The sequence below is a fragment of the Aspergillus thermomutatus genome, assembly GCF_002237265.1.
Source record: "Aspergillus thermomutatus strain HMR AF 39 chromosome Unknown NODE_89, whole genome shotgun sequence".
NCBI lineage: Eukaryota > Fungi > Ascomycota > Eurotiomycetes > Eurotiales > Aspergillaceae > Aspergillus > Aspergillus thermomutatus.
Genome location: NW_020798138.1, coordinates 1 through 67,402, shown reverse-complemented (window position 1 = coordinate 67,402; position 67,402 = coordinate 1). Strand labels below are relative to the sequence as shown.

The 67,402-nt window shown below is 50.8% G+C and overlaps 20 protein-coding genes across 20 annotated transcripts in view; 11 read left to right on the top strand and 9 right to left on the bottom strand.

The window, feature by feature from the left end:
• CDV56_106814 (Hsp70 family protein) overlaps positions 1 to 693 on the top strand; it is a gene marked incomplete at both ends in the record, with an annotated part of 2,228 nt that extends 1,535 nt beyond the window's left edge. Inside the window, one exon of the mRNA XM_026760433.1 lies at positions 1 to 693. This exon is cut by the window's left edge and continues 1,091 nt beyond it. Within this exon, the coding sequence (XP_026614620.1) occupies positions 1 to 693 (693 nt within the window).
• A 4,350-nt stretch (positions 694 to 5,043) lies between these two features.
• CDV56_106480 (uncharacterized protein) lies at positions 5,044 to 6,501 on the top strand (the record flags this gene model as incomplete). Its single annotated transcript, XM_026760099.1, has 2 exons — positions 5,044 to 5,442; positions 5,503 to 6,501. The coding sequence occupies 2 exons, from the start codon at positions 5,044 to 5,046 to the stop codon at positions 6,499 to 6,501; spliced, it is 1,398 nt and encodes a 465-aa protein (XP_026614619.1).
• Positions 6,502 to 7,162: 661 nt separating this feature from the next.
• On the bottom strand, positions 7,163 to 8,284 carry CDV56_106368 (S-adenosylmethionine-dependent methyltransferase; the record flags this gene model as incomplete). The annotated part of the gene is made up of 3 exons (XM_026759987.1): positions 7,163 to 7,935; positions 7,988 to 8,149; positions 8,215 to 8,284. 3 exons carry the CDS (start codon positions 8,282 to 8,284, stop codon positions 7,163 to 7,165), a joined length of 1,005 nt encoding a protein of 334 aa, XP_026614618.1.
• A 1,476-nt stretch (positions 8,285 to 9,760) lies between these two features.
• On the top strand, positions 9,761 to 12,939 carry faa4 (long-chain fatty acid-CoA ligase FAA1; the record flags this gene model as incomplete). The annotated part of the gene is made up of 8 exons (XM_026759683.1): positions 9,761 to 10,200; positions 10,264 to 10,289; positions 10,355 to 10,750; positions 10,812 to 11,956; positions 12,006 to 12,091; positions 12,547 to 12,572; positions 12,634 to 12,679; positions 12,750 to 12,939. The coding sequence occupies 8 exons, from the start codon at positions 9,761 to 9,763 to the stop codon at positions 12,937 to 12,939; spliced, it is 2,355 nt and encodes a 784-aa protein (XP_026614617.1).
• Positions 12,940 to 25,979: 13,040 nt separating this feature from the next.
• On the bottom strand, positions 25,980 to 27,075 carry tif35 (translation initiation factor eIF3 core subunit g; the record flags this gene model as incomplete). The annotated part of the gene is made up of 4 exons (XM_026758627.1): positions 25,980 to 26,032; positions 26,115 to 26,286; positions 26,358 to 26,988; positions 27,059 to 27,075. 4 exons carry the CDS (start codon positions 27,073 to 27,075, stop codon positions 25,980 to 25,982), a joined length of 873 nt encoding a protein of 290 aa, XP_026614616.1.
• Positions 27,076 to 32,515: 5,440 nt separating this feature from the next.
• Positions 32,516 to 33,823, bottom strand: CDV56_104434 (nitronate monooxygenase; the record flags this gene model as incomplete). The annotated part of the gene is made up of 4 exons (XM_026758053.1): positions 32,516 to 32,806; positions 32,861 to 33,362; positions 33,433 to 33,694; positions 33,811 to 33,823. The coding sequence occupies 4 exons, from the start codon at positions 33,821 to 33,823 to the stop codon at positions 32,516 to 32,518; spliced, it is 1,068 nt and encodes a 355-aa protein (XP_026614615.1).
• Positions 33,824 to 35,022: 1,199 nt separating this feature from the next.
• On the top strand, positions 35,023 to 36,377 carry CDV56_104175 (folic acid synthesis protein; the record flags this gene model as incomplete). The annotated part of the gene is made up of 3 exons (XM_026757794.1): positions 35,023 to 35,067; positions 35,120 to 35,328; positions 35,390 to 36,377. The coding sequence occupies 3 exons, from the start codon at positions 35,023 to 35,025 to the stop codon at positions 36,375 to 36,377; spliced, it is 1,242 nt and encodes a 413-aa protein (XP_026614614.1).
• Positions 36,378 to 36,849: 472 nt separating this feature from the next.
• On the bottom strand, positions 36,850 to 38,618 carry CDV56_103950 (ADP-ribosylation factor GTPase-activating protein; the record flags this gene model as incomplete). Its single annotated transcript, XM_026757569.1, has 6 exons — positions 36,850 to 36,878; positions 36,944 to 37,261; positions 37,322 to 38,046; positions 38,098 to 38,293; positions 38,357 to 38,492; positions 38,553 to 38,618. 6 exons carry the CDS (start codon positions 38,616 to 38,618, stop codon positions 36,850 to 36,852), a joined length of 1,470 nt encoding a protein of 489 aa, XP_026614613.1.
• Positions 38,619 to 39,260: 642 nt separating this feature from the next.
• Positions 39,261 to 40,205, top strand: tim21 (the record flags this gene model as incomplete). The annotated part of the gene is made up of 5 exons (XM_026757414.1): positions 39,261 to 39,542; positions 39,619 to 39,803; positions 39,861 to 39,915; positions 39,966 to 40,065; positions 40,120 to 40,205. 5 exons carry the CDS (start codon positions 39,261 to 39,263, stop codon positions 40,203 to 40,205), a joined length of 708 nt encoding a protein of 235 aa, XP_026614612.1.
• A 500-nt stretch (positions 40,206 to 40,705) lies between these two features.
• LGD1 (mandelate racemase/muconate lactonizing enzyme family protein) lies at positions 40,706 to 42,253 on the bottom strand (the record flags this gene model as incomplete). Its single annotated transcript, XM_026757198.1, has 4 exons — positions 40,706 to 41,305; positions 41,365 to 41,970; positions 42,042 to 42,146; positions 42,209 to 42,253. 4 exons carry the CDS (start codon positions 42,251 to 42,253, stop codon positions 40,706 to 40,708), a joined length of 1,356 nt encoding a protein of 451 aa, XP_026614611.1.
• Positions 42,254 to 43,159: 906 nt separating this feature from the next.
• CDV56_103206 (uncharacterized protein) lies at positions 43,160 to 45,718 on the bottom strand (the record flags this gene model as incomplete). The annotated part of the gene is made up of 4 exons (XM_026756825.1): positions 43,160 to 44,851; positions 44,904 to 45,502; positions 45,569 to 45,628; positions 45,700 to 45,718. The coding sequence occupies 4 exons, from the start codon at positions 45,716 to 45,718 to the stop codon at positions 43,160 to 43,162; spliced, it is 2,370 nt and encodes a 789-aa protein (XP_026614610.1).
• Positions 45,719 to 47,296: 1,578 nt separating this feature from the next.
• Positions 47,297 to 49,048, top strand: CDV56_102820 (glucose-6-phosphate isomerase; the record flags this gene model as incomplete). Its single annotated transcript, XM_026756439.1, has 2 exons — positions 47,297 to 47,796; positions 47,887 to 49,048. 2 exons carry the CDS (start codon positions 47,297 to 47,299, stop codon positions 49,046 to 49,048), a joined length of 1,662 nt encoding a protein of 553 aa, XP_026614609.1.
• A 516-nt stretch (positions 49,049 to 49,564) lies between these two features.
• CDV56_102588 (uncharacterized protein) lies at positions 49,565 to 50,865 on the top strand (the record flags this gene model as incomplete). Its single annotated transcript, XM_026756207.1, has 3 exons — positions 49,565 to 49,677; positions 49,747 to 49,762; positions 49,894 to 50,865. The coding sequence occupies 3 exons, from the start codon at positions 49,565 to 49,567 to the stop codon at positions 50,863 to 50,865; spliced, it is 1,101 nt and encodes a 366-aa protein (XP_026614608.1).
• Positions 50,866 to 51,173: 308 nt separating this feature from the next.
• On the bottom strand, positions 51,174 to 51,827 carry CDV56_102462 (mitochondrial 37S ribosomal protein bS21m; the record flags this gene model as incomplete). The annotated part of the gene is made up of 1 exon (XM_026756081.1): positions 51,174 to 51,827. The coding sequence occupies one exon, from the start codon at positions 51,825 to 51,827 to the stop codon at positions 51,174 to 51,176; it is 654 nt and encodes a 217-aa protein (XP_026614607.1).
• A 332-nt stretch (positions 51,828 to 52,159) lies between these two features.
• On the top strand, positions 52,160 to 52,649 carry CDV56_102356 (phosphatase YCH1; the record flags this gene model as incomplete). The annotated part of the gene is made up of 2 exons (XM_026755975.1): positions 52,160 to 52,274; positions 52,339 to 52,649. The coding sequence occupies 2 exons, from the start codon at positions 52,160 to 52,162 to the stop codon at positions 52,647 to 52,649; spliced, it is 426 nt and encodes a 141-aa protein (XP_026614606.1).
• Positions 52,650 to 52,977: 328 nt separating this feature from the next.
• Positions 52,978 to 56,294, bottom strand: CDV56_101852 (uncharacterized protein; the record flags this gene model as incomplete). The annotated part of the gene is made up of 8 exons (XM_026755471.1): positions 52,978 to 53,864; positions 53,925 to 54,126; positions 54,191 to 54,460; positions 54,523 to 54,664; positions 55,345 to 55,508; positions 55,564 to 55,959; positions 56,035 to 56,177; positions 56,246 to 56,294. The coding sequence occupies 8 exons, from the start codon at positions 56,292 to 56,294 to the stop codon at positions 52,978 to 52,980; spliced, it is 2,253 nt and encodes a 750-aa protein (XP_026614605.1).
• Positions 56,295 to 57,373: 1,079 nt separating this feature from the next.
• Positions 57,374 to 59,119, top strand: CDV56_101462 (uncharacterized protein; the record flags this gene model as incomplete). The annotated part of the gene is made up of 2 exons (XM_026755081.1): positions 57,374 to 58,549; positions 58,598 to 59,119. 2 exons carry the CDS (start codon positions 57,374 to 57,376, stop codon positions 59,117 to 59,119), a joined length of 1,698 nt encoding a protein of 565 aa, XP_026614604.1.
• A 348-nt stretch (positions 59,120 to 59,467) lies between these two features.
• On the bottom strand, positions 59,468 to 61,098 carry CDV56_101158 (CDC2/CDK family serine/threonine-protein kinase; the record flags this gene model as incomplete). Its single annotated transcript, XM_026754777.1, has 3 exons — positions 59,468 to 59,917; positions 59,968 to 60,382; positions 60,527 to 61,098. The coding sequence occupies 3 exons, from the start codon at positions 61,096 to 61,098 to the stop codon at positions 59,468 to 59,470; spliced, it is 1,437 nt and encodes a 478-aa protein (XP_026614603.1).
• A 368-nt stretch (positions 61,099 to 61,466) lies between these two features.
• Positions 61,467 to 62,421, top strand: CDV56_100957 (copper chaperone CCS1; the record flags this gene model as incomplete). Its single annotated transcript, XM_026754576.1, has 4 exons — positions 61,467 to 61,484; positions 61,556 to 61,628; positions 61,696 to 61,830; positions 61,904 to 62,421. 4 exons carry the CDS (start codon positions 61,467 to 61,469, stop codon positions 62,419 to 62,421), a joined length of 744 nt encoding a protein of 247 aa, XP_026614602.1.
• Positions 62,422 to 64,798: 2,377 nt separating this feature from the next.
• CDV56_100063 (putative PB1 domain protein) lies at positions 64,799 to 67,203 on the top strand (the record flags this gene model as incomplete). Its single annotated transcript, XM_026753682.1, has 5 exons — positions 64,799 to 64,813; positions 64,861 to 65,010; positions 65,067 to 65,402; positions 65,451 to 66,560; positions 66,919 to 67,203. Coding segments are annotated over 5 exons (1,896 nt in total), but the record flags the coding sequence as incomplete, so codon positions are not given.
• Positions 67,204 to 67,402: the final 199 nt, after the last annotated feature.

Genomic DNA, 67,402 nt, shown 5'->3' with positions numbered 1-67,402 from the left:
ATCGAGACTCTGGGTGGTGTCTTCACTCGTCTGATCAACCGCAATACTACCATCCCCACCAAGAAGTCCCAGACCTTCTCCACCGCCGCTGATTTCCAGACTGCTGTCGAGATCAAGGTGTTCCAGGGTGAGCGTGAGCTTGTCAAGGACAACAAGCTGCTTGGAAACTTCCAGCTTGTTGGTATCCCTCCCGCCCACCGTGGTGTTCCCCAGATCGAGGTCACCTTCGACATTGATGCCGATTCCATTGTCCACGTTGCCGCCAAGGACAAGTCCACTGGCAAGGACCAGTCCATCACCATTGCCTCTGGCTCTGGTCTCTCTGACGCTGAGATTCAGTCGATGGTTGAGGATGCTGAGAAGTACGGTGAGCAGGACAAGGAGCGCAAGGCTGCCATCGAGGCTGCCAACCGTGCCGACAGTGTTCTGAACGACACCGAGAAGGCTCTCAAGGAGTTCGAGGACCGTCTTGACAAGGCCGAGGCCGAGCAGATCCGCGAGAAGATCGTCACTCTGCGTGAGTTCGTTGCCAAGAACCAGACTGGTGAGGGTACCGCCACTGCTGAGGAGCTCAAGCAGAAGACCGATGAGCTCCAGACTGCCAGCTTGACCCTCTTTGACAAGATGCACAAGGCTCAGTCTGAGCAGCAGCAGCAGCAGTCTCAGGGCCAGCAGGGTGAGAACAAGGCCTAAATGTACCACCAATTATATTTGAGCGACATATTCAAAAGTCAATGGGTGATCTTTTGCGATTGTTTCTCCATCAACCTCTTCCTCTCTTCACCTCTGTCTTAACACGTGTATGACATGTATACATATTGATAGCTTTGATGTTTTTTACCCTTTTCATGTACTCTTCCTCTTGGTGTATGGGTGTTTACATTTCCTTTTCTGCCTTCATACCTCTTGGGTCGGGTGAGCATACTTCGAGATTTCGTTTTTCTATGGGAGGCAGTCCTTTGCAAAGGTTTCAAGGATTGCTTAAAGTGTAACTTAATGACATGACGGCTGGGAACCACAAAACGGATGTGGTGGGCTTGGCTATCAGGAGCATACAATATGAAAATTCTCCTCTCTGTTCGAATATCACAAATATTTAAATGATGAACCTTCAATAAGTCGCTTTATTACATTGGATACATCTCGGTTCGGGAAAAGGTCAGCACTGTTCTTTGCCTACTGTTTGCTAGCGGAAGAATCGCAAGTGGACCTCTTGGACTTGCAGGGTTCATGGCCATGATATGGGGTAATCTCAGGAATACTCAACCCGAAAGTAGATATCCTTTACCCTCGAGTATAGGCCTGGAAGATGTAGATTACTATGGTCTTTTGAAGGGAATTGAGCTATGGGTCAAGCATGCGAGACGTAGTACCGTTCAGTGTGCTTATCCTTACAAGGAATGTGTCTAAGAGCGTTAGCAGAGCTTGCATGGAATTAATCTCATTCGGCATGATTGAAACTGTGTGTTAGGGAGTCGGACATCTGCCAGTGTGGGTTATAACTTGATGTTGACACTGCCCTGGAAGGTCTACGTCAACTGTAAATTAATTGGTATGGCTATCAATTGGAACTAAGATGTCAGCTATGACACCTTGATGGATGACACCTAGTGAGTACAGAGTAGTATCTAAGTCTTTTGATTATTATTGTCTTAAAGCCTTGAAATTGTTTGGCAGCATCCTGGACTGTCCAACTTGGTTGAATTAATTCATGCCCTAAACAAACTAGTACAAATTAGTCTGTGGAGACATTGGTAATCATGACAGTCATGTGATTATAAAAAAAAAAAAGGTGAAATGCAGCATCCTCAGTACCTAGCCTAGATAGTACCTAGCAAGATAGAGTCTACAATTTGATAATAGGATTTCTTATTATTATTGACTTAATGAATTGACTGCTAAGTGCTAAGTGCCATTATTGTCATGAATGACGGTCAGTGGTCCCTCAACACTAGTTGCATTCCTTGCATCCCACCCGATATTTGATTCATCGATAGAGTTTTGGCAAGGAAGGGTCAAGGAGGAATGTCGAAGCATTCCAGCATGCATTCATGCATTATTCAATCCTTATTTCTCAGTAATACTATCGGCTTGCAGTATTTTTGTACTTTGTTCGAGGACTGCATACTCCTGGCCCCAGATTCCAAACGGGAGGAAGCAAAGGGGGGTAAAGGGTTTATACTTATTCAGAACTTGAGTGGATCACCACTGAACAGCATAGGATTCGTTTACACTTGACAGAGTTCCTAGTGGTCATAAGGTGCTCTTTGGCCATTCGTACCCAATACGGAGTGTCTAGCTGATATCCAAAGCCAATACCCATAGGGAGCGCCCAAGTTAACCAAGGCGCGACCACAATCATCTAATCATGTCGTCAGTAAATGACAACATTAGCTCAATCTCTATAAGAATGGTGTCAACTGTCAAGGCCTGGATTTTCTCTTATCGGAATCACACAGCTTTAGCTACCTAGTCTCCACTGGGGGACTTGCAGAGTTGCAGTAGCAATGTAGAAGAATAAACAAATCAAGTATGCACACAACAAGCAGCCAGGATCCAAATCGATCGCCATACATTTTGTAGGGTGAGAATTTCCACTACTGTAGATAAACTTGATACCGATTACCTTTTGATTTGCTCAGAGTGGCCTGGATCCTGTGCAGGGTATGATTATTTCGAACGATAATAAAGTAGCTAAACACACTCCTCGCGTCCAAGCGCAATGTAGCTTTTCATTGGGGAGACTGATTCCATGTCATTGTGTTGATATCCTTTATTGTCCTTGATGCGAAACTTTCTCTCCATCATCTTGAGTACGGTTGTCGATCAGTTCTCAATAATAAATCAATAATAATCTCGATTTATTCAACTTTTTGGCTCTCCCCACTTGGTCATAATTACATTATGGCGTCTTTGAAGGCTCAACCCCCCTGAGAAACATGGAACAAAGACGCTTTTAATTTCTCTTCATAATGAAGATTATCAACCTCAATCGATTTTGATTTGGTGACCTGCTTCAGTGGAAGTTTGGCTCCTCTTATGATCAGGGGTTCTGCACAAGAGATCAAAGACATTTTGCTGCACTGTATGGACTCTGTGGAGTCTCAGCTGGGCCCGGGACTGTTCCAACTTCCATGGCATTCTATCTGTCCAGCTCCTTTGATTGTGTGACATACCAAAGTAGATCGCCCGATGCTCATTGGCTGTTATCCACTATAAATAAATGAGGTGGAGGGGCTATTTTCTTCATACCTTTTTTGTCTTCGCCCTTGAGGAAGATGGAAAACACAAACGAAAAATATCCCATCGATTGAGAGTTCACAAGCATTCTTGAAGATAAGAGTATTACCACTTAATATCATCATCATCGAGTCTATCAGTCATAATAATCCCACAAGGTCAAGAATGTAGAGGAATAATCCATGTCATTACTGTGTTGGAAACCTGATCGTGAAACTTCTGATGCATATCAAACCTTAGCCATGACTCCGTCCTGGAGTCTCCATTTAGATTTGGGGATGTTTTTGTACTATCTAGTTGGTCAAGACACCAATTAATTCTGTTCTCTTCTTTTCTGTTTTTAATTCTGAAAGTCATCATCACCGCCAAATGTGAGTAGCCAGTCTTGATCCAGAAACCAAGGCTCCATAGATTTAGTCCTCACATTCTATGGATTGTGTTTGTCACTAGTGTGACAGTAGTGGTCTTGTTTTTAAAGGGAGCCCTGATTCAATCTATGCAATAATAATCGATTGATTGCACTACGCCTGATTTGTAGGCCGGCCAAGGAAATCCACAGTCCCTTTGGCTGGCTCATTGTACTATCGACATGCATCTGATCAAGTTGAATTGACCTCAGATACACTTTATCAGGGTAAAGAATAAGAGCTTACTGATGATTAAAAAAGTACCATCCCTGTCTCAGATCAACAACCACTTAGCTTTCAATATCCATAACCATGTCAAGGAAATATTGACGGTAGGTACTCTTGTTTATCACTACTGCATCTGCATCTGATACTGGAGCTCACTAACTTAGTGCTGTTGCAGGTCCTAGCCTTGATCCATGGGCTTGTTTGTTTTCTGAATTCTGATGACCACAAAAGTCAAAACTGGGTTTGCTCTACAAAACAGGACTACTACTACTACTACTATCTACTAGTCTAGCATTTTAGCTGATGAGAGCTGTCCAAATTAATTCGGATCTATTATCTAGTTAGTCTACTCGATTGATATTTTCGCCTCATTTTACCCTTACCCGGCCTATTGCAAAGATAGTATTATTAAGTATTTTCCTCATCTAGATTGCTTACCTGCAATTAATCTCAATTTACTAGTTACATACTTCAATTAGCATCTAAACTCAATCCTTGTTTTCAATCCATCCATCCATCCATCAGGAATCCCTTGCTTCGACCGTTACCACTCATATTCTTCTACTCGATAATACCTAGGTAATCATCTTAGTGCGTCAATCAACAACTGGAGGAGGGTCCACGGGAAATTTCCAATGGTCTAGAAGACCAGAAAGCAGAAAAACGGGCAAGGTGCAGCTAAAACAGCCACGCTAGCAGTTTGTTTTTCTTCTTTTCTGCTTTTTGACTTTTTGTGACTCTATTGGTGACTTGGAGTGTACTACCTACTTCGATTTCGCTGCAAATCCACTCCGTCTGCAAGTGTACCTGCTCTGGAGGTAGGTAAGTCTTGATTTTTCAGTCCTGTATTTTCCTTATTTCCCTCCAATCTCCAGTGTCCATTGCCCTTCTATCATTCCTCTCTATTTTCATGCCTTTCTTTGCCTCCTCCTCAGTACTCTCTCATATAATCGTCCAAAGATTTTTTTACATCTTATCTAATTGATAATACTTACATCTCTGTGTGCTAGTCTTTGATCTGCCTCGATCTACGAATCCCCTTCTTCACGGGGCGGTTCCATTCCAGTGACGACTTCAAAGCTAGCCCACAACTGACTGCATGCTCTTCGATACGGAAGAGAGATTCAAGTAGACTTGGACACCGGTAAAGTCTGCAACCTCATTCATCATGACGGTGGCCGCACCGCCTCCCGTGCCTCCGCCTGTTCACGAGCATGGCATCAATGGTCCTCTGCAGGGCCATGCTGTGAACATGAGTCTGCCGCGATTCCACCCAATCGCAATGAATCCGAACCAAACTTTCCCTCCAGAACATGCCATGCAGAATCACCATCATCACTACTACCGTCCTTTTCCCCCTCCGCCGCCTATGCAGGAGCCTGGTCCGTCTGGCCCTCCAGGGCCCCCTGGCCAGCCTCCCTCTATAGAGCATATTGAAGCTCGTTTGAGGCAATTAGAACAGGAGGAGGCGGCTCGAATGGCGGCTCGTAGCCAACTACTTGCAATTCGGAAGCGGGAAGATGAGGAGTTTCGTAGGATGACTGAGCATGCTGAAGCTGAAGAAGAGGTATGCTATGCATTGTGACGCGGTGACTTTCTGTGACAAGACCACTGACCTTGCCTTCAGGAACTTCGTAGACAAAGAAAGCGTATAAAGAGAGAGTCTATGGGACTCGGGTTTAATGCGACTATCGACTCGCCGCCTCTCCGGCCCACGCCGCCTCGTCGCTTGTCAGAAACGAATGCAGCCACCACCCTTGCGTTCTTCAAGCAACAGAGCCCCCCCGAGCCGCGTCCTATTCCGCAACAACCACCGGCGGTGCAAGCGCCCCCACCTCCCCATCCTCCACCACAACATACACAACATACACAACATATTCAGCATGACCCGTCAGGGACTAATGCCATCAGGCGGAAACAGAAATACACGATTAAGAATGTAGAGGCTTGGGGGGAACGCCATGGACGGCCCGCTGCACATGATCCTTCCGGACGTGCGTTGTGGAAGCGCCCATCCGACGGCAGCTTGGTCTATCTGACATGCCCGGTTCAGGGCTGCGGCAAAGCTGATTTTGTGACCCTTCATGGCTTCATGTGCCATCTGACGAAGAAGCACAAGGATCGTAGCCTGGGAAGCCAGTCTAGGGCGTTAGAAGTCTGCGGAGTGGTCTTTGACCCCAATGCTCCTCTCCCACCTGTTTCGTCTGTGAATCGTGCCTCAACTGAGGAAAGCCGCCTAGAGTCCGCCCCGACGGATCCTGAGAACTACTCCAACGAGATGGAGTATTCATCCGCGTCCGAAGAAGAAGGCCGAGAGCACCCGTATCCTGTGAAGTCGGAGCCGACAGAGAGACCTCTGCCCACCCCGGCGGCGTCTCTACCCACACCCGAAGAACCCACGACACTTCCGAAACTGAATGGCTTCACGAAACAATCTATCTCCTCGATCATTGATCGAGATCCTGCGGCAGGACAACGAGCTAGCCTGAGTTCTGTGGCTCCTCACACCTCTGAGTCGGCAATGCGCGCTTCAGTTCAGCATCGAGCATCCAGCCCGGAGAGAGCTGATATTCCTGCTCCACGAGAGTTTAAGACAGAATCCAAGGAAGTCTCTGAGGCGCACTAAGACAGCGTCATGCTGAACACGAACCTCTGGTATTGATCCTGCTGTTGATTACGGTACCTCGTATAATTTAGCTTCCTTTACCTTTACCTTTTCTGTTCCTCTGTTTGCATCTTCTGCGGCAATACCCTTTTATGCCTGATGGGTGTCACTCTGTATGTTCTCTAATAGTAATGTCTTCATCAAATTGACATACCGGCTTTGCCAGGGGTTTTCAAGAGCACAGCTCCCAAGCCAGGATCTATCTTGGTCCTGCACGGACTGGACTTCTCAAGCATATTGTGATTTCCTGTCATGGGCCTGATCGTCAAGTCACATTTGCATTTCTTTACTCGTTCCGTATCCAACTCCGCCGTCCTTGTGGTAGAAGGCCACCTGCCATGCATGAGGATGCCTCTCTTAATTCTATTACGAGAACATTGTTGGCATTCATTCCATGCCGTCACTCATCCAAGACTCAGACATGCTTTTCCCTGATGGCAGTTGATCGTGGTAGTCGCAAAGCAGTACTTGCTGCTTTACAGGCTCTATCCATGGAGATTGTGCAAGTGCAGCAAACTGTTTACACAGTCGTTTAAGGGATACCTGGCAGACAGAGGGTCTGTGGATTCTTATATCGGGTCGAATCTGACTCGATGACTTGAATGCCAGAATGGTCATCCATTCATCTATAATCTCCTCCCCCGTGCGTAGCACCTTCTCTCAACAGTAAAAGATGCACAACGTAGCCCGTCCCCGATCTGAGCCCCTCACCCAGCGCCTCATCGCTCAGCCGCCACACGCGAAACACGCTCAGAGTCTCCTGCAGCCACGCTTCGAAGACATCCGGAGACCGCTGCTGCTGCGCAATGATGCAGATCGTCGGCGGCCGACCCGCCCGCCGCCCGGCCGTCGTATGGACCGGCCTCAAGCGACAGAAATCCGCACACGTGCGCACAAACGGGGCAACCAGCGCCTCGTTGTATATGCAATCGCACGATAGCAGGAGGTCGAACCCTTTATCGTCCGCGCCATCATCGTCATGGTCGTCGTCCCCCTGGAGCCCGATGCTATCTCTCAACGACGCCGGGACATCCAGTTCCCAATCCAGCGCGGCAAAAGTGATATTGGATGGCCCGTCCTGCTTGCGCGGCGGTTTCTGCTGTCCTCCCGCCGCCCGCTTCTTGCCCTTGGGCTTGGGCTGGGTTTTGGGGGTGTTTGCGGCTGCTGCGGACGTGTTGGCTTCGAGGTTCTCGCGGAGGAGGCGGTGGACGTATTCCTGGTCTGTCGCGACGTAGTGCCGTATCGAACGGCCGAGGGCGAGCGCTATCAGGCCTGAGATGCCGCAGCCGAGCTCGACGACTGTTGAGGAGGAGGTCAGGAGAGAGTGTTTCCAGAGCGGGTTTGATTGGGCGGCGGAGATCCATTCTGCGAAGAGCGGGGTGATTTTCCATAGCACTGGGCTGGGTTAGCTGAATGGTTTCGGAGAGTTGGGAGGAGGAGTTTTTACCTGCGCCTGTTGTTCCTCCCGCTCGAGATGAGGAGAGGAGGGTGGGAGATTGGCTGATCGAGTAGTCTTGACCGTGGACGGCCACCTCGACGGTTGTCGCGCGGGAGTCAACGAAGCCTAAGTTCGCGGAGGGGATGTCCCTTGAGAATAGGAGGAAGGATTCTGGAGAGGATTAATCTTGGTCTTTTTATCCTTTTCGCTACTATGGCTCAGCTACAAGTACATACCCTCTTCGGCATCTTCCACCTCTTCGCCAATAGACGAGAGAAAATTATCCAGAGCCTCCGTCTGATCCATACTACCTTTCTTAGGTTTTACCTCGGTGCGAGTAGTCAAGTCACAATCTAGACATGAGCTCGGAGGATCGAGCCCCGAGCTGTTTTCTAGCGATGTATCTACGCATAATTAGCTGCTGTTGTGTCAAGGATAAACGGCGTAGCGCCATGTACCCTGTAGATCAGAATTTTTCCTTGTCTCAGCTTGTGACTTTTGAGGATGCACACTCTGATCGGAATGATATGGGGGGATTATCAGGAACAAAGACTGATTACCACAGTTCAAAGCTCTGAAGCTATCCAGAAAGAAGAGCAACTGATTGGTCGAATCTCTACAAATTCTGGTCTGGGGTAAAAGAGCTCCAGGTCACGGGACCCGGACTGCAGCATTCGGCGTGACCAAACGCCATCTGCTCAGTCCCCAGTGAATTTTCGTCCAGGAACGAATGAAAAAGAGTAAAAAGAGTTTTTACCAAGCCTCCAAGTTGCCTAGATTGCCTACTGCCTAGACTTGTCGCTTAGAGGTCGAGTGTCGACCATGATTTGAGTCCGCCGGTGTGTTGGGCGAAAGTCCCAACAAAAAGAGAGGATCGTCGGAACTGAGCTTACCCCGTATCTACACTTCCACTTAGTGGCTGTGACGAACGGAGGCATCTGAGCAAGACGTGAGACTACGGGGAAACTAAAGCATCCAATGCCTGTCATGAAGTAAATGAATCATAACCACAGATTGATTCCAGGCCATGATCAGAAGCTATTGGCGCTCGAACCGCGGCATAGCTGCCAGTGAACGGGTTCCCACTGGATCAGTGCATGTTAACTTTGGGGCTCCCTCAGCATACTTCTCCTTGCTCTGTCAGTGTCGTGTCGTGTTCCAAAATATTCAAAAACAAAAAAAGAGTTGAGGATTCGATAGTATCAATAGAGAAAAAGCAACGTCGACCAAAGCAATCTGATTCCAGTGCCACAGTGCCACAGTTGTTGTTGTTGTTGTTGCTGCTGTCCCGTCCCTGTAGCGTCATAGGTCGTAGTAGTGAGGACCGCAGCTTGGGCCGCCCTGTCAAGAAAGCCCAGCCACAAACACTTCTGACTTCATGCGTAGTAACTGGCTCGCCCGGGCAGCTTCATTTCTCCTCTCCGCTCTCTTTTTCTTTACGCCCAGACTTTCCCCCTCTCGATCTTCTTGAGTGTCTGCGCTTGTCCCTATATATTTTTGATCCCCTCTCCACTCCTCCTCGATCGTTTGTCCGGCATCCCCGCCTCTTCCTGTGTTCCAAACCCTCCAGTCTTGTAAGTCTTGGAAGCTTCATCGTCTCCGCACTCACCACCTATATTTCTCTTTTGTTGTATTGTTGTTCGACACTATCCGGTAGACCACAGTGATTGAGATAGCTGCTGACGGTTTCGGTCGATCAAAACAGGAGCTAATAGCACCTTTTCTAGCCGTCGGATCTCTCCGTCCTCCAGCTCCCCTGGGCCGCCGTGATCGCATTTCAAAATGTCGAAGCGAGACATCCACCTCCAACCCCGGATGGCCAAGAGGCCTCCATTCACAGTGGAGGCTTCCGGCTACGAGCCCGTACCGGGAGAGACCATCCCTCGTAGATTGCCACAGGCCAAAGACGGCCTCATCCTGCGGCCCGCGGAGGATGTCACAACCACCTACGATGTGTTCAGACGGTCCGCGCGCATGTTCGGTAACGCAAAGGCCGTCGGTACTCGGCGCCTGATCAAGACTCATGTGGAGAACAAGAAGGTCAAGAAAACTGTTGACGGTGTGGAGCAGGAGGTTGATAAGCAGTGGACATACTTTGAGATGAGCGGTTATACCTACAAGAGCTTTATTGAATATGAACGCCTTGCGTTGGAATTAGGCTGTGGTTTGCGCAAGCTGGGGTTGGAGAAGGATAACAAGATTCATCTTTACGGTGCAACAGGGTGAGTTTTACCGGCAGTGCTTATACAGAGGAACGATTGCTGACATATATCCCTTGCTGCAAGTGCACATTGGCTGGCCATGTCACACGGTTCGTCCACCTTTTTTCTGCAGCCCCTGCGATTGGCACCGACTAATATACTTGGATCCGAACAGGAGCTGCGTCTCAATCGATGACCATAGTTACTGCATACGACACTCTTGGGGAGGAGGGACTGAAGCACTCTCTGATTCAGACCTCGAGTATTGCTATCTTCCTTGACCCCGGTCTTATCAGTTCTCTTGGCAATGTTCTCGGCGATGTTAAGTCTATCAAGCACGTTATCTACAACACCGAGCACGAGGTTAAGCAGGAGGATCTGGACAAGCTCAAGGCCGATTTCGACTACCTGAACATCATGAGCATTGAGGACTTGCGCAAGCTGGGAGAGGAGAACCCTGTCGACCCAGTTCCGCCGTCTCCCGAGGACCTCTGCTGCATTATGTACACCTCCGGTTCCACGGGTCCACCAAAGGGTGTGCCTCTCACGCACAAGAATGTCATCGCTGCCAGTAAGTTAGCCGATTGAAACTATGTTGCGAGGTTGGCCAAATTGACCCGTCTCTTCAACAGCTGCTGGTGTCAACGAGATCGTTGGCCCTTACATCGGACCCTCGGATGCCCTGCTTACCTACCTCCCTCAAGCGCACATCCTGGAGTTCATGTTCGAGAACCTCTGCTTGTTCTGGGGCGGCACAATGGGCTACGGGAACCCTCGAACTCTGTCGGACGCCTCGATGCGCAACTGCAAGGGTGATATTCGCGAATTCAAGCCAACGATTCTCGTGGGTGTCCCGGCTGTCTGGGAGTCAGTGAAGAAAGGTGTGCTCAACAACTTGAACAAGGCCAGCTTCCTTGCAAGGGGCCTGTTCTGGGGTGCAATGTCCGCGAAGAGCTTCCTGATGACGAATGGGTTCCCTGGAGCCAGCACGGGTGCCTCCATTCTGGATGCCATCGTATTCCGTAAGTTGAAGGAGGCTACTGGTGGTAGACTGCGTATTGTGATGAATGGTGGTGGCCCCGTTTCCAAGGAGACTCAGAAGTTCCTCTCTATGGCCATCGCTCCCATGATCAGCGGCTATGGTTTGACCGAGACCTCCGCCATGGGCGCTCTCAACGACCCTATGGCCTGGAACCCGGATGCCCTGGGTGAAATTCCCGCATCTATCGAAGTCAAGCTCGTTGATTTCCCGGATGCCGGCTACTTCACAAAGAACAATCCCCCTCAGGGAGAAATCTTCATCCGCGGGGGTAGTGTGACCACGTGTTACTGGGACAACGAGGAAGAGACCAAGAGCTCCTTCACCGAGGACGGCTGGTTCATGACCGGTGATATTGGCGAGTTCGACAAGTACGGCCATCTCAAGATCATTGACCGCAAGAAGAATCTGGTCAAGACGCTCAACGGCGAGTACATTGCTTTGGAGAAGCTCGAGTCCGTATATCGCTCCTCGCCCGTCGTTGGCAACATCTGTGTCTATGCTGCCGAGGACCAGGACAAGCCCGTTGCCATCATTGTGCCCGTTGAGGTCGCCTTGAAGAAGATTGCCAACGAGAATGGCATTGAGGGTGACACCCTCGAGTCGCTTGTTCACAACGAGAACTTGAAGTCCATCGTCCTCAAGCAGCTCCAGAGCGCTGGCAAGGCTGGCGGTCTCAAGGGTATTGAGATTATCAATGGTGTTGTGATGTCTGATGAGGAGTGGACACCTCAGAATGTAAGTTTATCGCCCTCTTCCTCGAAACTATGAGCTGACCGTATGCCAGGGTTACATGACTGCGGCCCAGAAACTGCAGCGCAAGAAGATCATCAACAAGTTCAGGGCGGACATCGACCGTGCCTACGGCAAGAAGTAAGACGTGGACGACTGATGAATCTGTTGCCTTGTTTCTTCCCTAACTGATGTAACACATACTTTTACTGTTCTGTTCCTAGCACACTGTTTTGCTTTCATGTCATTTCTGCACTTATCTTTAGTCGCAGCTTTCGTGTCTCGGGTGCCTGTGTCTGTTTACCGATTCCCTGCTAGTTGGACAGCAATACCATCTTGTCTCCCTACGAGTATACAGATGGAGCTCTACTGCTGTATCGGACCTGGTCAATATGACATAGGTCGAATCTAGTCCCAGGGTTATTACGACTTGTTGATCGACAGATTCATTCGCTTCTAGTTTAGAATTTATGCCTACCTAGTTCTGAGTGACCAAGACATTGACCGTAATATGAGCTTAATCTCTCGTCGTCTCTGATGAAATGTCTGCCCGCCTGCCTGAGGCATTGACAATTAATCACGCTAACCGAAAACAGTAAACCCAAAGCCAGACTACATATGGGTATGCTCCGCGGCCAATCTTACGGTACTACTTCACTCAATCAAGACTCCAAGAAAAACAGCCAAAGACGCAGCGCAGCGCAGCGAATCCCAAATGAGTTTCTGGAGGTACGCAGTACGCACCAGACGCCACCACCCCCCTACGTATACCAGATACTAAACCTTACGGCCGGTACAGCTCCTACCGCTCCCTCACCCCCAAGACGCGGGCTCTCTTCGGCGTCGGCCTCATGGCCTGGGCATCTCTCGGGCTGTGGTTCTCGCCGCAGGTCGAAGGCGCGATGGGGATGGTTCCCAGCGCCGAAGAAAAGGAGGAATTGGAGAGGAAGTTGGCGCTGCGGGTGTCGCGGGTTGAGAAGGGGAATTAGACCGATGGAGTCGATGCACTGGTTGCCGGCTCACTGTGTCGGATGACCGCTATATTGACTTATCTACGTTGGCCCCGGTGGTAAACTGGCAGTTGGTTGTTTACGGACACCTGGATACGGAGAATTGGATGCCAGGCAGACTACGTATTCGTGTACGCTGCCTGTCATGAGGTATCACGTGCCCATCAAACGTCAGGAGCTCGTTTGGCTAAGCGCACAGCATTCGGAAGCCGTTTCGTGCAACGACGGGGTACTGATGCGGAGATTTGAGACGAGACGGGTCGGGATGAAGGTGGCTGGAAATTAAACCGCGAGGAAGGGTTTGTCGTGGGTCTTATCGAGCCGTGAGGGCGTTTTTTCAGGAGCCATTGATGAAGGACAAAGGCATACGCAGAGGAACTGCGAGACTGGTTAGGTAGCGAGGCATCAAGTATGGACTGCAAACTGCCCACGTTCAAAGAGGCAAGGTCGACTTGAGGATCCGAACTTGTCCACCGGACAGTCCTCTGCTCCCGTCTTCTTGCCACCCACTCTGGAGAGATGCCACGACGTCAGCCAAGTCCACATATGCATAAGTGAATCACCGTGATCTCGACCCCCGACCTGATTGTATGTAGATACTCGTCATCTGGAAGCAAGATACTCCCAGATAGAAACACGCAAGAATGAAGCGGAGCGGTGGCACACACGCAGATTGGACGCTGGATGCAACCGTTGCACGAGTATCCTGGTGCCCATCTGCTGATCGTAGTACGAGTGTTGAGTACAGCCAAGCGGTAGTTGATTTGCCCTGCTTGCCCTGCCTGCAGGAGCAGCAATGGAAGAACAGTGTGGTGTGCTAGGAAGGCCGGTGGCTTGCTTGACTACCTACATTTTTCAGACACGCCGTGGAGGAAAGGATCCTGAGTCACTCTTGCACGACCACCACCACGCCCCCCCTTGTACCACATGCATATTGTGGCTTTGGTTTGAGTTCTTCCAGAGTTTCGAGAGTTTCGAGAGTTATGTATCTAGCCTCGGATTGGAGGTGACTTGTATCGGTGAGGGATACGTTTGCCATATTTACGCTTAGGCCATGGGTGATGAGACCTGTTCAGGAGATTGGGAAATAGGAGATTCTTGTTATGCACTAGTTCTTTACAACACGGTACACGGCTTCAGGACAGACTAGAAAGCAGGAATAGATGTCCGGATCGTGCCGATGTCAAAGCCATGATATGATGATCATAATCATAGCTCTCAAATCAAGTCAGGTCTATTCAGTGGATTCATAACCTCACAAGTACATAATTTGATATCCTTTGTTTCAACTAAACTGAACTACGGCTGTCTTGTCGATCATGATCGCCCTAGAGTGCACTAAAGACGGACTAGTCTCGTTAGTCTCATTAGTGCCTACTTCGTTCCTTGAGGCTTTTACTCTGTATGTGCATCCCATCCCCAATCTAGTTGCTGACTTACAAACAACACCACCCTGCATCATTTACCTACCTCCGTACTCGGGCTGAAATCCTGCAGCTTGCCTTTCGAAGATGTCTCCGCGACCATCTCGAGCCCCAACCTTTGGTCTGAAAGGCGGACCGTAGTAATGAGACAGGGCTGAGTTTGCCAACGAAGAAAATGGCCCTGAAAACCAAAGGGGGCTGGCTGCTCTACTGCGTACGGTCCAGAGGCTTGAGCGAGGCGCCCTCGCCCAAAGAGGTTGTTGCTACTTGCGAACAGCCCACCACCCAGTTCTGTGTACTGTGTTCTCTTCAGTGAAGGTAGACTACACCGCTGCGGCACTGCATGTCGATCATAGCATGCTTTGGGGACCTTCTTCTGGATTTGATTTGAGTTCCTCCTCTTTTACCTGGCAAGCAATGGCTGAAAGAAGCGGTGACCTCGGAGCAGCCATAGATAGACAAGAGCTCAGACACATCTCCCCCGGTCGACCCAAGCAAGGATCTGACTCGTAGGTGCTGTCTAGGTCGCACAGGTAACAGCAGAAAGTGACAGCGGAACGGCCCCTGGACAATCACAACAGGAACAAACGAACGTATCGGAGAAAATACAAGGTTTTGACAGGGTTCGAAACTTTGGGATGGATTGCACAAAGTTTGGAGCCAATTCATCCTTCTCTTGTCAGTTGTCACTGTTACTTTTGAGGTGCTCCGTATGGTGTCCACCCCCTGATGTCGATCCTGGTCGCCCTTGAATCATGTCTTTTCTTCTCTTTCCCTCAGAGCACGCTAGGCGATTATGTGCTAGGAAGCAAGGTGGCGCCTCAATTTTCCTAAAGGGGTGATGGGTGTGTATAATGGATTCCTTTCTGTACTGTCAGTGGCTGCTTGTGAACTGCAGAGCCCGGACGAATCCTCGGTGAACTGTGACAGATCCCCACCGTCAAACACCTGTGATGATGTGTGTACTGCGAGTAGACATGATCTGGTTATACATTATCATTTCGACTATCTTTTTTTTGCCCAGAGAATTCAAATCTTCTTTCCTTTCATCCTTCCGGAGGAGGCGGAACTGTAAGCCAGAAGAAACACAAAGTGAGAAAGGAAATCAAGAAAGAGTAGCCATTTAGAAGAATAGGATACGTGGCAAGAAATCAAATCAGACGCTAACTTGTCATGCAATTTCTCGCTCCGGTGGATGGATGTGTTGTCGATCGACTCAACCTGTCGGTCTACAGTACGCACAGATGTGAGCCATCTAGACTATGCTGGAAATTGTGTAGGAGAACCAAGGAGAAACCTAGAGGGTAGAGATTCACGAAGAAAAGGTAAATCTGGGAAAAACACGCTTCCAAGTTACAAATTCGTCGTGAAACAGAAGCCAAAGAAAAAAAGGTCCTGCAAGAAGTTGAGGGGGAGAAGGGGGAAAGTTGCGACTTCCGTTGCTAAGCACGCAGACTCTGCGAATTCGAAAAACGACAATAAGGACTATCATTGTTCGAACGAGAGGGGAGGAGAGGGTCATAGCCGCTGGATGTAGGAATATGGTGAAGCTGAGGCGTCAGCCGAGTGGGGTGTTTCAGAAAATGCGAGGATTCACTCGCTTCGCTCGAGAATATTGAAGTCATCGAATCAAATGACTCGGGATAGCTGTTGCCGGACTCCTCGCTTCCCCTAGACAGTGTATCATACTCAAAAGGTGGTAGATGCGTGCGGAAATGGCTGTCGGGTTTACGGTCAATGAGACCAAACCCTTCGTCGGGGTACCCGTCCATGCTTGATGGGCTTTTAATCGTGCCCAACGGATCCATGGGGTCATTTAAAATGCCTATATCAAATGCGGACGACGAGGATGACGAGATGTGTGGACTGTCACTCAGTGGAGATGGCTCCGCCATGTGTTGATACTCCGCTCGACCGTAATGAGACCCTCCGCGTGAAGTGGGATCGAACGACATCATCAGATGGGATCTCGCCCCTGGTACCAGACCTGGAGGCATGTTGCTATCACCATAGCCGCCATTGCCCCCGTCCGGACCCATGCTCGCCGAACTATCTCGTCGGCCGTCCTTGTAATGGCCTGGAGAACGGCCCCGGACCACCATGGGGTGCGAAAGTTTCCTGGCGATCTTCACCCATTGCGTCTCACTCCCGTTGTTGGGGTTTGCGATCTCCGCATAGAGCTCGACAACCAAGTTGTAGTACTGCTGCTGCGCCCGGCGTTTGCCGTTGTTCGCCGTCGCCTTCTGAAACTGAATCCGTTCGAATGTGTGCTGCGTCGGCGGTTGTGATTGCTGTGGAGCGCCCGTGTATGAAGAACTGTAGTCCATGGGCATTCCAGCCGATTGAGAGCCCAGCGCAAACGCGTGCTGCCCACCAGTTCCAGTCCTTGCACCGTGATTGAGAAGCAATGGCGGCGGCGGCTGGCAAGGTTGCAGGACGACTTTCCCCGGCTTCCTTTCGGATTGCTTGTCACGTTTAGGGGTGTGTTGAACCAACTCTCGAATCTCACCGTACTGCCCATTTACCACTGCCGATATGCACATGGAAAACTTTAGGATGCGCTCGGTCGTCTGATCAGAAATCTTCAGGTAAAGAGGAGCACGCGTCCACGGATGTAAGGAAAATGAGCAGGAGACCGAGAAATAGTTTCGCCGATAGCAAGTCCACTTGTCGTCCACTTGAAAGAAGCCCTTGTGTATCTTGGCGTGAATCTCTGGTTCGATGGCTTGACTTCCTGCAACTATCGGCAAAAGTTTATTAGTGTTGTGGAAAGGAGGAGCGTCCGCTACCGGCTGGGGTAAGCGCTGTTGGGAGTCCATGTAAATATTGCCCTGTCCGAAGAAGAGATTGTGGGTGCTATCGAACGAATGATCGAGGGCTCGTGGAGTACTTGTATACGAAGAAATCCTCGGCATTTCGCTCAAACTCGATAGGGACGGACATGTGCTTCCCCGTTGAAGGGCATACTGTGTTGGGTAGTTCTCATTGCGACTCAGGATGGAGGAAGTACTGGAAAGGCCCTGTCCTTGTGACTGAAGAGCGGACGGCATCCCGGGCGGCGGCTGACTAGGAGGACTGGTCAGTATCATCAACATCGCTCCGATGATCTAGTGTAGACAAGCAAACAGCTAGACCTACAGTGGAGGTACCCGATGTGGCCGGAAGTCCGGCATTCTCTCGTATGGTGAGCTGGTTGAATGTGAATAGATAGAGCCTGATGCAGGAGAAAATTGACCTGAAAGGAAGTAGAGAGCATTAGCGAGAGCTGTTATAGCAAACTTGACTGAACAGAAAGAATAGATCGAGTTTCGAGCAGAAGAAGAACATACCAGAGCATGAATCAGAATGGTTCATAAGAGGTGATGTCCCAAAGCTGAAAGGAGCAAGTCTAGTCAGCAAAATGAATGACCGGGTCCGAATTTGATGCCAAAAGCTGCGTCTTCAACCGGAAGAGAAAACCCAAACGAAGTAAACGAAATAAGATGCCGCTCATCCTGGAAGGCACAGCGTATATAGGAGACTCGATCCGGGGTTGATGGGAGGCTTCTGCGACAGCATGATGAAGACATCAAATAACACGACCAGCAAGGAACAACATCCAGACGCATGCAAGTCCAATGTGCTCAAGTACAGTGATCTGAAAAAAAAAAAAAAAGAAAGAAAGAAAAAGGCAAAAGAAAAAGAAAAGCAATAAAAAAACTGGAAAATGGAATCTGATGACAAACAGAGGGGCAAAAGAAGCAAGCACCTAGAGAGTGTCTGGACGAGAAAGGTACTGTACACTGTGACTAGTACCAGGCAGGCAAGCGGGCCAAGTGGAGCACAAGAGCAGTCTGAATTGAAAGACAACTTACGCTACATCCTGCATTGCAGACTGTTGTGCGCTGTACCTCAAGCCGTTGGTGGCAGGGATCGAGACTGGCTGCGCTAGAGAAGGGCCAATAGCACCGTTTCGTCGGCGGTTGTCTTCATCGTCCATAGGAAAGCCAGTTGGGCCAGCAAACTGTCGTGGTGCTCCGGCATAATCACTGTCGCTGGTGACGGGTCCCTCCAGGAATGGGCTCTGCAAAAGGGTTGCTGGTAGACAAAATAAGGGTCAGAGACGGAAGTACAGCACGAGCAGGACACGCCATGGTAAGAAAACAGAACAAAGAACTAGGTAATACATTTTTTTGAGAAATGAAAAATGGTAAAGAAATGAAAAAGAAAAAGACAAAGAAAAAACAAAAATAAAACTGAAAACACAAAAGGAGGTATTGCTCAAGCTTCGCCTTGTCGGAAACAGGCGACATCCCTGTCGCCAAGGATCACCGTATGGCTTCATACTGTTCACTACTTCAAAGATAAAGAATTTCCAACACCTTGTACCAAGAAGAAGATCGACTGAGATAGCAATGGACTGGAAAACATCAAGTCATCCTGGTTGCAGATCGCATGCCATCAGTAGGCATAGCTGCTCCGCAACATATACCAAATAGTCACCGGGGCGGCAGATCGGACAGGTAAGATATCACACCAGATGAGTGAAGACACAAGTCTATGGGGAGGACAAAGAGGGAAGGCCGAACTTACAATGATTCATTTGTCAGATTTCCAGGGTATCTCGTTTGTCGGGTTTGGTCTTCTGAGCCGATGCGCGCCTGATTGCCTCGAGGATTTGTCCGAATTGAGAAAGGACTCTAGCCAGCTGTATTGAAGCACTTGGCTTTCAAAAAGACGTTGATAGGCGTCTGATCAGGCCAAACAGGAAAATGACCGTCTCGAAAAGTGTTCTCCAGTTATCAACTTGCGAATATTGCAGCTAGGGAGATCTTTTCTAGAATCTCCGTCGAACGGAATGGCCCTGAAGTGGCATCAAGGCTTCCGTATCATCAGCGAGAAAAAGCAGGCCAATCAAGGACTGTTGTCTTATTCGCAGCGGGATTATGGATTATCCAAACGTCTGCGACTTTCCTGTCAAGCGGAGGATTTCGCTGGAACATGTAAGCTTCGCACTGAAATGACTGCTATGGATATCAAGGTTGTGAATTGGTAAAAGGGTGAGATGGGATATTGGAGGGTATGCCGGGGGATCCAAAGCGAACAGGAATCTAGAGAAAGACGATCATAGAACATCATAGGAATAGAGGTAGGATACGACAGTAGCCAACCAGAAACTCGCTTCTCGGACGAAGTGCATGCATACTCGATGACATTGACACAATCTTTCGACGGGTTGGACTGTCTTTTGGGACTGCATCGTAATTCGCTCGATGAAGACATCGCCTTTTTCCTGGGCAGCCATACATGATAGAAAAAGATATTCTTTCCACTCCCCGCGGATACAGTAGTAGAAAGGAGGCAAGGCGTCGAGTCGGCTGCATATCGGCGGAGAGATCCACAGATTGACAAGAGAAGACAGATATTGGACAAGAATAACAAACGGAAGGAAGAGAGACGAAGAGTAAGGAATGAAATATGGACTTACTTATTCAATGGATACCCGGCTGATGTATGAACAAAAAGATGCCAGCAGTGAACAAAATCCAGCACTTCTCCTTGCGATTGTTGAGCCCTTAAGCTGCACGCATACGTAGACCAGTTGTCGCACTGTTCGGTCTGTCCACGTCGACAAGGCGGCTGTCAGACTGGAACCATCCAGTTCTCAACCTCTCACACGGCAAAATAGAGTAGTCCAAGCGGATCTCACAACGAATAGATCAAAGCAGATTCGGGGTCGTTCTTCACAGCTATATCTTCCGAACCAGTGGACGTTGAACGAAGACCGAGAATGGACGGCTATGGCTGCGGACTTGAGGGATCAGCTCGATAGATATTCGATTCCAGATACTGGGTTAAAGACGCTTTGCGCATGTCATGTTGTTTTCCTAGACCTAGATATCCACCCAAGTGCGCACAACGCCCGTTTCTCCGTTTCTTTCCAGCCTGGCCCCTTTGTGTCCAATAACAATCCTGGTAGACATGCGGCGGAGTGTCTGCAGAATCTTCGTTGCGTACAAGGCTAAATGACTTCAGGTTTCTGGATTAAGCTTGCGGACGAGGAGTGTTCTCGCCACGAGTTCTTGGTGAAATTGATAGTCATGCCAGGGTTAACAACATTCGTTGTAACCGAACGAAGGAAACTACAATGGCTGGTGGCAGCAGGAAGGGGTCCAACCGTAGTCTTTGAATCTTGAGGATGCTCTTTTTTCTTTTTTCTTTTCCTTTTCCTTTTTTCCTTTCTCTCCTAAAGAATTTGTTTTCTTTTCCCTTATCCTTTTTTTTCCAGTTCTCCAACGGTACTGTCATGTCATTTCCGCGGTCTGGTCCACCTTGTTCTGTACGGGACGAAGCAATATTTTCGATGATGAACACTGTTGCATTATCTCATAGTGGGCATGCAAAGTTGGCCACTGTCAGGAGACTGGTGCCATTGGCCAATCTGCATGTTACATCTCTCTGGTCCAAGCCCCAGGCAGACTTCAAGCTGCACAAACAACTGAGTAGTTCCAAGTAAAGGGTACCCTAATGTTGTCACAATCTGACTGGACGCTTGATTTGGTGGAATGATCTAAATAGAGTAATTCTAGTCAAGTCAGCTGTTCTTAGCGTCAATATCCGGCAAACGGCAGGGTGCAGCAGAGCAGAAAAAAAATAAGATGGAACTAGAGAGATTAGTAGCGTAGATCATCAACCCGGATATCCCGTGCAGACCCCAGTCGCATGACGGGGGGCCTGCTGTCGAACTACTGGGCTTTAGTTAGACATAAGGGGCCAATAGCTGCGGGAGATCCCAAAGAACGGTTCTATGTGAAGCGCAGCAGCGCTAGACAAGGGTAGGATACGCCCAGAGCAAGTCAACAAGGCTCAAGTCTTCTCGGTGAAGGCGACGTGAAATCTCTTGAGATTGCAAAAGTTGTCCTTCAGTACGGTAAAGCCTTGGACGCTTTTCGAGGCACGAGCAGGTCCGGCTCTTGCATGAATGAGAGATCAGGCGATCGACGGTCCGATCGAAAATCATTCTTTAGTGTTGGCTGTTTGCTCACCGACACGACCAACAGCACCGAATTAGTTATGCAGCGTGCACAAAGTGCCTTAGAGTAGATAGAATCTGGAATGGTAAGAATGTGGTGCGAATCCCGAGCTGAACTGCCATCCAATGATCGAAGGCCGGCCGCTTTTCCACCAGCGACTTTCAGGGCCAGGTGCTTTGGCTTCGAAATGGTGCGGACTGTGGAGAGTTCCATGATGCGTAAAGAAAGGACCCATAGATACCTCCATACATACAGAGTACACAGCATGTTTTCCAGAAATTCGAGCATCTGGCCCACAGACAAGGGAATGAGACTGGAGAAAGAAACTCCGTGTGTTGTGGAAGGGTATTACGGGTAATCGCCCTGGATCCTGTGGAGTGACCACACACACTGCTTCTTTTTTTTTTTTTTCATGAGGGATCATCTGGTGGCTGAATGATCATCCAGGCATGCAGGAGGCTAGTTGGTTCGAATGCAATTTGCATCGTCCTGGAGTGGATGACAAGGTCATTTCATTGGCAGAGTGTCAGGATCTGAGATTACTTGATTTGAGGACAGGCTGCAATAATAATGGAGGGGTGGGAAGGATGATGTGCAGGATGATGTGCAGGATGATGTCCCTGGACGAATCCCATAGTAACATTGTATTTAATACAAGGGAGGGTGGAAGAGGAGGTGGGGAAGAGGTTGCATCCACCAAGCAGGGGAAATAGATTGGCAATTGTCATTGGGGGAGTGTCAATAATAATAGTAATATTAATCATAATTAGAGCTGAGAACACATGGTTCTTGTGAATCACTCACATTCAGGACTAGTATTTCAAACAAAGAAGATTTGAATCTTGGTGGTGATGATAGTTTAATCCGATGTTGATGACGATGGTGATGACGATTATGATGGTGGATGAGGATTGCTGAATGGAGGAAAAAGGAAGCAAGCAACATTGTCTTCCACATGATGTCGAGGCTGAGCCCGACTTCTTCCAGCAGCTCAACTGGGCTGAGTTTGTTATCAGTGACCAGTGTCCTCTTAGGTTTACAAGAGTTGTAACTACTTCCAGTTAGTTAACTAAAGTAGTTTGCTTTAGTTTTTCCTAACCGAAGTTATGGACTTATGGACAGGGCATGGTCCATGAACTAACTGGTGCTGACTACTGACTCTATTCCTGATTAGGGGCCCACGGCACGTGCATTGGTGGAAAGTAAACAAAGATTTACCATTTAAGTAGTAGGTACTAGTACTAGTACTACGTTCTGGGTGCAACCTCAGGTATCTAAGGTAAGTACTCCATACTCCCGTAGATGGACCATAAAGATTATCTCTAAATTCCACCATGCTGATAATCTCTGCTTTGCCGACAATTTTCATGACCTCATCTAGTCCATCTCAAAATCCTGCATTTCATCTACACTATTGGTAAGATTGTTCCAGACGTCTTCGTACATTCGTTCTCTTCCTGTGGCAGCCACTAGTATCTATTATTGGCCTCAGGAGTGCCTTTCGATGGATAGTAGTAGTCTGTTCTTCTCCAGTCGTCATCAGCGCCAAGAGTCGAGAACTCATTCTTGACTTTCAGAATTTCAGGGGCTTGACATTTGACACATCCTGATAGCCGCTCTACTGCTCTAGTGCCTACATTAACTATCGAGATGAGAGAATTTTAAGATTCTGTCTCCATGGGATTCTCCACTAACCATACTTAATTTACACTACGACTCAGTCCCCACTTGAATCTACTGGATCTAGAGGTCCTGATGGCCTAGAAGCCTTATTCCAGGAGGCTTGGAGACCATCTTTACCACCCTGCAAAGGCCCAATTCTCATTAAGGTTCGAGCAATGCCTCAATCAGTTCCGCGTTGATATCTAGAACCACGGTCTTGTCCATTTGCCCTGGTCGGAATGTGTTCAAACTCCGGATCGTTTGAAAATGGCTAATTTCACTCACCAGGTACCTGACAGGGTCGGAGTGCTCGGACCCTAAGGTAGTGACTCAGATCTCTATGAGCTTTTCAACGTTCCGTTGTCTAACTTTTCCGGCTCTACAGCTTCTTCGTTACTGGTGGCGAATGCTCCTTCTCCTGGTAATTTCCCCTGTGCAACAATAATGGGCAACGGAAGTGGAGCTGCACTTGGCCGGTGATAAACGGTTGACCTCTGAATGGCAGTGATGGGTATCGCGTGAAGGACAACATGGCTGGTAATCCCGCAAGCAATTGCTGTCAATGGCAAGGCAGTCCAGAGTTCAAAATCCAGAAGCATGCTCCAAACTATTTCCAGTTGTGGTAATTGTTACAGAGCAATGACTCCTCACCTTCCGAGGAGAGGATACGCTGCTGTTGTGGACTTTGCTAGCCTCGACGTTTGGAGAAGCATGGGCTATAACAAACCCGAGCAACAATCTACCCATCCAATCTGGTCCATACCATGACAGTCTCTCCGAGCAATGAGTACAAATTAACTAAATATGGCATTCCATCCAAACCCAGCACAGCTCGGATCGAAGGAGGATATAGATTCCCGGGCTAGATGCCGGATGTGGCGTAGCCCTTGACTTCTTGAACAAACCCATGCAAATCATGTCGGGTGTCTTCAGATATCTGTCGCTTTCCGTGCAGTTTGGCACTCTGAATGGCACTAACTGCGGTCTTACTTGCGGAAATCTAACAGCTGAGGTATGGGGCTTTCTACTTGCATCATGTACTTTCTGGCAGGATGCCACTGACACAGATCGAAGATTTGTCAGGCTTCTAGGTATTCGCTATGTTTTAGAGATCTCCCAGGTTCTCTTTCTCCTGTATCATTCAATCTCCTTTCCCCCGCTATACTATATCTTCATGTGCTTTTCTCGCTCGCGGGTCCTGCGTGGCGAACCAGGGATTTCCTCGTGGCTGGACACAGTCCAAAACTATGCATTGTCTAAGCCCAATACGTCTTGTGCAACGTGAAGTAGTCAGGCGCTATCAGATTACGAAGCCCTCCGATGCAAGCAACTTTGACCGACAGACCCACCACTAAGTCATTCGACGCTTGGAAGGAAAGCACTGCAAGCCGAGATGACGTACGCCTTCGTGGGCTCCTTTCATAGCTTGGACGCTCGGTATAGTCGACGACTCTACTGGATGATCTACGTATTCTCGGAGACCGGAAATCGAGGAGCCGATGAGATTTAGGTTTGCAGACTGATCCTTACGAGTGCTTTCACCAAGGAAATTCGAGACTTTCCTTGAGAAGCCAACTGTGTCAGGGTACGATACAGCCATTTCCGCTCGCGTATGGCTAGGGCAAAAGGCAAGTCATGATACTTGCGTCGACATTCTCGACAACGATTGGATGGACTGGACGCTGAAGATCCTTCTAGGGGCCGATTTGCTGACTTCCGCGAGACTCCAGAACGTCCCCTCTTTGGGCCCAGGGCTGCCTGTGCCAAAAGCGCTAATGTTGTACGACGTTCTGCTCGAAAATCCGCTCAGAATTCGACTGTCCGTTGTCTCAGACCGTCATGGTTATGTCCATGGCACGGCACATTAGCATTGTCAAATACCTAGCAAACCTAATGACAAGCTTCGTCTGCGATGTAACAGGTGTGGAAGGCCAAACTCATTGGATGATACGCCTGACCGTTAATTCCATAGAGACAGAAGCTGATCTGAGCTATACACACAGCACTTCACAATGCATTAGTGTCACTCTCAGATGAAACTTCGATGCAACGCTGTTGACCCTTTCATTCTGGTTTCCGTTATCAAAGCTTCTGACAAGACTGCTTGCTCCTTCGGGTCGTTGCTCATTGAGCGAGGTGATGGCTTCACAAGATCCGCGCCAATCGACCAATTATGCTCCCTATCTAGACCAGTATGTCCTCATTATCTACTGGACAATGGGGAATCTTTGAGCTCTTTCTTTCGTAGATCCAAACATACACTGCCTAGCCGCTGCTGACATCCGTGGCGGCAGTACCTCGCTTGATGGAACACAACAACCGTCGTTCTAGTGTGTGGAGCATGGTAGAGCATGGTACCCAACTTTGCTGAGCATTTGAGGGGTGAATTCCAGTCTTCTCCATTCAATAGTATAGTCCAGTATACAATGGAGTGGATTCACAATGGCCTCCCGCTTCTCTCCGAGGGACTTTCCGCCTACGACTGCAAGAAACACCCACCCTGATGTTGCAGAAGATGCAACAAATTAGTCATGACCCTCTCCGTAGTGCGAGTTACCCTCTTCCAGTGCAAAAGACCAAAGGAGCATGGCTGTCTACACGGCGTAGTACCCCCTGCTCATGCTAAAAAGAAGACTTGTACTTCAGGCTTTGAGACTAAGACAACTTTTCTCATTTTTGTACGCTTCCATCCAGATGAAAATGGTGCGAGTATAAACCCCCCTGAAACAATAGCTTTTCTTTGTATCCAATGGACGCGTGCCTCGAGCAAGCGAACCACACGACGTATGTCTTTTTATAATCATCATTATCGACCGAGTCATACAGTACAAAGAAAAAGAAGGAAGATCTCTAGTCATTAAGCGAGCTCTGCCTGACGAAAAGACCCAGGTGTCGTGAAACGAAATCAGGAAGCAAGTATCTAAGTCGCCCTCTTTGCGAACTCGACGCGGAGAATCAAGTGACGGTAACCAACTGAAGAGGAGGCAAGACATTAGCAAGCCAGTTTACACAAGATAAAACCCAAAGAGGAAGTGGGGAAGGGAGTGGAACGTACAGCCATCCATTTTTTCGCAGGCACGTGCAGCATCGGACCGATCTGCAAAGCTGATGAATGCAAAGCCCTTGGCTCTCTGGGTTTCCCTGTCTCTGGCAAGGAAGACTCTGGTGACGCGACCGAAACGCTCGAACAAATCCCGAAGCTCTGATTCCTCTGCCAACTCGCTCACCTAGAGAAAACGTAAAATCAGCATTTACCCCAAAGACGATGGGTGGGACGTAGAGCAGGCGCAAAACTCACGTTGGTAACTCTCAGAGTTGCCAGATCGTCCTTCTCGTACTTGCCAGCCATTCTCTCGCCGCCACCAGCAGCACCTTTCCGCAGGTGAGGAGGCACGTAGCTCGAGGTTCCAGCACCAAGGCCACCAGCAGCCGGGACATCCTCAGCGCCGGGCTCAGCACCAGCAGCGCCAGGCTCGTCGACAGGCGCCATGGTATCCTTGAACGGACAACGAGCAGTGAAATGCTCTCCGCTGCAAATACGACACTTGACCTTCTTGTCCTTGAGCTGGTCCTTGATGCTGCCCTTCTCGGGGCCGGCCTTCTCAGCCTCCGCGGCCTGAGCCCGCCAGTTCACACTGGGTCTGAAGACGATGTTCTCGCCGACGGAGGTGGTGTCAAACGAGGGGCCGGGGGCGTGGCCCTTCTCGAGCCCGAACTTGGTCCACGACCGGCGCTCCGCGACCTGGGGGTTGACGTGTTCCCTCACCACGGTCGTCTTGATCCGGCGGGTGACCTTGACCTTCTTACCCTCGTCGTTGAAGCGGTACGAAACAACGGTCTTTGTGCCATCTTTGTTGGTCGTGATTTGTTGCGCGGGGAGCGCGGAGGGGTCATCGAACTCCTCGTCGTCGGCCCAGTCGGCGGCGCGGCTGGAAAAAATGAAAAAATGACAGTCAGAATCAGATGGGAAATTGAATGTGCGCAGAAAGGTATACTCACTTTCCTAGTCTGGACATTTTGTGTGATAAGTGGTGACTTGATGTCTGTTTGCTGAATTTCTTGGATTTCCACGAAAGGCGATTCCGTTGTGGATTTGCTCGGAGTGGCGCAAAGTCTGTGGCGCGTCCGCTGTGGCTGGTGTCAAGGAACGAGAGTCACGTGGCTTATAGTTCCACTACAACAATCATGAATATGCATCATCAGTGAGTGCATCATGACTTGGTTGATATTGGGGCAAGACTGAAAGTAATTATGGGATCCTTCATACTAGCTAACATGCTCCATGGCTGTCGGAAAAGACATGAACAACTACACTGACTCTTCAAGTTGGACAATGATACTTCACTTCCGTGGCTGAGAGGTCTCTGATCGTCACTCACCAGTGAGGGTGCATTGCCTTGTACACTCGACACAAAAGCTTGGTAATCTAACCTTGAAAGCAAAGACTCTATCCAATAACCGCAGACCACTAGCACTTGGTACTGGGAATGTCAAAAAAGGAAAAGACGAGCCTGAGAAACTGCGCGATGTGCTGATGCCCTGAAAGTTACAAAGTACATGAGCATTGGCAATGAAACACACCAAGAAGAACTACATTTTCCCACGCAATGATCTACTCTTGGAATCAACAACATTCAGTCGAGGCTTGCATTTATCTGAGACGCTAGAAACTGCCAGCGTCGGAAATTATTTGTGCCTATATACACAAAAGCAAGTATCACGATATATCTGTTATAATTCAGGGTCCACAAACAAGACCAAATGACGAAACTTAATAACCAAAATACTCATTGAGATCATCACTGGATTATCGACCGAAAATCTTCATCTCGATAGGTCTCAGGACGGCATACATCACAGCCGAGAAAGCGAATGCCAACTCAAAACCAACGTCGCCGCCGTATGGAGCCTCACCGGCATGTAGAGCAATGGGTCCGACATACCATGATTGGCTCATACCTGTGATCATACCAGCGACGCCGAATGCAAAGGCAATGGAGGCAGCGATTCCAAGAGGAAGCTTCTCGCGCTTGTCGTAAATCTCAGGACGATATCCACCAAATCCACGCTTGAAGACGAAATGATCGGTTAGTGCAATGCCAGAGTAAATGGCCAACCAGTACGCAATGAAGTTCATGAAATTCTCCAGCACAGTCTCGAAGTGGGAATATCCTGGAATGGCAATAGCCACAGAGGCACAGGAGCCCAGGAAAACCCAGATGAATCGGGGCACACGCTGGGAGTAGCGGCTCAGAACCTGAAGAGTCAAGGCCACGGAATAGATGTTCGGACAGTTGTTGGCGATGATGGAGAGCGCAAGGATCACGAGACAAAATTTGCCGAAGCCGCCGAGAGGCTCAAGCACAGCATTCAATAAGCCTCCGTTTCCGGAGGTGTCGTAGCCCACTTGATACTTGTTATTGCCATCATCGATTCCTGTGGCGGACATGACCGCAATTCCCAGCATCTGACAGAACAAAAGGGGAACGATGAGGCCAAGCCAGGCGGAGAAAAAGATCTTGCGACGACTCCGATTAGAGGGCTGGTACACAGTATAGTCGGCGGCATAGCTGGTCCATCCGGTAGCGAAACCGTACACAGTCGAACCAAAGGACAAAACACCGCCCATTTCAGAGGTTCCGACTTCCATGGGCAGGTTCCTGAAGTCTCCCGAGTGGGCGAAGGTTCCAAGAACAATCATGAACACGATGAAGGTGGGGATCCAACTCCAGTATTCATATGCATGAACAACCTTGTACCCAGCAAATGTGATGAGAAACGTGCAAATGGCAATGATAAGAATGCCAGCGAACCCGGGGACGTCGCCGTTCACTGCATTGATGAGCTGAGCGCCGACGATGGCGTTGGCTGCAGACCATCCCACACAAGCGAGCACATTCAGAATAGCAACTGAAGGACCGAGAATGTTAGCATCAATTACTATGAGGTGACTGAAGTGAAATTATGCAAAAAATACATACTGAACTTGGTGGGCCACCAGCCGAACCAGAACCTCGAAAGCACCATCTGTCGTAGCCCAAAGGCAGCACCGAAGCACGAGAAGAAGCAAACGGTCATGATGCCCAAGAGATTGAAGAAGAGGCAGACGAGAATTGCATCGACGAAGCCGAGAGAGAAGAGCGACTTGGCGAGGACGCCAATGGCGAAGGAACTGACCACCATGTTGGCCGCCAGCCACTATGTTGAGTCAGTTTTGGACATTGGTCCAGCGGCGCCAGCCCGGAGCTGGCAAGCCATGAACAATTGCAATCAGGAACACACCATGCTGCCAATGTTGAGATAGGACGTGTCCGTCCGTTCATCGGCCGGTACACGTTCTATACCTCGCTGCTCAATGTTGAGCTTTCCGGCCAGCCGCTGTAGCCTGGCGTACACCGAATTGCCATACACAAAGGTTTCCCCAGGCACAGCACCATCGCTACTACCGTCGAAAGGCCTCTTTTCCACCTGGGGAGCTTTTTCGAGGTCGTGCTCAACACCCCCGAACATTATGGGACTTGATGCGATTGCACCGTGTTTCAACGGGATCGAAACAACTCAGACCCCACCACTAAAGGAGGAGAAATGAAGTTAATGATAAGAGGAGTAAAGGGAAGAGCTCTAGAAGCTCAGCGACCAGGTAAGGTGAGGAGGAGAGAGAGGGAAGACGTCCACATCTTTCTTTTTCTTTTCTTTTTTTTTTTCTTCTGACAGAGGCTGGGGCAAGAGCCGATTAATATAGGTACTGGTTTCGCGTGCTCAGATAAAAATCTTTCCCACACAGCGCTCAAATTCTCGGGGCCCACCATGTGACAAAAGCTTACCAAGAAGCACTCATGATAAGGCTTCACTGGTCGTTCAGTTTGGTAATGAGCCATCACAACCACTGGACAGGCCCCACGGCCGCGTCGGATTGAGTGGCCGGAAATACAAGTCGCGTGTCCTGCAGGAAATCGCAGGTTAAGCATTTTTCTTGTTTCGAGAAAAGTTTCGGGTCCCCGCTTTCGGTTCCAGAAAGGAAGGCGTGAGCCTTCATCTACACCAATCATACTTGGACTTTCCCTTTCGCTCCATCATTGTCAGTGAGGTACTATCTCTACGTTGGTTGACACAGTGTCGCTAAGCAAAATTAGCGCCGCATGGACTTGAGGCGGGTCAACATTTATAGCATCCTCATTGGATATACCATTATCTATCCCCCACTTGGACCACGAGTGGCAAGAAAAATGCTGATAAGGTCTTCTTCGCTGATAGGTAACTGACACTTCCAGACACCTAAGGCATAGATACTCTTGATGATACCTTAGGTACCTAGGTGACCATCGTCGATAGTCGTACCAGCTCCATATGGCAAACATGTTATCTATCCCTGTTATCACTGAGCATCTTGCCCCCGGAGGATTGACCTACTTCGTCGTTGCTAACCATCTAGATAGATAGAGCACGGCTGACGCCGACCGTTCGAACCTTTTTGCTTGGCAATTCTCTGTGTTATCTATGCTGCTCAACACATACGACTCGCATGAGACTTCGTATCTGATAGGGATGGTCGCATGGTCACCGTTCTCATTATCATGTGTGTCATCGCTCTCCGAGATTTGAAGCCCTGTCACAGTGATAGGATCGTTTGTCCATACTGCAGGGTCTTGCGACCCCGGCTGCATCCATCTCTACTTGCATGATTGCATCATTCGTTCCCCGGAATCCTACCCCAGGATTGCTGCAAGCTAAATAATCTCGGAAACCTACGTGACTTATTGCCAGGATAGCGGTGATCGCCGTCCTCCATTCTTATTGCTTATCAGGGTATCATCTGATCTATCATCTAGCGCAGGCGAAGCCTCAGATACATATGCTTGCTTCAGAAACATCCATGCATTGCATTAGCGCCAACTGCAATTAATCTCTGCGATGGCCTTCATTGGATATGGATGAAGGATTGCCTTCAGTACCTTCAGTTTCAAGGTCTCCGGCTTTGTGACTGTCTTGAAGTCGAGGCAAGAATGCACCCATCGCGATCAATTGATCAGGGTCGGAATTGTCGCTTGTTACAGATCAAGGCAGTCATCTTGCGGCGAACTCTTTGGCTATCAATAATACTTATTAGCGAGGCACCTTTCAACATTGATCGGTTTCAAGGAGGCTGAACCACAAGGACCTCCGGTTTCACTCTTTCCATACTGAGGTCACACCTTCGAGCTCTCACACAGCATAGCCTTGTCCTCAAGATGCAGATATAAGTTCAGCGTGTCTGCCATATCGGCCTCAAGACTCAGCCCTAAAGCTCGCAGCTGCACCGGCCTTGTCCTTAGCCATCGCAGTTCAATGGCGAACGTCACTATCCTTCATGGACAACCATGTATATACAGTCTTTACTCCCTTGGGGCCCTTGGGGGAACCATGGCGCTCCACGTCATCCACAGGAGCTCAGGTATCACAGATAGGTTTAGCTATAGTCAACATGCGAAAGAAGAGCTCGCTCCCACTCTACGCCTGAGAATGTTCGAGTGAGCAATCCTGGCGGTCTGGAGGATAGACACACATACATCTAACGCAAAATCATATGAAGTCTGCAAGAAAGTCTATAGATACAGCATTCCAGTTTCAATGCTTCATTGACCCGAGTTTACACACAGGCGAGCACATCTGTCCGGTCATGATACAGCAGATTTGACGATTCCAATAGTTATCCATAAATCCTTTGATACAGAGGGCCTCCCCAGTCCCCACTCAAGACCCATAACTCCGGACCTTAGGGCTCAACTTCAATGGTAGGCTTACACAACGGCAGGAAAAGCTGAAAACCGCGCAAAGCCGAGCCGAGTGAAATCGACCCCGAGCCGGAATCCGGAAGGCATCAAATCAATGCACCTTTACTAGCCGTTTTGTTATGCAGTTGTGCACTGTACCGTATCTATCTTACTTTCTGGCACGTATGTTTCCATGACTTGGGGATGTTCTCAAGCAAGTGACGATGTAGGTTTGACACATGCCTTGATATTCTGCTGGATTTTAATTCAGTGATTGAGGTGTTCTGTGGCCGACGAGTCGACTGACTCGTAATTTCAGTTTAGAGCATTTAAAACTTCTACGGTGGAGCCATAGGTTTTTCTAATTTTGGTATGCGTACACTTTTGCTGGAGGCGAGGATAGTGATCAGTGAATATTAATGCTGAATACAGAGTAAGAGCACTCCAGATTTAAGCAGGCTCATGGCCTCATATTATCTACCCGCTTGGCTAATGCTAGAGTTTACCGTAACTTGTGTCTTGAAGGGTTTTCTAACTTTTCTTTCATGAATCCCAATACACTTTCAGGTAATAGGCTTGAGAATAATCGCTCCATTTTTGGGGTAGTCAATGCAGAATAAATCACCACGCCCACAAATCTATGAGCTGGACATCACCCATATTCAAAAAGTCATAAGGTATAGTGTGCTATATACGAAAAAAAAGTTTACAGCTTGGCCACCATCTTGTTGCCAGTCTTCAGGAGAGCAGCAGCGTCCGAGACGATCTCATCGACGATAGCCTTGGCGGGCTTCTTCTCCGAAACCACAGCGGAAACCTTACCCATCAGGAAGGGGCGAGCGTTGTCCAGAGTCTCGTCGTCAACATCGTCACCCAGGTTCTCGAAATCGTGCTCGACAGGGATGACTCCCTTGGATGTGAGCTCCTTCATCTCGTCTCGGCGGTTCTCCTCCCAGTTCTGAATGTATGCGTTGTTACGGACACGCATGGGACGACCCTGGCACATATTAGCTTGACCATATTCAGACCTGCATTCGGCATGTGGACTTACAGTGAAGATGATGGTGCGAACGTTATCCTCAAAACCGGCGGTGCGTACAGCCTCCTGGTGAGCAACAGGAGCACCAGCCTCATCAGAGAGGATGAAGCGGGTACCAATCCAGACACCGGAGGCACCCAGCATCAGAGCAGCAGCGAGGGAGTTGCCATTGAACAGACCACCAGCAGCAACGACCTGCACGGGCTGGCCAGTCATAGGACTCTTCTTGCCCTGGCACAGCTTGGCAACAGTAGGGATGAGGATGGTGGTGGGCACATCACCCGTGTGACCACCACCCTCACCGCCCTGAGCGCAGATGATGTCGGCACCAGCATCGAGGGCCTTCTGAACGTGCTTGGGGTGACCGATCATGTTCATGTAAAGGATACCAGCGGAGTGGAGTCTTTCCACGACGTGCTTGGGGGGAACACCGACGGCGGAAACGAAGAGCTTGGCGCCCTCCTGAATGATGATATCAACCAGCTCGTTAAGCTTGCCCTTGGTGTAGTCGTAGCTGGGTAAAAGCTGTGTCAACATCCTGCGTCCCAATATGAACCTATGTATGCAAAGGGAGTGGTTCTCACTTGGTCTTGCGAGCACTTCCTCCAACCTGAGGAAGCAGAAGGTCAACTCCGAAAGGTGCGTTCTTGTCGTGCAGGAAGCTCTTCAGCTCGGCAATCTGTTCACGCAGCATTTCAGGTGTGTAGCCGACACCACCAATAACACCCAGGCCACCAGCATTGGTGACAGCGGCGGCCAACTTGGGACCAGCGGCCACGTTCATGCCTGCCAGCAGGACGGGGTGATTGATCTTGAGCAGATCGGTGAGGGTCGTACGGATTTGCTCTATGGAAGACACAATACGTTAGCACGAAATGCTTTCAAAGCCATAACGACGTGTCCTTTGCCATATCGAACAGGTCAACCATCATGTGGGCAGATCTGAGGGCAGTGGAGCTTACGAGGAGAAGCCATGGTTGGAGATGGGGGACAGGTGAGCTCGGATGCTGGAGAAAACAACGGTATACAAAGATATGGATCAAGGGATGATCGATAAGAAGAGATGATCTGGAGAAAGTGGAGGGTATCAACGGCGCAATGCTAATAATAATAAGGAGAATCTGGAGAAGAGCAAGACCAGGCCGGGGTAACCGAGGAGAGGAGAAGCATAGCATGATCAGCACGAGCCTCGGTTCAACATGCTCCTGTATGTCCGAGCGTATGCGCTTCAATGCCGACGCCAAGCCTACCGCTGACTAAGGCGGGTGGGGTTACTTTCCACTTAATGTGCGTGCCTTATCTCTCAGGCAGCAAGCTAGTTTGAAGAGTGCCTCAGGCAGAATACTTGACAGCTTTTCACGTGACTTCCTGAAACTGAGCAGCTGCGACATCGAGTCTGTCGTCGTGACGTATGATTTCTTCAGGTACTGGAGCCTCGTAACGCAGCTGCATCTCGTGGTGTTTTGACCGGTCAGCATGAGACATTGCTCGGCTTTTAGCTGGCATTCCAATGCTGTATCACTAAGGTCCGCTGCTTGTAGCTCTCGTCTGCGGCAGTCTTCCGGGGCGCGCCTGTTGCTGTCCAGCTTACCACAAACTTCGAACGAATCGTTGAGGGAAGTTTGTATGCCAGACTGCATAAGATCTCATTACAGTCAGACGAAGAGGCAGGTTTTCTGTTTCCTCCGAGTACCATGTTATTTATGCTGTACCAATATAGTCTAACCTACTAGACCATAGATTTATCTCTACTTCCGGTTCAAGTATGCATCTCTGAGACATAAGCCCATGAACTGTCGGCGCTCGATCAATGATGTGACCGGGTGTTCTTTGTGGCCCGTGGCCCTTCCGGTGTAGCTTTTGAGGCTAATATCGAATTTCCAGGGTTACGGACACCTAGCTATCTTCATAAGCGAATATTGCCTAACTTGAAACCCGAGAACGTCAAGAATGTGTCTTTGAAGCACGTGTCTCAATACCGCAATTTCTCCGCCGCTCATAGGAATGCATTTAATGCCGGGATGAACCCTGATAGTACTCCTATGCACCGGGCCTATATTGCCCTTGGGAGCAATATTGGTGAGCGTGTTGAAATGATTGAAAAAGCTTGCAAGGAGATGGAAAGGGCCCGCATCAGGGTAAAGAGAACGAGCTCTCTTTTTGAGACTTCACCGATGTACGTTCTTGATCAAGACCCTTTCATGAATGGTGTTTGTGAGGTCAGTTCATCCAAGCATGCTTCGGGGCCATTCTATTGACTGTCTTTGACAGGTGGAAACCAGCTTAGGGCCTCTCGAATTGTTGGACACACTGCAATCGATTGAGTTGGCTCTAGGGCGAAAGAAGCTTATTGATAAAGGCCCACGGTCCATTGATTTGGACATTCTCCTCTATGACCAAGAAGTCTTTTCCCATGAGCGTCTCAACATCCCGCACAAGTTGATGCTGGAACGGGATTTTGTCCTACGACCCCTTTGCCAGTGAGTATGCGAAGAGTGAACGCACCCTGCCCCGGCATCAAGACTCATGAATCACAAACAGACTTATCCCTCATGAGCAACCCCCTCTTCCCGGACAGAACAGAAGCTATCTATCCTACCTGAAGTCACTTCCGCCTCCAGAACCAGTACCAGTGGCCACCACTCACATATCTCCGCACTTTCCGCCGCTGCGCTCTACGGACCCCAAACGTCCAACTCACATCATGGCCATCCTCAACGTGACCCCTGATTCTTTCTCCGACGGCGGCAGGCATTACTCGCAGGACCTACCCGCCCTCACTGAGACCGTCCGCGACTTCATCAAAGCCGGCGCAACGATCATCGACATTGGCGGCGAGAGTACCCGCCCCGGCTCAGCCCCAGTCGGCGAGGCCGAAGAACTAGCCCGAGTCATCCCGGTAATACGACACATCCGCACCTCCATCCCCGAAGCCAACAACATCGCCATCAGCATCGACACCTACCGCGCCAAAGTGGCAGAGGAGGCATGCGCCGCCGGCGCAGACATCATCAACGACGTCTCCGCCGGCACCCTCGACCCGGAGATGCTACCCACCATGGCGCGGACCGGCAAATCCGTCATCCTGATGCACATGCGCGGCACCCCGTCCACAATGACCAAGTTAACAGACTACCCGAACGGCATCGTCCAGGACATCGGCGCCGAGCTCCTCACGCGTGTCGCGGCCGCCGAAGCCGCCGGCATCCGGCGCTGGCGCATCATCCTCGACCCGGGCCTCGGCTTCGCCAAGAATATGCCCCATGATCTGGCCATCCTGCGCGATCTGCAACAGTTCCGCACGGGTGTCGAAGGGCTAGAGTATTTCCCCTGGTTGATGGGGCCGAGTCGAAAGAGATTCATTGGCCGGCTCACGGGCGTGGAGAAGGCTAGCGAGCGGACTTGGGGCACCGCCGCCACAGTGACCGCCAGTATTGCTGGTGGAGCGGATATTGTGCGCGTTCACGATGTCAAGGAGATGTGGCAGGTTGCCAAGGTGGCTGATGCTATATACCGTGTAGAATATTGAGCGTTATGGTCGATTGCCTTGCGGAAATCTAAATAGATGGCTGTTTCAGAACAGTGCACTTTTTCGACATGCCATTGGATGAGCGGGAAGAAGTGGCAAGGAGGGCCTAAATCGATGACACTCGCTGTAATGATATCAGGCCTTATCACGTTTTGGTCTCTATCAGGCTGTTCAGATGCAAGTTCTATTTTACAAGGCGCCGCACCCAAGACGTACACCCAAGACGTAGACAGATCTAAACCTCAACAAATTGGACAATACACTGAGAGCAGATATTAGAATCCGGGTGCTTACACGGTACATGATTTCGACAGTCTGGAGGAAGGATATATTGATGAGTCAGTTAGGTACTAGGAAGAAAACTATTTGAACGAACAAAAAGGCTTGCTGGGAATGAGGTAGAAACAAGCATGGTGCGCATCATGCTTGCACTGAGAAGAAGAAACATCTACACAATCGATTTGCCAAGCATCTAACTGTTGAGATAGCTGCGGATAGCTCCTGTTTAGACCGTTAGTCGGCGGACAAGATCTTGAAAGCCAAGATTTCAAGACAAGGTTACTTACCCTGCAATTTGACAGCACCTTCACCCACAAGCTGTGTCAGATTTTCGAGATCATCACCGGCCGTGATACCGAAGCGGCGAACGAAATCCTTGGCTGCATTCTCAAGATCGCCGTAAGTGTCATCACCAGTAGCGAAATCATCCTCCGGACGACCAAAGTAAGCGTTGCTTGAGATTGCAGTTGCCCCGTCAAACTGGCGAAGTCGGTCTTTAGCTTCTGCCTGCGCGGTGGGGTCGAAGCGATCCCGTCCGAAGAACTCGTCCGATGAGATACCCTTCTGGCTACCGAATCTGGATCTGGTACGCTCAAGTTCCTCCTCTGATACTTGGTCAGAATACGAGCAAAAACTGGTCAAGGGATCACGGAAATAGAACAAACCATCTTCGGCGGTCCGGACAGGAGCAACAGAACCGAATCCCAGCTTCTTGGGAGCAGGCTTTGCGCCAACAGTCTGGCCGAATCCCAGCCTTCCAATACCCATTCCGAGGCGCTCCACTTCACTGGCGCTTCGTTCATGAGATTTGCTAGTGGACCCGAAGCCACCTGCTCCTGGGCTGATTGGAGTGGGAGAAGCTATAGCGGTGGCAGCGGTGGAAGTCTTGGCTTTGGCATCGGCCTCGGCTTGTTCTACTTCGGGATCGTATCCGAGTTTCTCGATGCGCTCTGCCTCTTCCTTGGCCTTTCGCTCCGCCTCCTCAAAATCGATGGCTTCCGCTCCGCCAATCTTCTTAGCACCCAGCTTAGGCGCTTTCTTAGCGCCTAAAACGCTGCCCTTCTTCGCGGTAGTTGTAGACGCAGCCTTCCGGACAGAAGCGCTGGCTCGAATAGCGGTCGGGGCAGGCGAAGAAGCCTCCTTGTCCGAGGCCGAAAGAGGCGATTTCGAGCGAGAACCATTGCCATTGGCACCTGCGTTCAGGAAGGGCGACGCAGTCCGGCTGACTACTGGAGGGGTACCTGTGCGCGAAGGTGGGTTGCTGGGTCGCTTGATAGAAGGCTTATCCCACGAAGAGAAGAAATCGTCGTCCGCATCACCAGCAGGGGTACTCGATCCGTCCGAAGCAGTGCCAGCGGGGATGTCTGTGATCACGACCTCCTCGGGGTATCTGAAGGAGACAAAATCAGCGTTTTTGTGTCTGACCAAGTCGAGGAATCACTGGATGACAAACTGTTGAGCATCTTGCGCAGCCCGTCTTTTCAACTCCTCCTTGTACTTGACAGCAGCGTTGCAAGTGTATTTGATCTTGACATCCTTGCTAGATAAAGCCGCGGATCCTCCATGCGATTGGAAATACTTGGTGGCTGATTCGTTTCCGCCGACCTTCATCATCCGAAGCTGCTCCCATTGCCATTCTGTGCATAACTAGTTAGCCCTCAAGACTTGTGATACAGGCGGTAGGAGCAGGGGCTGCATACGGTCGAGGTTCGTGGAGCGAACAAAGGAGATGTGGACACCGAGATTACGATGATGAGCCGAGCAGTCAAGACACAAGTAGATACCGAAAGGCACTGACGACCATGTCGGGTTTTTGGAGCCGCAGTCAAAGCATATCTATTGAATGAAACGCAGATTAGCACGGCAATAGACGAGTAAAGGAGGGGCAATGCGCACCTTGTTTGCGGGCTTCAACTTGAGCTTCTCAAAAATCTTTTGAGACTGCGCTTTTGTAGCACTCATTGTGGCTACAATCCGGAAACCAAATGTAGGAACGAAGCTGAGAGGAAACGTGCCTCGAGCAAGCTGAACAGAAAGTCCAGGTGTCTGGAGGAGAGAGATCCAAAATGCGGCGAACGTGGTCGGAGCGTCTCATTTGACGATTTGCACACCAACCGAGTAATTTTCGGCACCCCGATCGAGCCGCCACTTTGGGCGATGGTGATGAGCTTTGGCGAAAAACTGGAACAAACAAGCTAAATCTATACGAAATTGACGGAATATACCTAGAGAGTGAAAGGTTATACAGTCTACCAAGTCCTTATTTACATCCTCGAAGATGCATTCGAGACGCAAAAACAAAAGAGAACAGGTCATGGTACTCTATCCAGGTACTCCCTTTGTATTGCAATTACAGCACAAAACCGTCCCTGAAAGTTTCGAACAGACGTTGGAACAAGACAAGACTTCCACGTGACCCACTGCATCCAGGGCCCGTCCCCACATGGCCGAGTTTCGATCGTCGCGTGCAATACTTTGGTGGTTTCGCCGGATTCAACATATGATGATACAGTTTCGGACTTGACGACCAGAATTTTCATTCTTGTTGAATCTGGGACTGTATTCTTTGATGAATAGCCAACCACTACCCAATACACAGCCACGATGAGCCGTCATCTCCTCCCAAATACCTCGTTTCCCAAGGCCTCGGCCGCCCTACTACGCCCAGCGTTTCCCCGCATGACGACTTTGACACGGTTCTACGCAACACATAGCGATCTCGGTGGAGGTTCTAGTCCGAAGGCAACCCCAAGACGGAGAAACGTGACGGTTCTATCCGATGATGGGCGATATGAGTGGGGGGAGTTGAGTGGAAGGGAAAAGGTCGCGCGGGCGACGCAGCAGTCGATCAACTTTCTTGTCATAGTAGCCGGGGCGGTTTTGACGGTGAGATGACCTTCGGCCTTGACCCCTCGCTCATGGGGAATCTCTGGTGGTGGCCAATTGGTCTGACAGCAGTCAGGGCGGGGTTTTCTACCTGCTCTATACAGAGGTCTTGTCGCCGAACAGCAGGACATGGCAGTTCGAGAAGGCTGTCGAACGCATCAAGGACGATACGCGGTGCACGGATCTACTAGGCGATCGAAGAGAGATCAAGGCGTATGGAGAGAGTACCGGGAGCCGATGGGAGCGGAATAGACCTATTGCGTTAGAACCGTCGCTGTTGTTCTCTTTTCTGCCCGGAAACTGATGATAATGGACCAGGACTTCAACCTTTAAGGATCGGCAGGGTCGCGAGCACATGAAGATGCATTTTCACGTACATTGGCTCGATTTCAGTACTCTCAGAGAAATACTGACTCTATATAGGTTGAAGGACCACTCAACTCCGGGATCGTGATTGTGCATATGATGAAACCCTTGGACAAGGGTGAATGGGAGTATCTGCTTCTCGCGTTGGATGTCAAAGGTTGGTCGTCCCGTTCCGTTTCCAAGACCTTCCCCGTGCTGACTTCCCCCCAAGGGCATTCGCGTGTCATCTTAGAGCAAGCCCAAGAAAAGCCGGGAGTTGCCAAGGCGTTGAAGATCTTTGGCATTCAGTGGCGATAGCTGCTCATGGCGTTCGTTCCCCTGTGAAGTTGTGTCCTTTCGGTCAGCATGTGTCTGATCGACCAACGAATGTCCTCGTGACCCCATATACGGGCAAACATAGGAGCCTGAGACCAGCCGGAGCCGTCATAAATTGGACGTTACTAGCTATCTGCTAGGCTCATGAGGTCTGTTCCTCTCGAATCGGGTTGGTTTTCTCTTGAACCAAGGTCGGATTAGACTCACGGTCAGTGCTCACAGTGAGCACCAGCTTAAAGACCAAACATTCGGTCATGTATAAAACTTGTATTATATATATATGACGCGTGGGAAGGGCAGTCTGGTTGTCTCTTGCCCTCGGTTCTTCGTGATGAGACCAGTGCTCGATTTACGGGTCAACATATGAAAGAACTGGGAATTCTGGAAGAATGCATTAAAAGCATATCATATTCACGTTCAAACAACAACACATTATCTCTCGTAACGCATAAAAATCTATAACATTTTTCCTTTTGAGTAGCTTATATCCGAGGACCCTCCAAGATAGTCTTGGCAGCCTCTGTGCGCCACCAACTCTTGCCCTCCTCACCGGGGAAAGCAAATTCCTCCATGCTCTCGGGCTTCATCTCCACACTGTATCCAGGCTCCATGGGAGTGACATAGTATCCATCCTTGACGCTAGAGGGGTGCACGAAGTGCTCGTGCAGGTGGTCCACATACTCCAGCACGCTCTTCTTGCCGCTGACGACGACATAGTCGATGGTGCTCAGGTGCTGGGTGTACTCGGGCAGACCGACGCCCCCGGAGTGCGGGACGATGGGGACGCCGAACTTGCGGGCCAGCAGCAGGATGGCCAGGACCTCGTTGACCCCGCCGACACGGCAGGCGTCGGCCTGGAGGACGGTCAGAGCTCCCGCCTGCAGGAGCTGCTTGAAGACGACGCGGTTCTGGCACATCTCGCCGGTGGCGACGCCGATGGTGCCGTGCGGGGTGTTCTCGAGGGCCTTCTTGATGGCGGCGTGGCCGAGGATGTCGTCGGGGGAGGTGGGCTCTTCGATGAACCAGGGCTTGAACTCGGCGAGCTGGTGCATCCATTCGATGGCTTCGGGGACGGACCAGACCTGAAGGCACGGAAGGTGTTAGTTCGCTAGGGGGAGGAAGAGGATGTCGGGGGTCGTACCTGGTTGGCATCCACCATCAGGATGTTACCCCGGTCGTAACCGATGGCCTCACGAGCGATGGCCAATCTGCGACGGTCCTCCTCCACGTTGGCGCCGACCTTGAGCTTGAAGTGCTTGTAGCCCTGCGCAACACTCTCCTTCAGCAACGCGCGCAGCTTATCCTCGCTGTAGCCGAGCCACCCGGCACTGGTGGTGTAGGCCGGCACGGCCTGGCTCTTCTCAGCCTCCTTGATACGCTCCTGCTTGGTGGGCTCGACCTCCTTGAGGAGAGCAATGGCCTCCTCCGGGGTGATGGCATCTGTGATGTAGCGGAAGTCAATGCAGCGGACGAACTCCTCGGGAGTCATGTCCGCGACGATGCGCCAGACGGGCTTGTTGAGGGTCTTGGCCCACAGGTCCCAGAGAGCGTTGACCACGGCGCCCAGCGCAAGGTGGATGACGCCCTTCTCCGGTCCGATCCAGCGCAGCTGGCTGTCGGATACCAGGTAGCGCCATGTCTTGCCCCAGTCGGCGGTCAGCTCGTCCAGGTCCTTGCCGACCACCAGGGGGGCCAGAAGGGTGATGGCGGCGCAGACGATCTCGTTTCCACGGCCAATGGTGAAGGTCTGTAGCCAATGGCAATTAGTCCCTTTCTGTCCTCCTAGGTCCTAGGATAGAGAACGGGCTTGATGCGTACCATGCCATGACCAGCATAGGAGGAGTCTGTGTTGATGATACAGTAAGCCGCCGAGTAATCACCCGCAGCGTTCATGGCATCAGAGCCAGTCTTGTCGAGGGAGGTCTATTTCACTCTTTCTTAGCCAGCTGACCTGGGATATGTCCATCTAGGGCGGCGCAACTTACGGGAAACCTCACATCCCGGGTGGTGAAGCCAGTGATCTTAACCATGACGTCTGCTCAACCCTTGTGTTGGAAAAATCGTCTAGACCAGGTTCAACGTCAATCCCAAATCAACCAGGGACTTCACCCTCATCGGGCACATGGCAATTGAGCAAAAGACGCCGCGACAAAACTGACCTCTGAGAAATGCGGGGAGACAACAGTGTAGGTAGACTCGATCACGATGTCAATACACTCAAGGAACCAAAACCCAACTGCAGAACAGGAGAGCAAAGCGAGAGAAAAGATTGTTCATGACCCCTCCAAAACATGGGGGCAGCACGCCAGATATACGGCCCTCACCCCTCAGGCTAAATCAAGCAATCCAGACCTACACTGCGGAACAATTACACTGTCTGCTGCCTCTGATTGTTCCGGGGTGCGTGGGACTGCAGTGCCATTGGCGGAGGAATTGTCCTAAGCTTTGGTCAGTGTTTATCCACCAATGAGATAATTGCCCATGACAGTCGGGCCGCCTCCGCGTATGGTATTTTATGTGTATGGAACCATGAAACGGTTCCTGAATACAGCATGTAGTAGGTACATTTGATGAGAAGTCCACTAGAAGGGGGTCACGAGTCCATTCAATCTCTGCGGTTTCATTGTTGATCATCTGGAGGATTAGGATTGAACTATGGTATCACTCAGATGAAAGATGGGTGAGAATGCCATTGGTGTAGCTTTTTCAATGCGACGTTGGAGTACTAGCGGGGTGGCTACAGGCGTGAGAGCATCCAGATACCTCCCACCAGGCTCAACTTGACTGAGTCTCGAAGATAGATGAAGAGATAGGCAGTAAGCGCGATCAGGTGTTCCTAAACAATTATCTAGAAAGGACTGTACCCCAGGTCGAGGTGGATATCAAATTAGAAGCTCCCTATCAGCCCAATACTGCTAGCCCTATCGAAGTACCTATCATCCGGAAAGCCCTCTCTTCTCGCTTTCCGAGAAGAAAATAATCATTCGCCACAACTTTCGGACCAGTACTTCCGCCTCCTCGTCGAGTGCCTGTAGACAATCGTTAGCTTCTGCTGTGGAATCATAATTCGACCCGGGAATAATGCGAATGGAAACGAAAATACTCACCTCCTCCAGCTGTTCTACAAGCTCCTGAGGATGTCCATGTTTCCGGACATGCTCTTCCACCACGTCCACCAACATCTGCTCCTGCACTCCGAGGTACTCCACGATCTTCTTCTCGACAAAAGGCTTGAGCTGTTCTCTGAGGACAGACTCATCCACAAACTCCCACTTGACATCCCACTTCCATAGTCCTTCTTTGTCGGCGGGGATTTCGGCCGCCAGCTGTCGAGCGGCTTGCGCCCGCTCCTCGTCGGAGAGGCCGGCGGCTTCGGCAGCACTGTCGAACTTGATGGGGATGAGGGGTCGTCTTGCAGTCGCCTGGGGCTCTTCTTCGTCCTCCAGCAGTCCTTCCACTTCGGCCACGGTCCGGCGGCTGGTGGCGGCTTGAGCCTTCTGGGCTGCAGCGCCAAGAGAAAGCTTGAAGCGCTGCGGCTCCCTGGGCGCCTGGGTACGTGCCTCCAGCTCCTCAGCCTGGCGCGCGAGGAAGTCGTCCGCCATGCCACGTGCCTGCTCGCGTTGCTGCGCAGACCGAGCGCGCTCTCGTTCTTCGGCCGCACGGCCAGCCTCATCGTTGCTGATCTCGCGAGCACGGAAGGCAGCACGGCTCCGAAGCCATGCGCCCCGATCCGCATAATAGTCCTCGACCTTGCGACTGGCTTCAATGTCATCGTTCCATTCCCGATACCGCCGATCAGCCTCGTCGCGCACTTCTTGCGCCTTGGCCTCTTCCTCCTTATCCCGCTTCTTCTCACGCTCCAGAGCTGCGGTCCTGCTCCGCTCGCGATTGAGCCATCGCCGTTCCTGGTCAAGAAACTGCTTCTCGTGCTCAGCCTCTCTCTTTTCTTGACGTCGGCGTTCTAGCTCTTCGTCGCTTGCATCAGTATCCTCGTCTTCCCTATTGATGTATACCGTAGTCGCGCCATTGATTGCGCCTCCGTTGACAAACGACACTCCTTTCTGGTAATCCTTGGGGATCTGTACGCCGAATCCCTTAGGTCCCGAAGGTGCATTTGGCATGCCCCGGTCCCGCGGACCAAGGGGCACACCATTGGCCCCGGCAGCAGGTCCACTAGGAGCGGTAGGTGGGGGAGAAGCCAGGCGATTAAGGCGCGAGCCTGCATTTCGTGCGCGCTCCATGGATTCAATCTCTTCCTCTCGCTTCAAGCGTTCAATATCCCTGCGGTTGCTGCGCTCTCGGAAAGCTGCAATCTCCTTGGCAACTGTCTCCCTCATTTCAGGAGGAATGTCGGACAGTTCGTCTTCAACCGTGATTGGAATGGTGACAACCTCAGCTGAGGTGCCATCGGCGCCTTCAGCATCCCTCATCGCAGAGTCTCCTTCACGATCAATGGCGGAGGAGTCTTCCTTCCGGGTTGGCGACGTGGGATGGAAAAGCTCGGACAGAACGTTGGCGAGTGTGCTGCGCGCAGCATCGAGCCGCGCCTGACGCTCGGCCGGGTCCTGTTCGCCTCTGGTGTTTTCGTACTGTTCCAGATAGCTCAGGGAACCATCGTCAATGACCACCTAATCGCAACATGGTTAGATGTGTAAATGAACCTGTAGGCGGTATACGAACCAGTAGTGTACTCTTTTCCACCTCGCGCTCCTCCTTGTCACCCTCCTCGGATGGCGTTTGTCTCTTGACCGGCACTTCCACGTCCTTTAGTATTTCTACAGCAGTACCGAGACTTTCAGGGTCGTCGTACTCTGCGAAGCCAAACTTGCATGGCTTGTCATCGGCATCCGTAGCGCGGATCCAACGCCTGAGGTTCCCAGCGGACCGCAAAATCTTCTCGATGCCCTCGTCGCCGCCAGCGCCCTCGGTAATACCCCCAACAAAGATGGTCCTTACGATCTCTTCCCTCGTCGGAGGCTGCAGCTGCATCATCGCATCTCGTACATTCTGGCGTTGCGACTCAAGACTCGTTGAACCCAAGCCCGCACGTCTTCCCGGAGCCTCGCCACCACGTTCCTTGCTCGTGTCTGGAGTAGCTGACTTCGAAGGGCCGGACGTTCCAAGTCGAATCACAGGTGCGGAGAAGTTGATGTTGGGCATATTCGGGGGAGGTTGGAAGTTAGGAGGGAAGCCCGCAGGTCGACCGGGCTGCGGGATGTTTGCCTGCTGCATTCCCGGGGGAGGAGCGGTTCCCGGAGCTGTCATTCCAGGAGGAGGAGCTAGGGTATATTAGTACATTGAAAGAGATAGAAAGAGACGCGATGAAAGAGACAGTTGATACTGACCCATGCCTGGAGGTGCTCCATAAGCTCCGTAGTCTGGAGGCCTGCCATACAGACCTGTAGCTACAAGAGTGAGTTAGCACCTTGCACATTGAGGAATCAAAGACTTCAGAAACTGCGCCTAGTGGTCATACCTTGGTAAGGGTTGTACATCACGGCCGGATTCGCCGCTACGATAGCGACAGACAGGGAAACTGTGGAAAATATCGAATGCTGGTAGAACTAGCGATGCTTCTTGATGAGGAGGAAAGACACTTGATTGAAGAGAGAGAGAGGTAAGTAAGGAGAGCCACCTGCAGCAGTTGGTAGAAGTGAAATCAGGTCTGAGGAGTAGATCAAGTGCTGCTTCAGTGTCGGAGTCAGATTGGAGAAACTTGCGATAAAGTCGGTCGTGAAGGCGGTCTGGTCCGTGCGTTTCCTTTTTGGGTCTTCGGCCTTTTTTGTGAAGTCCATCTGTTGTTGTCGACCATCTAGTAGTGACTACAGCTTGCACTCTCTAGGATTATTCTATAATTTGATATATACTGTTAAGCTCTGTCACACATGTACTATATCTATTGAGTTGACATACTCTGATCTCCACAGAAGAAGGTGTCATCCCGGATTCCATGGGTGTAGCCAAGCAGAAGCTTCCCAGTATTTATATATGAACTGCGAGCTCAGAAGCAGGAGCGCAGCCATGCAGATAGACTGGAGATCAACGGATCAGTATCAACTTCTGTCAAAGAATGATCAGCGATGTCGAATTGAATCGGTAATAATACAGAAGCAGAGTGCAATTGTCGTCATGGACATGGTTACCGTTTTAAACTGTCTCTACGAGACTACCACCGTACTCCTCTACCTATTTAACCGACCAGAAGGGAATCCGCAGGAATCATCAAGATGCTAGGTAAGGACATGGTAGACTCTATGTACAGGACTCTAGGAAATGTCCTCATTAGACTCACCGATGGCCATATACAGCGTCCGGGACACGGAGGCTCCTTGGCCTTGGAGTATCGAGAAATAGCCTTCTGATGCCGGAGTACAGTCGTCCATCAGAATCATATTTTCCGAGGAGCACCAGAGTCTTCAAGTCACCTGGCTAGACTTTTTCAACATCTTCTATTATCATATCCTCCCAGTCTAGAATGCACTAGATTACCAAGAATCCAGAGTCCTTGCAATGTGGCTACTCCGGAGTTGTAGTTCCACCTTGGTGGTGCTCAGATGATCATGATCATAGGAGACTCGACAACATTCAGATTTCAGACCCTCATGAAAAATAGTTTAGTAAACATCAGGGAATATGATTGACTTTATTACTCAAAGATAGATAATCTTCCAGATTATTATCAGGTCAGTAGTCGGATAAATTCAGCGCTGGTCTCTCTTTGTCTGCCCCACGTCAGCCCCTCCAGACGGACCCCAACAGGCCGATTGACGACATACTCCATAGTAGTACCGTAGCTTCCTAGCTAGCAGGCCAGCTGTTTTTCCGGTCTTCATCATCACCCTCCGCGCTTCCCGTTTCTACAATTTCTTCAGCTTGCTTTCTCTCCTTCATACATCTCTATCTCTTCTGTCTGTCAGAGTCTGAAATCCATCACTCATCTCTCTCCTCTTTCAGGTACGGAATTTACATTTGCACGACTCCTGAATCTACTGTATTTCCTCTTCCTCCTGCCCCGCACTGACGCAAGAGCTCTCCTACAGATCAACTCAACCTACACATACACAGCAGTCACAATGCCTGGTTTCTCGCAGGCTACAGAACTCGGTGCCTGGAAGGAGCTCCAGGAGCACCACAACTCCCTCGGACGCAACATTGTCCTCAAGGAATACTTTGAGAAGGACCCTCAGCGCTTCCAGAAGTTCAGCCGTACCTTCGCCAACACGGTTGACAACACCGAGATCCTCTTCGACTTTTCCAAGAACTTCCTCACCGAGGAGACTCTTGCCCTTCTGGTGAAGCTCGCCAGGGAGGCCGGCGTTGAGGAACTCCGCGATGCTATGTTCAAGGGCGAGCCCATCAACTTCACAGAGAACCGTGCGGTCTACCACGTTGCTCTGCGCAATGTCACCAACCAGCCCATGCAGGTCAACGGCAAGAGCGTCGTTGAGGAGGTCAACTCCGTGCTTGAGCACATGAAGGAGTTCTCTGAGCAGGTCAGAAGCGGTGAATGGAAGGGTTACACGGGCAAGAAGATCCAGACAATCATCAACATCGGTATCGGTGGTTCCGATCTGTAAGTTTGCTACTTACCCTTTGCTTGTTTGCGCTGCTTCGATCCCAAGGAGCACCTCATTGGCTGAGCGATTGCTAACACACCCATCAGCGGCCCTGTCATGGTGACGGAGGCGCTCAAGCCTTATGGCGCCGACGACATGACCCTTCATTTCGTCTCCAACATTGACGGAACCCACATTGCCGAAGCTCTCAAGCACTCCGACCCCGAGACCACTCTTTTCCTGATTGCTTCCAAGACATTCACCACTGCAGAGACCACCACCAACGCAAACTCCGCGAAGAAGTGGTTCCTTGAAACTGCCAAGGATGAAGCCCATATCGCTAAGCATTTCGTCGCTCTCTCCACCAACGAGGAGGAGGTGACCAAGTTTGGCATTGACAAGAAGAACATGTTCGGTTTCGAGTCCTGGGTCGGTGGTCGCTACTCCGTGTGGAGCGCCATTGGCCTGTCTGTTGCCCTCTACATCGGCTTCGACAACTTCCACCAATTCCTGGCTGGTGCTCACGCCATGGATAAGCACTTCCGCGAGACTCCCCTCGAGCAGAACATTCCTGTTCTCGGTGGTCTGCTGAGTGTCTGGTACAGCGACTTCTTCGGCGCCCAGACCCACCTCGTGGCACCTTTCGACCAGTACCTGCACCGCTTCCCCGCCTACCTGCAGCAGCTTTCCATGGAGAGCAACGGCAAGGCTATCACCCGCTCCGGAGAATACGTCAAGTATACTACCGGCCCCATCCTGTTTGGTGAGCCCGCCACCAACGCCCAGCACAGCTTTTTCCAGCTGCTGCACCAGGGTACCAAGCTTATTCCTTCGGATTTCATCATGGCTGCTGAGTCGCACAACCCCGTCGAGGAGGGCAAGCACCAGCGCATGCTGGCCTCCAACTTCCTAGCTCAGTCCGAGGCCTTGATGGTCGGAAAGACCCCCGAGCAGGTCAAGACCGAAGGCGCCCCCGACAACCTGGTGCCTCACAAGACATTCCTGGGTAACCGCCCAACAACCTCCATCCTCGCCCAGAAGATCACTCCCTCCACGCTCGGTGCCCTGATTGCTTACTATGAGCACCTCACCTTCACCGAGGGTGCTGTGTGGAACATCAACTCCTTCGACCAGTGGGGTGTTGAATTGGGCAAGGTCCTTGCCAAGAAGATTCAGAAGGAGCTGGAGACACCAGGAGCAGGTGGTGACCACGACGCTTCCACCAGCGGCTTGCTGCTGGCCTTCAAGAAGAAGGCCAACCTGGCTTAAATCTTGCTGTCAACATCGGCTGGTTAAGTCAAACCAAACTATAAAAATGTAATTCTTCACGAGGCATGAGTGATCACTTTTTCTCTTCCATAGCACACAATTGAAATGAAAGACATCAATTCAAGATAGTGACCTCTCTGTAGGACAATTCTCAATCCTCTTGGGCGTAGATCGACTTGTAATACTAGAACCAGACGTTTGGAGATCAAATAAGTTTGTAGCTATCTGTGAGAGCGAATACGAACCCAAACGAATATCTTAAGTCTATTTATTAACTATGGGCGTTGGAATTAGGTTTGCAATTGACCGTGGGAGATCGTTTCGGCGTTGGACTTGGACGAGACTCGTGTTGATCCCGCGGCAGCCACATGTTCAGTGTCCACTCTGGCAAACTCCGAATATCATTCCACAAAGGAAGCTCAATCCGCCTCTTTGGCGGTCAACAAATCCTCTAACATGTTTTTTTCGCAGAGGCGATTGCCTTATATACCATTCTTACCATGGTATTATGCATTGATGATCGTTGTTTTGTCGCAGGTCGCGGCTGCGGGGAAGAGTGATGTCGCCAGTGGCAGGGTTGGGTACAGCTATGGACAGCCTATGCCAGTGACCTGTTTGAACCGGACAATGTGAGTCATGTCAGATAGTGACCAAGGAGATTCAATCACGTTGAGAATAAAATACTAACCGCCTGTTAGTGACTCTGGAGAACATGTAATGCCTCGCCCCTTTCCGCTGTCTCCTTGCTGCTTCAATATTTGCTGGGCCTGCCGATGCTGAGATCTCTGTCTCTACGACATGGTCTTTCAGTATACTCTCTGGCTAACAACTCTCTTCCTGCATAGATCACGGACAATCTCGGCAAGCTGCAATACATTCCCTTCCCAACCTGCAACGAGACCTTCCTCCCGCTTGCACTCCGCTACGGCGTGACAGAGACTATCAATTGCACCATCAGCTCGCTCCCCGACGAGCTCTACCACCTCCTAGAATATTACGTCCACTCGGACGTACCACTAGCCTGTCGCGTGCCCACAGCACCCCTCGCCCCATCCGCGCAAGCGGGCCCATCCCCAGATACCAAGAACGGCGAAACCACCGACCTCTCTCCCCTCGACAATGGCGGACCGGCATACACACCCCTTACCTTCGCTCTGCAAGGCACCCTGCAGCGCAGCCACCTGCACATCTGGACAGACATGAACGTCCTCGTGCACAGTATCGCCTCGGCGAGCAAGACCAAGAAAAGTAATCGGAAGAGCAAGCATGCGAAGCCGGGGTACGTCGTGGCCGGTACCGCGTACTCGATTCCCGAGTTCGACGGCCCTGTTCCGAACGAGAAAGACGCTGGCGATGACGACGCGGCTGTTGCTGTTTCCGAGGCGGCGCGCGACCCCTGGACGGCCGGGCACGGCACGAAGGTCATTCGCGGCGAGCCGCTCACGTTCACGTTCCATGTGAGCTGGGTTGAAGGCGGGAAGGGGATCTGGTGGCCTGCTGGCGGCCCGGATACCGGGGACGGATCGTCTGGCGTGGCGTCGTTCTTTTCCAGGCTGTTCTTCTTCGTGCTGGCTGCGGGTGTCGGGGCGGTTGTTGCGTTGTACTGGGAGCGGAACGGGGCACGCCGACGGGCTGGATGGCGCGGAGATGGGATTTTGGGGGCCTCTGCTCCTCGTGGGAAAGGGTCCGTTGGGATCGCGTACGGCAATGGTGGTAAGACAAATGGGTATGGGGGCTATTCGCCTGCGAGCAATCCCTCTGTGGTCGCTGCTGGTGGTGGGGGTTATGGATATGGGGGGTATGGGAAGAAGGACTGATGGTGTTGTCTACGACTATATGCGGATGACTGTATATCTCATGTCTATATCTAATTCTGACGAAAAATGAACTTCTTAGATTCCAATCAACCGGACCCGTTGTTTTCTGGACAGATACCAAATCGAAAAACATTTAGAACGTAGTTATACATGATAGGAAAGACCTTTTCCGCGAGCCCTTTCTCTCGCTCGCAGAGTCCACTTACTCTCCCTCATCCAGATCGAGTCCCTGAATCTGATCCATACCGTCTCCGTATGTACACCAGCCCTCCAAGTCGACCATCGAAAAGACCATCACTCAACACATCTTACCAGCCCTGCGCCCTCATACGCTGGATCTTGTTCACAGTCTCCTTGAACGAGAACTTGAACAGCTTCCGCCACCGCTCCATCCTCAAGTTCTTCTGCATCTGGCCCCTCCGCACATGGAACTTCTGCGCATGCCACTGCGCCCGCACCTTATTCGTCGAGATGTTCCCCTGCAGCACGCGCAGTGCAGACGTCAGATCCACCCCCTTCTCCGGCTCCACGTGCACCTGGCGACCCAGTGTAGGCCCCAATTTCAGCTCCACCCGGCGGAGCGGCTGTCTGTAGCTGTCTGGCTCGGTGGACATGCTGACCGCGCGCGAGAGAGAAAGGGGGTCGGCGAGGGGCCGCCGGGTGGGCTGGGTGCCTTCCGTCGCATCGCGGTTGCTATTGTTGAAGTTGAGTTGGTTGAGGATCCGGTCGAAGTCGGAGGAGTCGGATGGTGTGCTGCTGGTTTGGACCTTGGGTTGATCCTGGGCCGGGGCGCGGGTCGTAGGTTTCGGTTGTTTCTGGCTAGCGGGAGATCTTTGGAAGAGGGAATTGGATGTTGAGAAGTATCGGAGGGCGTTCTGTCCGCGGACGATGATGGGCTGCGTGGTGTATAGCGAAGATGTCGGCCTCAAACGGAGGCATCGAGCCACGGATCGTGCCTCCATCTTTACGATAAGAAGAGATTGGTGATACAGGTATCCAGAGGAGGTGAGTCGATGAGCTAATGTCAAATGGAGAGGTTGGTTGGTTCTTGAGAAAGATCAGTGCTCGGCGTGAACTTGTATCTCGCTGGAAATCTTGCGGACATTCTCAAGACGGAAATCTGCACGCACGTGACTTGGCCATTTCTATAGATGCTCCGCAGCCGAAACGATTCATGATCCGACAACATCAACTAACAAGCTAGATTTTGTTTTCTCTAGAAGGCATTTAGACCTGGGGCAGCTCGCAGCATCAACGGTTCGGCCTGCAGTATTCCGACTGCCATAAACCAGACATGTCCTCAATCACAATAGCAACCCTTCCCCGCATGACTCGGGATATTCTCTCCGAGCTTCTTCTCTCTACCAGTTCTCCAAACAAGCTTGCCATTATCGACGTAAGAGATTCGGGTATGACGCGAAACCAACTATCCATCTTTCCGCTCTTTTCTAATTGATTTTTACTTTCTTGCAGACCACATCGGCGGGCATATTTACTCCTCCACCTGGGTTCCAAGCTCAACACTCGACTATCGCATGCCGGAACTTGTCCGAACGTTCAAAGACAAAGAGAAGGTTGTATTCCACTGTGCTCTCAGTCAACAGCGCGGCCCATCTGCCGCTCTCCGCTACGCACGACAGCGAGAGGCATTATTGGGTCCCGAAGAGAGCAAGAAGCAACAGGTCTATGTCCTCGAGGGCGGTTTTGTCCAGTGGCAGGAGAAGTATGGTAAAGACACGCGGCTGACAGAGGCGTTCGTCGAGGATATATGGAGGGAGTATTGAAACAGTGATCCATTGCGATTTATAGAGCGCTTTCCATCGACTTTGCAAGCCTCGCAAGTGGGACTCGGGTCCGGTTTACGGGACCGGATAGAGGGTATACGTCTCTGCCGGTGAGCCTCAGATCCAGTTCCACGCTGGACTGGTGTTTCAGGAAATGGCGGGTTCTAATGCTGTAAAATGCTGTGGCGCAATGATTATAGCGCCTTCTAACGACTTGTCTATGAACGCTAAGAACTTGTAGATAGCGCTTCTATTGCATGATATATACATCCATCGTACAGCTGTCTTGAAACGCATCCAGAAGATATCGCAGGTATTACTGCAAATGTTACATCTGAACAGTCCCACCGAATCCAACGGGTCTCCTTCTCCCACCGTTCTCCGGAATGATGGCCATGAACTTGTAGATCTTTCCCATGCCGCCCCCACCCCTCTCGATCAACCTCTTCCAGCCACTTTCGAGAGTCTTGCGCTTCTCTTCATCCTTGACTCCCTTGAGCAGTTGCTGCATCCGCTCCACGATGCCCATGACCTGCAGGAAATCTCCCTGCTCTACCGGTCCGTGAACCTCGACACCCTCACTAGCTTCAATGGCCGCCTCCGCAAGCGCCATGAAATCAACATCAGCACTCACATCGACTTGGCCCGGCGACGAGAGTGCGGGCACAGTCCGATGATGCTGGATCCCGCGGAGCGAATTGATAGGGATAGTCGACATCGTTCCATAATCCATGATCAGTGCTGCTCCAGACGGTACCCGCTTCGGCTGCGCGGCGGGCGCATTCCGCGAGCCTACGGTTCGAGGGGGTTGTGACGAACCCCCTATGCGACGAGCAAAGTCGGACGCATATATGCGGCTTTCCGGACTGACTTCGATCGTAGAACCTGGCTTAGACTTGAGCTTTCGGTAGCGCTCTGAAATCTCCGGGATCACGAGAGAAGACGGTGTCGACGCCTTGGCTAATGTCAGCTTGAATTCGGGCTCGCCTTCTTGATTCTCTTCGACTGCTTTGGGATTCAATGTAACCATGATCTCGCGCCACTGGGGGGTATTGGCGGTTTTCATGGGTTGGTGCAGCTTCGCAGGGCCGGTAGGAGTCATGATCTCGTTCTGCTCGGACTGATTTTCAGGTGCTGGGGGTATGGACTCGAAAGCGTGGATTGGAAGTGCGTCGAAGAATTCGTGCGCAAAGATGAATGGCGTTTTCTCTTCCTCTGGACAACTGTCTCAGTAGCTGGCCCTTCAACCTTCTGGAAGCTCAATGCAGGTCTCACCATGAGGCAGTAATCGAATATCCTCTACCCATATCACCGGAACATTGAAATACTTGCTGGTGCTCCTGTGACCAATATCTGTCTCCTCCATAGCCGCATCACCGCAAAGTCGCTGTTTCTGGACCTCTCTCAACGTCGGGCTAGCTTCAACCAGATAGATAGCCTCGAGACTCGACGCAAAGCTCTTGAAGTTTCTGAATGTCTAGCCGTGAAGCTCTATCAGCACGAGACACCCCAATCCGACTGCCGAGGATGAAATAACTCACGCGTAACATGTCGTCCATCAATGTGCCCTTCCCTGGTCCAACCTCGATGAGCTGCACCCCGCTGCGTTTCCGCTCTTGCGCCATCCATTCTGTGATCGTCCATATACCCACCAACTCCCCGAACACTTGTGAGATTTCAGGCGAGGTTACGAAATCTCCCTTCTTTCCGAAGACTTCGCCGCCGCCCTCCGGTCGAGTCGTGTAATAGCCCCCCTCTGGAGATGTGAGAACTTGGCGCATGAATGCCGCAATTGGAACCGGCCCTGTGACCTAAAGTCAAGCTACTTGTCAGCTACAGTCCAAGAGTTCGCCGCAAGAGAATGTCCAGATACCTTGATCGCATTCGCTAGAGTTTTCGCGAGTGGCGTGGACCACTGTCTCTGATCAAATGTTGAGGAGCATCGATGCGACCCTATCCGTAGATTTCGACACTGATATGTTCGAACATGTCGGGTCAAAGCACGCTTCGTCGCACTATTCATCTTAGCTGGTGCGGTGCTCTTCTCGAGCAAGTGCGGTTGGGAGCGGCCTTTCAATCCGACAAGGTCAATGGCCCGTATGCATCCGAAGAAGTTCGATTGTGATCAGATGTATTTAAGAAGGATGTGACTTGTGAGATAGACTGCTCCAGGTGGGCTATGTAGCTATTCCCACGTCCTCCGATGTTCATATCTCCAATTTCTCCGCAGTAAAGTTTCGGAACACGTGATGTTATCTTATCAATTGTCCATTAATTTACAGTTATTACCCTCCTATCGTGAGAATCGACAGAAATACATTGCTCCCAGAGCGTGCACCCGAAAGGCTGATTTTCTGAGACGAGGAATCCTGCTGTACTCAGCACTGGGCTGTCGCGGACAGATGACATAAGTACCCCTCGAAGAAATTGAAAGATTTGGTAATAGCATGGCCCGGATTTCGAGTACAAAGCGGTAGTCTACCGGTGCCGTCCACCCCTATGACCGAAGTCCCGTGTGGGTGCGTCGACCATCATTTGATCGCTATAAAGTCCAGACTCTTGGGTATTCTGGTTTGATTGATTGCCAGCTCGTCCGTATGTTCGGTTGCCTCTCGCATTGCGCCTGTTGTAACGGCCATTGCCTCGAGAATCGTCCTGAGAACGCAATTGGTTATTTCCTTCAGCGAAACCGTACCTTCCATCTTGCACGGCTGGTTCTGCTTTCCGGTTCAGGCGGCGCTCGCGATCCGCTTGCTCTCGTAGATTGTTGAATGAGGACTGGGGTTTCTGTGCTTGCGGAGAAGGTGTCGGTTCGGCCGTGGAGTGCTTGAACCGCATGGACAAAATTCTGCCGTCAGCCTTTGTGTTTGTCAGTCAATGAAAAGGGATTGCAACGTTCGGTTGGGAGTATCACCCTTTGGTTGTGGAAGTTGGCAATGGCGTTTTCTGCCGACCATTTCTCGGCGAATGTGATCTCGGCCGTGACAGTAGGATGCTGCGAGGTGATCCAACAGTTCAATATCTGCCCCGATGCAGGTTCTAGAGCGGATTGGATGTCTGCTGCTGTGGTGCCTGGAGCGAAATTGCTCCCAATCACGATGAAAGAGCCTGACCCTGCTCCTCGAATAGTCATACCAACAGGATTGTCGCGCACTGTTGATTGTCCACTCGCTGGATTGAGAGCTGAAAGGAGGCGCTCCTCATCTGGCCGACGTTTGCTGGCGCGTTTTAGTTGTGAGTTCGCTGCTCGTACCGGCGCTGACTGTGTGCGATGATTCTTCGTAGTTTTCGATGTAGCTGATGCGGAAGGCTGACAGTACAGTAATCCAATATTAGTCTAGTCCCTGCGCTAAATAGTGTATGAAGTCGTGGAATTCCATAGTACCTTTATGACACCGATTCGACTGGCGAGACTTCCTGACTTCGCTTTCTGAGACTTGCTCCCAGCTCCCGCGCCTGCGGCGACTGTCGTTCTGTTTTTACCGAGGATTTTGCTTGCAAGTTCTTCATTTTTTCTCTTTTTGCGATCTAGAAGCCCGGGATGCAATTAGGAAGGCAATTTCGATAAGGATTTTGAGACGTATTCGACGGCTTACCCGCTTGGATGATGGCATCGAAGGAGACAGCTCCTTGGCTGACGGCCATGACGAGAACGGCGCGCTTGGAACAGGACGTAACAAACGGACAAGGTGGCGCGAAAAGAGATGTGACAGGATAGAAGATATTTCTTTCAAGTAGCGGACGAAGGTTAAGTTTAACTAAAGGCTGTTGAAGATAGGTAAAAAGGATGAAAAAGATTGCCCATAACCAAGGTGTAAGATATTTTCAGAGCTTATTGCTTCTGGGTGCAGCTAGCCGGCGCAGAGCAACACCAAAGTACGGAGTACCAAGCATCCCGTACATCAGCTTCAGCGGCATCAATGATTCACCTGAATCTCTCGGGATATTAATAGACAATTGGCAAATCCTATCACAAATAGATTCTAAACATTTAAAGGAGTCCTATAGGCATGCAAAAATTTGTACTTGACTTTTTCTTGCCAAATCTGAATCTAACCTCACAACTTCCCTCTTCTAACAGGCGCAATGTATACTTCAGTCGCAGTGAATATGGAAGCTGCAGCCCCAGCGACTTCTTTCTTCTGTCCAACATTGCCAAAATCTCCAACTAGCTGATACCCTGCATTTGCCACTGAAGCTATAGGTTCTGTTTGGTGATTCTTCTTTTTCTTCCCATTCTATCACTTAGTTGGATTCATTTCAGACATCGTGTATCCCTCCCGACCAACCTACTCCTCTAACGTATAAAGAAGTCACTCAAGTCTTCTTTCTCGTCTAGCATGAAAGAAGCATACTGAGCTGAGGCACCGCTGCCGCTCTCGAATCTCTCAATCATCAGGGGAATGGTTTGATATCCAACGAGATGACTTCGGATGACCTGAGCATCGGCCGACAGACGTTGTCTTCGTCAGTAGCTCTTCGCTCACCCTTGAGGAACAGAAATAGGTACTTCTCAATTTCATAACGGCGAGAGAAGTTCATATTGACAAGGTGATTCTAGAATCGCAGCAACCACCCCCCCTGCATCTTGTGAGGAACTAGCCCACTATCCCGTCTTCAACCCACGCGATCCTCGACACAATCCTGCAGCTTCCGCATCTTTGTGGCTGCAAAGTGATTACTATCGATCCGAATCATCTAGAACACAGAATCCAGTTAGCTGGATGCAGGATTTGCCAAGGAGGTCCCTCCGCAAAGCGCGATCAGGTCTTCTGGCACTTCGGTCTGGAATGCAAAGACGACCAATTCCAGGCGGCCCCTCTCGGAGAAGTGATATACCTAGCATCTGGTCCTCGAGAGACTCGACAGAGGACTCATCTGATCCTTTCCCGTCGTCATTGTCGGACGCTAGCACAGAAGACGATCGTGAGTTCGGCACCGGTCTCTATCGAACAACTCGCAACCATTCCTCCTCAAGTGAAATTCTGAAAGACCACATCCATAACGCTGTACCTTCCACATCACCTCTGAGTTGTACCCTCAGTGGTGGCTTAGAGGGCACCGGGCTGGGGAGCTCCCCAACCGCACAGGAAACGAGAAGAGTGAATGGTACATCAGAAGCAGGGGCGGATGATGCGTTGAAGCCAGCAACGACGGTGGAGTTCCCTCGAGAGCACGTCACCGAGACCGAGCTCCACGATCAGACTCCGGACGAATCCTGTACATTGGTTCAAACCTCGACTCATGCCCTTTCCAATTCGCCATCTGTCAGCCTCATTGAGCTTAGCGGAATAGAAGCGACGACGGAACACATGGCGTCATCAGAAACATCCAAGGCAGCATCCCCAGAGAGCCCCGTGGATTTGCAGCCGAATGAGGACTGTATGAAAGATTTATGCTCACAGGCCCAAAATCCAAGCCCTATTCTATCCCATTCGCCGGTTATCAACCCCGGGAAGCCAACTGCGGTTGAGGGTCCTGATGAGTTGCTCGATCCAAATGTGCGAGAGCTAAATGAATCATCTCGAGACCACGAGATTGCCCTACCACAAATCGCTTCTGGTTCAAATGACTCAATCGCTTGTATATATGTCTCGAGCCGTTCCACGTCTAAGTCATCCTCTGTCAGCTCTCGTGAATCAACCGCTCCCCAGATAACAAGCGTTCAATTGATGATGGAACCGCTTGAATTGTTTCCTCCGTCAAGAGAATGCAGCAGCGGCAGTCAAACCTTATGTTGCAGCGATGTTGCTGAAAATGATCTCATGTCACAGGCGATTCACCATGCTCCCATCGACCATGTCGAGGATGGAAATGTACCAATCGAGACGGAGCCTCTACAAACTAGACCCTCGAATGCAAGAGAGATGCAGGTAACTCATGCTGGTGCATCCATTATGGTTAGTATCACTTTTAACGTTACCCGCTCGTCACTGACGAAATGATAGGAACCATCAGAAGCGAGATCGAGCGCGCAGGAAGAGGATACTGCTAGCTGCCTGCTGCCCGCTTTGAGCGACACTGATTTCCCTGGAATCCAAAACAGTTCGGACCCGTTCACGGCTCAAAGAGCACCCTCTCCAAGCCAGACTGAAGATGGCACGTCAGAATCAGATTTCGTCCGGTCACCGATTGAGAACGATGATCCAAACACCTCGCTGATTTTAAGAGACGAGTTCTTCTTTGTCGATGGCAAATCGAGTGATATTCATCCCGATCGAGGAGACAATCCTATAAAAACAGGAGGACGAATTGCGAGAGATGGTAGAATTTACAGTGGTCCGGGACTCGATCGTGACATGTCAGCCAGAACGCAGGAGATCCCCGAGATTGTCGGACCAGGAAGATCATACTATGGTATGTACGCTTCGCGTCGGGGTAACCTGCCGAGTCTCGAACGAGACACAAGCGATTCCACTGATGAGTGTATTGTTACTTACCCCATCTGGGAACGACGTCAATTCCCATAATGTCGGAGTTACACGTAAGTTACACGACTGCACCACGGAAGAAACTGGGATCGGCGGAATGCGTTATTTGCGCCTCTTTATTCTCTCTGTATTGTTAATGCGCCTTGTATACTTATGTCTCAAGCGTTTGCAGTAAGGATCGCTGGTTTGAATGAGCACAGGTTGGAAATGACACTCATTTGTACAAATGATGTAGCAGAGCCTCTTTCTGATAGATGCCTACCGCTAAGATGTTTCTGTTCATAGGAAATCAGAAACCAGTCTCCTTCAGCTGTACGCTCATGACGCGAAGGCTGGCCTTGCCTTGATTTCATCTCCCAAAAACCTCACTCTTAGTAGCATGAAAGGCTAACCCAGACGTAAGGTAAAGCCAGCGCCTGTTTCCGCGGTATCACCACTGGATTGACCACCAAATACACTGGCGAAGTCCAAGGCGGGAGCTTCCTGACCGCGCTTCGGCGCCTCTGGAGTCTCACGCCGCCTTCGCCTCTCCATGCCTGCCTTGGATGGGAAGGTTGGAAACATCTCCTTTGGCTTCGGACGCGGATCCTCCCGGAAGTATTTATGTGAGAGACACTCCTGAGCAGTAGGGCGCGAACTTGGGTTCAACGCCAGTAAAGACGACAGAAGCCGCAGACCGGCATTGGTGAGAAAGGGGAACTTTGAGCGGGGGAGTAACGGAGGGTCTTCAGTCGTCGCTGTTAAGGACGTAGGTGGAAGGCGAAGTGATTTGGCGTTAGGAAGGGAGCGGAAACCAGGCCACGTTTGCTGGGTAGGAGGGCCCGTGAGAGCGAATATCTGGTTTGTCTGTCAGCGCGAACGGAAAAATCCAAGAGGAGACGTTTTACCTTTGATACTTGATCGACTTCATTTTTACCCTGCAGCAAGGGCTCTTTGGTGAGCAATTCGCCAAATATGCATCCGATACTCCACATGTCGATTTCCGGGCCGTACTTTTCTGCGCCCAGCAGGAGCTCTGGGGAACGGTACCAGAGCGTTACAACCAGCTGGGTCAGCTTCGGCGGTGGATCGCCGTAGTACCGTGCCATGCCGAAGTCAGCGATTTTGATCTCGCCGCGGTTGTTCATCAGGAGATTTGAGGTCTTCAGATCACGGTGCATGATCCAGTGGGAGTGGAGGAAGTCGAGGCCGGAAAGGACTTGCAGCAAGAGGGTTTTGATTTCCGAAGGTAGGAATGGTTCGCGCATGTCGTCGAGTAAGGTTTTTAGATCATGTTCGAGGAAATCCATGACGAGGAATACACTGTTGGCGGGATAGAGGTGCCCAGAGCCCCGAAACGGTTAATACTGGTGTATCTTGAACTTTTCAGGACGGAAGCAGCACCAACGCTGGAAGAGGACATTGAAGGACGGACAGGGGGTAGAGGGTAGGAAGGGCCATGCATACTCATCCATTTTATTCCCCATGACAACCTCGCGGAGATACACAATGTTTGTATGGCGAGCTTCCAAGAGCGTCTGAATCTCCCGTAATCCCGTTACGGGGAACCCATCCGGCGAATTTTCCATCTTGAGCTTTTTGAGAGCCACCACCTCCCCGGTCGTGATATCCCTCGCCCTACTCACCCACCCATACGAACCCTCCTCGATGTGATTCAGCCGTTCAAAGTTATCCACATGTCGACAGGGTCCCCATTCCTGCCCCAGAAAACGCAAGAGTGTCGACTGTGTCTGCTCGGCTGGCGCTTTGGCTGCAGACCCCGACGCTGCCGAGGGTTGGGGCTGCTCGTTCGACAGCCGGCGACGCTTCTTGGGCGGAGGTTCCGAGTCGCCATTGAGCGCGTCTCCTTGCTGTTGCAGCGTGGCTTGTGCGGTCCGGAGTCGTGCTTGCTCCTCCAGCTGACGCTGTTTCTCTGCCTTGGCGCGTTTCTTCTCTTCCTTTTCGCGTTTTCGTTGTGCGTGGATGGCTTCTTCCTCGGGGTCTTCGGCGGCCCAGCGCGATTTTGACGGGGCGGACATAGCCCGTATATGAGGGATTGAGAAAATCCAAAACCAGTAAATTTGCTGATTGATTCGCGCTATGTCGTTAATGAGTAGCGTTTAAATTAGCTGTGGGTTGAGAGATGACTTCGGAGAGGAGATGGTGCCAGCCCGGCTGGTATGGTGACGCTATCGGAATAACAAACTTGGGGAATGTGATCGAAGGGCCGAACTCCATCGCCGATTTCAAATCCCCCACCTGGTCCCGCCATGATTATTAACTCGCGGAGGGGTACGGAGTATGTTCTTCTGCTTTAAATACAGCTTCTAAGGTTATTGATTTCTTTTTTCTATCTTCTTTAAATGCGAGGACATATTCTCTGGAGTTTTCTTAGCACCATAACGAAATGATTGAGCCGTTCCAGGTTCGTTTTGTTTTGGGCTGATGTGGTTGCACATTGCCAGTGCGATTAGTACTGACTCGATTCGATGACAGACCACCTTCGCGGTTCCCATGACCTGCGAAAGCTGTGTCAAGGATGTAACTAACTCACTTTATAAAGTTGAAGGTTCGTGTGTAGTGAGACAAGACATTTAGCTGAAAAGCATGTACTGATGCATGTTCGTCGTACTCAGGAGTCAAGAAGGTCGAGGCGAATCTTAAAGATCAGCTCGTCTTCATCGAGGGCACAGCAGCGCCTAGCTCGATAGTTACCGCAATCCAAACTACTGGTCGGGATGCGATTCTACGTGGAAGCGGCACATCAAACAGTACGTTACACCTCCCTTGAGGGAACAGGCTCGCGAGGACTATACTGAGGTCTGGTGGTGTGATACGCGACAGGTTCTGCCGTCTGCATATTAGAGACGCACTCGACGACCGTACCGAATAAGATCCGTGGACTGGCACGCATGGTGCAGGTGTCCTCGAACATGACTCTGATAGATCTGACGATCAACGGGCTGGCACCGGGAAAATACTGGGCGACTGTTCGCGAAGCGGGGGATATCTCGCGAGGCGCAGAATCTACGGGGGGTATCTGGGAGGCGCTGAAGGCCAAGGTGATGGGCTCCGAGGCGCCCAAGGAGCCGCGCGGCATTTTTGGGAGTGTGGACGTGGATGACAAGGGTCGGGGGAATGTCTTTTTGGATCGACCGGTGGCGGTTTGGGAGATGATTGGGCGGAGTATGGTCGTATCCAAGAGCCAAGAAGGCCCTTTTCGACGAGAGGATCCTGATACATTGGTCGGTGTGATCGCTCGCAGTGCGGGTGTGTGGGATAACGACAAGACTGTCTGCTCATGTTCGGGAAAGAATGTATGGCAGGAGCGCCAGGAACAGGTTTCCCTGGGAATGGTCTAGACTTTTAGAGTCTAGGATGTCTCCCAACTTTTGCACTGATTTATGATACCTATCGCGGGGATGATGTCAATTGAACAGAATGGTTTGCTGCATGAGGACTGCAGATGCACGCACAAGCAAGAATGGTACGCGGAAAGAGAGGTGGGACCTGTAAGGTTCCCAATGGGACTTGAACACTCCGAACCTCCACTGAACAGTGGGCAGTGGGCACTGATGGTGTACCTCGCGGACTCTGAGTGCGAGCGAGGACAACAATTGTACACGACAAGAACAACGGACCATTATGTCCAAACAGCTGACCATCGGTGATGTCGAGATCCAAGATAGCAACGCGGCATGTCAGAACACCTCCACAGAAAAGGCAGTAGAGGCCTAAATATAGACCGTCGAGGTGTTGAGAGCAATCGCCAGAAGATGGTCATTGGACAGTGGTTTCTTCTCCTGCATCGCTAGAAATATTCATCCCTGTCTGACCGATGACAACGTCTTCTCCTTGCATCAATAGTAAAGCTAGTGGCTGCCATGCTATCGGCTAGATGACTATCATGGGTTCATGGTCAATAATTGAGGATAGAGATCCAAGTAGCTAGTGCCAGCCTAAGGTAAGTAAGTACGTATATTCCTCCGTCATTGGCTGGCTAATCATCGTGCTCACTAACCGAAGCTTCCCTGGTATGGTAATAAGGGCCGAAGCAATCCCTGTTGCTCTAGATGGAATCTTGAAGAGATGTATCTTCCGAAAACAACTGATGGGTCGCTGTGCAAGCGCCGTGGCGGGGACGCGGGAGAGCCTAAACCCCGTCGATGTGCTGGAGGCGTGTTAGATTGGGAAGAGTTGGTGGAAGCATCTATCTTATTAGTTGCAGGAAGACTTGAAGGATTCTGCCATGACTGTTCAAATGGATCTCTAGACCTCATTAACCAAGCATGGCCTGACAGAGTGTACTCTCTGAGAATGTGACGATAATGATGGCCCCGCATAGATCGGGACGGGCCTTTTGCTGGAGCCCATCAATCACACCTTCAGCTCACCAAGTACAAGGGCCCGTTCGCCCTTCGTCACCCTTGATTGCTCAACTTACTTTGTGATTATCGAATCTTATTGCACAGTCCTCGATCAAATCAGATCCCTTGAAAGAGAATCATCAAAAGTAACCAACCGATTCCTCCATGAGCCGTTCCACAACGTCCTACACCTGCAGGGGGAAGCTAATAATACCTAATAAGTGGGATAACCATCATGACAACCACCCAGGATGATTATGCTTCTCGACGCTGGGCGCTTACGGTCAGGAGCATCAAATCATCAATTGAACTGCATCCCTCTTCTCCATCACTTCCTTGGCAACCGTCCACTATCATCAACGACTGTAATTATTCCCCCCTTTCCAGTGAGTTTCCAGTTTCCAAATCTCTGTGCGCTATCTCCATCCCGTCCTGCGACTTACGCCACTGACATACCTTCTCTGTACAGAACGCTAGTCTGCTTCTTCTCCTCAGTTGAGTAAGGTAGACAGACACTAGGGACTGGTTCGTATCCTTGTCAATTTTCTTCTGCTGCAGGCCCCGTCTCTGAACGTTCCTTGCTTCTCCCTCTTTTCCCTCCCTGCTTAATTAATTTCCATGACGATTCCTTGTCGCTCGTTCCGTCCTGCCAATCTCTATATCGAGGACTTCGTATCAGACATCATTCAAAACAGCCAGGTGCTGGAGAATAATAGAAGAGACTCAGAAAGCAGCTTGACTCGCGCAAGAACCAGAAGGATCAATCATACCATATGACATACTGTGCTCAATTCTTACTAGCAGCTTCTGGGCTTTCGGCTCTCTTGGACCCCCGGAGGATCTAATTATAACTTCCGACCTATCCTTCGTCCAGGATCACTGGGGGACTAAGACTCACGGGATCGGCTGGGCAGTTTTGTCCAGAATAGCAGACATTCAGATTGCAAAAGACAGGCTATCTGCTGGGCACTCAAGCCACACAGCACCACCACCGCACCACGAGAGAAGGGCTCCCTCCTGGTTCTTCAAAGGCCCTGCCCCGCCCCGCAGCTCTAGCTCAGACGTGCATCCCGTCGAACTCATTAATACCCCTGCTCACTGCGCCAGCCCACTATCTCGCATATCAGAAAAACCGGTCAGCCTCTTGGCTTTCAGTGACCGCCATATATAACATAACGCTGCTTTTACTACTTCGTTGTGTGGGTGATAATCGTCTGGCTTCCCTCGTCCCAACTCCTGTCTGTTTCTCAGGGCCGCACAGAGGTCGAAACACTACCTGGGGCCGAGTGGGACGGGGATATCGTCGGCTACTGCAGTCTCTTCTTGGTCATCAGTTTAGAGGCGCAGACGTCGAATCCGACTCTACGGAAAGATGTCATTGAAACAGGTATGAGCTAGCCCTCGATCTCTCAACGCAGATCTGACGGAAAGTAGGAGATCGAGACATGGGTCTTGGCTCTGGAACACTACGACAATCAAGAGTATGAGGAAGCCATAAGGATTTTTGGTCATATTGCGGATACGTCCAAGATCTTCTTCAATTGTGGGGTCATTTATGCAACGCTGGGAGAGCATGAAAAAGCCGTATGTTTATTTACTCAAAAGTATGAGGCGGCAGTGTCCACTAAACACTCAGCTAGGTCCAATGTTACCAATGTGCTGTCAGTCTAGACCAGTACCTTGCCATTGCCTATTTCCAAGAAGGCGTGTCCAACTTCCTTCTAGGCGATTTTGAAGAAGCATTGGCCAATTTCAATGATACCCTTCTCTACCTCCGGGGCAATACGTCTATTGACTATGAGCAATTGGGCCTGAAATTCCGTCTCTTCTCATGTGAGGTCTTGTTCAATCGTGGACTCTGCTACATCTACCTGCAGCAAATGGGTCCAGGCATGCAGGACCTCGAATACGCGGTAAAAGAAAAGGTCACTCCCGACCACGATGTCATCGATGACGCCATCCGGGAGAGGGCAGAGGTATAACCTATAGTGCCTTAGGTGTTGAGTGTTTGCTGACCGAAGCAGGGTTACACAGTGTTCTCGATTCCGGTGGGGGTTGTTTATCGACCCAACGAGGCCAAAGTCAAGAATCTCAAAACAAAAGACTATCTAGGCAAGGCGAGACTGATCGCAGCGTCATCGCAAGGCAACACACGTAATGGACACCAGCCTACAGATTCAATACGTGCTCAATCAGCGCTCGATGATCGCCCCCCCGAGGGCATCTCGTTCGCTGCCACGAACCTGGTGCAGAAGAATCTCTCGGGACGAAGTCGTCAGCAGTCGGAACCCCCACTCAACCGCACTTTGTTCCCACCTACCCCGCCACCCGATGCCGACAAGACTAGCACAAAGAGCTCTTCCGGCAGTAGCGTGAGTGCCAGTGGTAGACCAGGGTCCGTTCGAGCTGCGCGGCCTCCTCGGCTCAACCTCGATCAACCAGGTTCTCAGGCCCATGGGAGGAGTAGCGCAGACATGCCCGCTTTCGACAAGCCACGGATTGGGACGACCCGTACGGCCTCTGAGCCTCGTGGGCCACCAAGCCGGCATTATCCGCGGGGGCTCAATGGTCCAGACACCGACAGACATCCACCTTATCGGGAAACAGGAAGCCACAGAAGAAGAACCAGCGAAACAAGTTTTGCATCGGTCCCTCGGAATGGCTACAGTGAGGACGGGTGTGGAGCGTACACAAGCCCTCGATCTATGGCCAGTAGCGGACGAAGAGGTATGCCTCCTCAGCAACAACGATACATTGACGAAGAGGAGAAATATGTGGGCGATACATGTGGTGCTCGCGGCGTCTCCGAGACACCCGGCAGCTCGCAGCGACGAACCAGATCACCGATCCGAGAGTCAAGGCGAGCCGACTCACGCAAGCCTGATGTTCGCAGGTTCCGGATCAAGGTTCATGCTTTTGAAGATACCCGGTATATCATGATCGGGCCCACGTTGGAGTACAGCGAGTTTGAAGCCAAGATCCGGGAGAAGTTTGGCTTCCGCTCGCTTCTGCGAATCCGAATGCAGGATGAGGGCGATATGATTACGATGGTGGATCAGGAAGACTTGGACCTTCTACTGAATTCGGCCACTGAGACTGCTCGGAGGGAGGGCAGCGAGATGGGCAAGATGGAGGTGAGTCCGGTTCACAAGTTTGTGAATTGACCAGTAACTGACTGGCTTTAGATATGGGTGGAAGAAAGACCAATGATATAGTTCTGAAGGTGTTCTTTGCAGGAGATTCTCCGGTTATAGATGAGCAGACAGCCGGCTCTGCTGTTGCATTCCTGGTGCTGTCAGTGTTGATTCTCGATGTTGCATGATTTATACCCTTTGATGATTCATACGAGCGGGATGATCTTATTTTCAGCTTTATGTATATATATGGATACCCATTGATTGATTTGCAGCGTACAATTCGTCCAGCAGCTGCAGTAGAATGTAATGCTACGGAGTAGGAGTACAACCCGATACTATCCCGGCCAAAGCCTAGGGCATGTCGGATCACGGGAATGCGGTCAGCGGTAGAGACCCACTGCGCAGTGACGTTGGATTGTTGACAGCGAGGCTTCATCTTTTGGGATTCTTCTTCCAGCTACAGCCTCGTCACAATCCCCGTAATCGATTACCGAGGGACTGTTTCAAGATGACAGACATCACTTCACACGTCAATCAACTCCTCAAGGACAAACATGCAACCACCACAATTCCCAAGGGTGAACCTCATCCCCCGTCCACCGCAACGGCCGACGAGTTCCTCAAAGAAGCATACCGGATAGTCAGCGTGCCCCGCCCTCAATCTTAGAACAGATACTAACACACAGTAGAATTCCCATATCCATTCTCTCCTCCTCTACCTCCAATCCATCCGCCACTCCTACCTCTCCACGACCCCAACCGCCCATCCCCGCAGCACCTCCCTCCGCACCAGCCCAACCACCTCCACCACCGCCGGCACCCCCCAAAGCAAACCCCTC